Here is a 72089-nt window from a genome sequence, read left to right on the forward strand (position 1 = left end):
CGCCACTTTAACCCCATCCCGGTTGAGTTGAAAAAGTGTGTTGTCTATAACGCAAAGCCAGAGCGGTGGTGACAAGACCCCGCCCTGAGGGGGTCCCTTTCCACGGATGTGCCGTGACCTCACTAGCCCCCCGTTTAGCGCTTATCATTCTGGACCGCAGAGCCGTCCCTATCCAGTTTACGATAGGGTCCTCTATACCGAGTACATGAAGGGCGCCTTCTATTGCTTCTAGCGGACATTGTTGAAAGCTCCCTCTATGTCCAAGAAGGCAGCCTAAATTGTCTGTTTTCGAAGGACGACTCTACCTGGTGGACCACTTCATGTGAAGCGGTCTCTGTGGGATTCAAGGGGTTGTGTAGCGCAATATATAGCTTCCCCAACCCAATTGTCAACCTCACCTTCGAGCGGCGAATCCCGTTTCACTAACAGACGAGGCTCTGGCGACCCCAAGCTCCTCATGGAACTTGGGGGTGGGGAGGGAGGGATGGCCTGAAGGTTCAATGTGGCCATATAAATCGTTCCCGAGATGGTCGGGCCAGCACCTTATTGGTGCTGTGTTACCGGAGCGTATCGGATCAGTATCCGACAAAGGACCATCACATCGATAATACTCCCCAAAGCCTTCGGGGAGTAACCTAATCGCTACAACAACAACAACAAGCGGTCTCTGTTGAGCGGCCCCCGATATAGGCGTGTTGGGCTGTTGATAGCCCCGAGGTATCCAACCTACCGCGAATGTGGACGTCCAGTAGTCTTTCAAACGTTTTTAGAACAAACGGCGAAAGACTGATGGGTCTGAAATCCTTAGGCTTTTCATGTCCCCTCTTATTGACCTTTGGAATAAAGACCACCCTGGTCCCTCTCCAATACAGGGGCACATGATTAAGTCGAATTCACGCTTTAAAGATGCGTTCCATCCAGGGTATTACCGGAGAGCGAGTTTTTTGTAGCATCGCTGGGAAAATACCAGCCGGCCCTGGGGATTTGTATGGCGAAAAACTGTTGATAGCCCACTCTATCTTTTTTCCGTTATAAGTTCATTTATTAACCGGAGGGAGGGTATTACCCCTGTATACTCCTTCGGTTCCATTTGGCTGGAACTACAGCCTGGAAAGTGCGTTTTTACCAGCAGTTCCATTGTTATGCGGAGCTCCCTGTGCATGATCCATCTTCGTTCCTCAAGGATGGGCAGGATTTTTCCCTCGAGAGAATTTTACCAATTCTCGAAGATTCTTTGGTGGACTCGATAGAAGAGTAAAATTCTTTCCAGCATTCTGAATAGCTTTTTTGTAGCACCTGAAGCTATCTTTATATGGTTCCCAGTTTCCATTTAACCGGCTCAGGTTGAATAATTTGCGAGTCTCTTATCTCTAATATGCAATATCCTATCATTGCAGAAGAAGAAAGCACACACCCGCCCCCAACGGTTTAGGGGATTAGAATATACCCGCGGTAGGTATGCCTGTCGTAAGAAGCGACTAAAATACCAAAAAGATTCAAGGGGCTTCTCCAAACCCAATTCTCAACCTCATCTATCCGTGGATCTAGTGGGTAGGAGGGCGTTATGGCCTTGAAGGTCGCATGTAGTCATAACAAATCATTCCCGAGATGGTCGGGCTTGCATCCGGCAAAGGGCCATCAACATCGATAACACTCACCAAGGCCTTCGAGAAGTGTCCTTATCGCTAGAACAACTACAACAAATCACACTACCAAGGGAGACACGAGTCATCCTGGCCCAACTTCGTTCTGGATACTGTAATAGGTTAAACTCTTACTCTTGTACGCCTCTAACACCACCTATGGTCTGCCCGTCTTGAAACAGCCAGTTTCTTGGACTCCCGTCAGAGGACTTTGATGACAATTTGTGAGTGGTCGTTCCCATTGAATGGGCGAAGCATTGTTCATACCACAACAACAACATGAATTACTCACGTATATACATGCACACATTTAGGTAAACAACCAACTATATGCAGAAACGAGAAAGGCTTTTCGTGAAAGTTCTAGACCCTAAGAGAAATAGGCAAATGAGGCAAATGAGAGTATAAAACTAACGCTAGCTGAGGGATAGTCAATCCGTTTGATTTTGGACGTTGTAAGCGAAGTACACGAGTCATTTAACGCACATTCCCCAGGGAAACGCGAGTAACTTTAGCTCAACTTCGATCTGGTTACTGTAACAGGTTAAACTCTCAACTCTCCAGAATCAACCCCGACATACAACATGTATGCCCTGCTTGCAATGTGTCCCCACATCACACCAACCATCTCCTTAATTGTAATGTGGAATTAACGCCTCTAACACCCCTCTCATTATTGTCCACCCCTATTGAAACAGCAAGTTTCCTTGGACTCCCGTTAGAGGATATTGATGACAATTTGTGATCGGTCGCACCTATTGGATGGGTCGAAGCACTGGTACAACAACAACAACAACAGTCATTTAATTGTGAAGTACTACTACCATAGATGTTTTGTAAATAAAGAACATTTTGACTGAATATTTGAGTTATTCATTCGACAATTCAGTGATTCGAACTATAACAGAAAGTGCAGAATAATCAAGGATTTCCAAAAATCCGCAACAATGTGTAGGTCCCGACCCATCACGCCAATTTCTAAAAATTAAAACGCACAGGGGCATTTGGAAGAAAAGCTCGGCCTATATCTCCTAGGAGGTATATCGCGTCATAGATTTATTATCTTTGAACATTTTGTGTTGGTAATTACCAATTAAAGAACAAAGCTATTTCGATATTTTATCGGATCATGTTACTTGAATATTTATATTTAGGAATATAAAGAATATTATGCTGACTTGTATTTCTAAAATGTACGTATGTATGTAATGTCTAAAATTTATGAGTAACGCATATTTCCATAATTTCCGCCAGTTGGACGCCGCATTCGTCGCGCTCTTTGAGAACGTTGATTTTGAAAACCGCGCATTGGACTACCTGGGGACTCTTGTCCACGATGGTTTGGAGATAAGTTACGTGAATGCCCATCTAATATATAAAATAAACCAGACATATTAGAAGTTAGCAGCATGATTCATACACTTAATATTTACCTTGCCATATTATGGGAGTTGGCCTACCTCCGCGTTGAAATCCACGAGATGGTCTACGCACGTTTCCCGTACTTTTGGTAGTTTTAGAACGAGTTGTAATTGATGGTGAAGTGGAGGCTTCAGCTTCACGCCCCTCTTCCTATAAATTAATATTCAACAGTAAGTATATTTGTATTGTTTTGTGCCTTTAGGGGGTTCCATAAAAAATGAACGTTGGAGCGAAAATAATTTTTATATTAAATCGCAACTGCGCGAATAAAAAAATGGTTAAAACCTCTAACCAACCAAAAGCTATAAAATTAATCTTTTAAAGTGTCTACGAAGTCAGCAAGAGATCGGTGTGCCCGAGCCCGCAAATAACAGCAGTACTGCTAAAATGGTATTTATTTGAAGTAACATTTTCATTAAAACGAATATAATATAAAATTAGTGAAGTATGTTCTTTCATGCTCCTTGCACCTAAGTCAAAACACAAAGGTACACATTCTTCGGACTTGAAGCTCAAAGTTTCATAATCCCGATTTTGAAATTTGGGTTTATCTATTACAAATAAGTTCAATAAATGTTTAAATTCGGAGTGCTTGCCAAATCACTGCCGAGGGGCAACCCCGCCTAGAAAAACTTTCTTCTAACTGAAAAACTTTGTTTCTAAAATTTGATGTTGCTGTGCGAGGGCGTGAACCCAGGATCTGCGGTGTGGTAGGCGGAGAATTTTCATTCAATAGGCAATAAGACAGACTGATGATATTAACAATTCGGTACTCACTTCTATTTCTTCCACAGCTTGCTTTTCTCCTTCAGAAGAAACACCATCTGCACCTTCATTATCTTCAGATGTTGCTTCTACCTGGTTTTGTTGAATGTCTTGTATTTCAGATTGTGTAGCTCCACTACTGTGATGACCTTGAAAAAAATATGCGTCGAATATTAACTTAGTAGATGAAAAATGAATTAAATTATTAACACACTTACTTTCGCTATCAGCATTCTCGGGAACTTCTACAACCTCAGCTTCCTCATTAAATTCTTCCACATTTTCCATGTCTTCGTCTGCGACCAGCGCAGCGTCGTTTAGCTCCCCACTTTTTGAAGCATCCAGTGCATTATCGACATTAGCTTCATCCACAAGCTCCTCATTTTCTTCAATATTTTCATTTGATGCCTCATTCAGAGTTCCTTTATTCTCATGCTGATCGGAATGTGCCACAGTTTCACTGACTCCAAATTTTGAACCTTGGGGAGAACTTACAAGCTCAGCACCACTAAAATGATAAAAATGTATACTTTATTTATCTGTGAGAATATATAATCATATATACGCTTTGCATTGTGTCTTACCTATCTGATGGACGACTGCCGCTTGGGTCTTGTTCAACACTCTCACTTATATTTCCACTGATTCCCTGTTGTGGTGCCGATTTCTGTGGGCGAGTTTGCTTCCATTGTGTTGCGCTCGGTTGAGACGAATTTTGGGTTGATTCATAGCTTCCGCTACTAATAGTTTGACTTTGTTGATGGCCGTCCATGTCATGGCTGTGTGCCAAAGCAGCAGCTGCTGCTTGACTTGTACTAGCACCAGTATTATAATGAGCATCTGGCTGGTTATCAGTACCGGAAGTACATTGAGCTTGATTTTCAACAGACTCATCGACATCAACTTCATTATTATCTACTTCTGCATCGGCACGTATATTACTTTCATTTACCTCTGGCATATCATTCTCATCCATATCCTGATCTTGTTCATAGGAATCTTCATAACCTTCATTCTCAGCATCGCCATCTGTTGGACCATCGTCAACATCAATCATACCGTCGTCCTCTTCTTCAGAATCCACAACAACAATATCGTCCTCTTGATCTCGTTGCGATGATGTTGGTACTTGATATTCAACATCGATGCCAGACTCTGTTACACCTAGTATAGCTGGCTCAGAACCGCGTACACGTTTTGGATGTTTCGCTGCTTTGTCAGCATTACAATCTTCAACATTCGTTGACGAATCGCCATCTAAATCTCGCGGCCTTTTATGTCCACCCGATGTGCCGGCTTGTGTGGTGGTAACATTGCTGCTAGACGGTGTGTGTCGGCTATGACTACTAACAGCGATATGTGTGCTCGAACTGGTTGTACCAGAAGTGCTGGGTTGTTGATTTCCTGGGTCTTGTTGAAGTTGTATATTCGGAGAAGGAACATTTTGGGTAGATCCTTCTACACGAGGCGAAACAAGTGCTACTACTTGTTGTTGACCACCACCGACAAGCAACTGCGATTCGTTTTGTTGAGGCTGTTGTATGCTTTCAGCTTCTTGTGAACTTTCCGCTGCTGATGTAGAGCCCATTGGTGGAATTGCAGCAACTGCTACAGAAGCCGAGCTACTAGTAGATGGCATATAATCTGTATGTGATGAAGTTGGCGACGAGGACATAGTTTCTATTGAACTGCTGCCAGTTGTATGCACTTGTTGCTGTGGTGGAACTAATGCCGTATTACTGCTGCTGCCAGTCGAAACAGTTGTTGTGCTTGAAGATGATGTTGACGTTGATGTCGATGAACCACCAGGTGCAGGTTGTTGGCTGGTGGGCAAGATTGCAGCTGTGCGACTATTTTGAACCGATATTGGTCTAATACTAGCTAAAGGTGTTTCACTACCACGCCATGGTGTTACTGTAGCCGATTGTTGAACAGTTGTTGAGCCCGACATCGGTTTTACGTTTGCTGTTCGTGGCGAAGATTCTGAAATACATCCCTTATCTGTTATTGCTACAGAGCTAGTAGATGGTTTAGCCGATTGCTGTAAGCCAAGTTGTCGATTTAGTTGATTAATGCGCATTAATAATGATTCATTTTCTCTGGTTAGACGAGCAATTGTTTCTTTATTCTGGTTACTTTGTTCAAGCAATTCCTTTTCAAGACGAGCTAGCGTTTCTTCATACTGCGTTTTAATGTTATTTATGGTGGAATCTGCGTTTTCCGAAGATTGCAAAACATTTTGTAACTTATTCTTGGTTGTATTTAACTCTTGGCTAATAGCATTCTTCGATTCAGTTAAACTAACAATACGTGCTTTGGCCTCACGCAATAGAGTTTTTGTGCGATCATCGATTTCTACAGCAGTCTTCAAATCATCATAATCTTTGCGCAACCTATCGTTCTCTTCTTGCATGGTGCGTATTACACCGTTTAGATTATCAATAGTATTGCGGTGTTGTTCTAGCTCATTAGTAACGGCTGCAGCAGCATTATTAGTACCGTCAGTTCCACTATTACCTCCAAGCTCCATGTTATCTTGTGAACTGGCTCCTCCTTCTGTGGAAGCCGCTGCTGTTTTATTTGATAACTCCAAATATGAATCCTTATAACGTTTGGCGATTTTACGAATCTGGAATTCTTTATTCTTGGAATCTTGTAATTGCGCTTCCTTTGATTCCATTTCCTCCGTGAGTTTTTGCATTGACTCCTCTTTTTGTAACAATTTATTACGTAATTCCATAATTTCCTGCAGCATACGCATATTATTTTGACGCACACCAGTATAGTCATCGCTAAGTTTCTTCTTCTCTTCATTCAATGTTTGAATTTGTTTCTCAAGTGCAGTTATCTCTGTGTCTCGTTGAATTTTTTCAGCTTTAATGGCGTTCAGCTCATCAGTGGTTTGCTTCATTAGCTCCTTCTCATGCGTTAACATCTTGGCAAGATTTTCACGTTCAGTTTGTAAACGTTTGAATTCTTCAGGATTTTTATTACTCTTTTCAACTAAAACATTAGCACGTTGGCGCCATTTAATAGCTTCAGTACGGAGAGAGGTGTTTTCAGATGTAAGTTCTTCGATCTTAGCGGAAAACTCACGATTTTGTGTTTGCAATGGTACTAGATCATTTTCAATCGAAGTAATATGTTCGTTAAGCTCTTTAACACGTGAAGCTAATGAATTACGTTCCTCACGCAAAATTCTATTGCTATCAGTTATAGCATTTAAGTTTTCTATCTTTCGCAGGATTTCTTCATGTTTAGTAGCTGAAACAACTAAAGTCTCAGACTTAGCGCGTTCCTGGTTAAGACTTCCTTTCAATGCATCGAGTTTCTTCTGTAGCATCATATTTTCGGATTGTAAACGTGCATTCTCGGCTTTCAGAATATCTAGTTTAGCATCTATAAGATCTTTCTCTTTGCGTAGATATTTAATTATTTGTAGTAATTGATCAGCGTTTTTTTCGTCATCTTCTAAACGTGAACGGTTTGGTTCAGCGCCAGAAGTGTCCATGGCGGATTCATTCAAAGAATTGGTTGAGATGTTCGATGGCTGAGCTTGGGTAAGTATGCTTAGCTTCATGGTCAAGGCTTCGATTTGATCGTGTAAACTGGAATTAAGACCATTAATGTCAACTATACGCCTCTCCATTTCGTCTTTTTCATTTTGAAGTAAACGTAATGATTCATCATGTGATCCCTTAAGTTCTTCATACAAATTCTTTGCACTGTCACGTTCTGCAGTCAATTCGTTAATTTGATCCTGAATCTTTGTCATCTCTGATTTTATTTTGGTAAGTTCTTGTATATCAGCTGAGTGCAACACCATTTCATTTGCATATTTTCCTTGCACTGTATTCAATGATTCAGACAAGTTAGTATTTTCTAATCTTAATGCTCGTATGTTGCGATTACATTCGCTCAATTTTTGTAAAGCGTCTTTTAGTTCTTCTTTAGTTTTTTTAAGCTGATCTGACTGATTCGAATTTGGTACTTCAGTTACGGATCCAAGTTGTACTTCTGCTTCCAGTTCACTTATTCGTGATTTTAAATTTAACTCAGTTAACTTAAGTTCTTTTATCTGAGCCTCAGCCTGGGCAGTGCATGTAGTGTGAACTTCATGAAGGTTTTTAATTTCTGCCTCGGCACTTTGTGACATTTTGAAATATTGATCGGCATGCTCTCGCGCTTTAGCCAATTCATTTGACAATGAATTTATTTCAATTTTGGCTTCTTCGAGTTTTACTTCCATTTCACGAGTTTTCTTGTTTGCCAATGCGATTGGATTATCATTTTTGGATGGTGTTAAGCTTTCTTGTAGTTTCTTGCTAAGCTCATCAATTTTATTTGCCTTCACAGTAAGCTCTTCCCGAATAGTTTGCAGCTCTTTGCGAAGCTTTTCAGATTGTAATTTTTCTTCTTCCATGCCCTTCTTTGCTGATTCAGTTTGTCGCTTAAGATCAGCAGTTGTTTCACGGAATCGGTCTTCTTCCTCTTGGAATCGTCTGCGTTGTGCAGATAATTCTCGAACTGTGTCGTCCAACCTCTGCTCCAATCTTACACGACCTTCCATTTCGGAACGTTCCAAATTTGATTTAATCATTTCCAGATTATTCAAAAGTAAATTTTGATTTTGTTGTTCACGGTGATAACCTTCTTTTTCAGCTTGCAGACGATTTACTGTATCCTTGAGAATACGGTTTTCACTTCGCAAATGAGATGCTTCGCTTTGGACAGCTGAATGACCATGTTGAGCCTTCATTACTTCGTCTTTTAGGAAATGTACAGTTTGCTCATGTTTTATAATGGTATTTTCATAGTTTTTACAACGATCTTCGAGTGCTGTTATTTGTTGCTTATATGTAGTAATATTCTTTTGTTGTAATTTTATTTGCTCTTTAGTGTATTCAAGTGATGACATTAGTTTGCAATTAGTTGATGTTAATTCTCTAACTTCTGTGCGCATGGAATCGAATTGTTCATTCAAAATGCGTTCATTATTCTTTTTTTCTTGAGTATAATACTCATATTGTTCTTTCAAAGTCTTGTATTGATCCTTTACGTCTTGCAATTGTTGTTCCAAATCTCGAATACGGCGTTCAGCATCAGAATCTGTAGCTTTTCTAGATTTATTTTGAGTTGAAGAGTTGGTTGTATTTTTGTTTTCCGTATCATCGTCAGCCATTTCAACATCCTCTGCATCGCTTAGGTCTAATTGTGAGCCAGTTTTCTGTATACTTTTTTGTAACTGGAAATACATTTTTTTGTAACGTTCACATTTTGATACCAATGTGGCTACAGTGTTGTTTTGTTGATTTAATGTATCTTGCATCGATTGGAATTTCTTGGCATAGTTTTCAAGTTTTTCTTGATATGCAGCAGCATCCACTTGATGTTTTAAGGTTTCAGCATCTTCTAATTTGGTGCTGAGATCGCGAACAAGAAGTAAAAGCTTTTGGTTATTCTCCTGCAGTTCTAAAATATTGCTAAATGTAACTAATTTCTTGGATATAACATCGTCAGTAGTCGACAAATTTCCGCTTTGATTGGGGCCACTATCAGATATGAGACCAATGCGCAATTGTTCTACTTCCTTCAATAAGTAACAAACTTGACGACTTAGATCATTTTGTGAATTCTTCAACTTTTTATTTTCTCTTTCTAAATGATTTATTTTGGAATGTGCATTGTTCATTAATTCTTCCATTTCGGATTTTTTACACAGTAATTCATCACGCTGATGAGCTAAAATATTATTTGTCTCTATTAGTTTCTCATATTCAATCTCTTGCTTTTTAATTACTGGAGCATTTTCGTTGAGTTCCTGCAAAATTGTCTTTAACTGGAGGTTTAGGCGGGCATTTTCCCGTTTTTGTAGATCAAGTTCTTCTGAGCTCTTAACATATAATGAGTATAATTCGGTTAGTGACATATCCGTTCTAATAAGACGACTGGCTACAGCAGCCGAAGGTGCAATCTTCGATATAGCACTTTCCATTGTTTCGTTTTGTACTTCTTTCAATAAATCGTTTGCATGTTGTAGTTCAGATTTTTGCGATTCAATAACTTTATCACGCTCTTCGAGCTCTTGTTCGTGTTGGAGTACAGTAGCCTTGAGCTTTGTTTCCAGTTCTCCGTACTGCTCACTAGCTTCAGCTAGCATACGCTTAAGATCTGTAATAGCATTACTTAATTCATTTCGTTCGCCATCTGTGTCTTCACAATTACTCTTGTAAAGTTCAGCCAATTTGGTTTTTGCCTCCAGCTCTTTTTTATAAACATCCATCATTTTATTAGCTTCTTCGTTTTGGTTTAAGAGCTTCGTTGACAACTCCTGAATATTTTGTGTAAGTCTATCGATTGTATCTTTATATTGTGTGCATTGGCTTTGAACAATTTTCAGTTCCTCTGTTTTTTCCGCGAGTTTTGCTTCCAGATGCATTCCTTGCATTGTATTATCGCGTCTAATGCTCTGAAGTTCAGAAATATTTCGATTCAAGTCGTCAGTGAGAGTTCGTATTTGATTATGAAGCATTGTGCGCTCCTGTTCCATACGGCGTTCTTTAAAATCGAGAGCGACCTTTTGACTCTCAATTTCATCTACTTTTGAAATAGCTTCGCATTTTGCTGTTATAGCATGTTTTAGTTGCTGTTGATACGAATGGATTTCTTCTTGCAATCTATCCAACTCACTCTTTTGGCGTTCGATTAACTTTAATAAAGAATCTCTTTCTTCAGCAACAGAGTTTCTCTCGTTCCGAAGCTTTACCATCTGATCTTCATGATTACTACATTGTTCAAGTAATTGTATACGCTCTTTTGAAATACCGTCTAGCTGAGCACGTAATTCTTCAACATTTCTATTTTGATTCTCTAACTTAACTTCATAGTCTTGAATTTGTGCCTGCAGTTCCTCAGCTTTTTGTTCATAGTCCTCTGATATAAAGAAAAAAATATACATACATTTTATAAGAATATACAATAAGGGTGTTTAAGACCCCAGCTGGTTAGGGGGCTTAGAATATACCCGCGGCAGATATGCCTGTCATAAGAGGCGACTAAGATAACAAATTGATTGAAGGGGTTGTGTGCAACACTTTCAAGGGATTGCCAGCGCACCGAAGCTATACTCCAACACAATTTTAAACCTCGCCTACGTGTGGCGAATCCTGTTTCTTTATCAGCCTAGAAGGTTTCATGTGGTCATACCAAATCGTTTCCGAGATGGTCGGCGGTTGTTGTTGTTGTTGTAGTAGCAGTGCTTCGCCCCACCTAACAGCCGCGACCGATCACAAATTGTCATCCATATCCTCTAACGGGAGTCCAAGGAAACTTGCTGTTTCAACAGGGGTGGACCATAATGAAAGGGGTGTTAGAGGCGTTTGTTCCACATTACAATTAAAGATATGGTTGGTGTCATGTGGGGACACATTGCAAGCGGGGCATACATTTTGTATGTCGGGGTTGATTCTGGATAGGTAAGAGTTTAACCTGTTACAGTATCCAGAACGAAGTGACACGCGTTTCCCTGGGGAGTATGCGTTCCTCTTCCACAAGTTTTGGGTACTTTTCTTTGAGTACTGGATTCACCGGCCAATTCCCGACATAAAGGTCCGACGCCTGTTTGTGGAGTTCACCAAGGACCTGCTTGTGTTTTTTTGCTTCATACGGCTGAGTTCTCAGGTGCCGTATTTCCTAAAAATGCTTACGGAGATGACTACTTAAGCCCCTAGGCGCTTCCCAAGGCAGTCGGTTCTATGAACCGGAGCGACTCGGGTTTTTTCCCGACCAAGGACTGCCATTTCAGTGTAACCCCATTTAATTTGTTGCGTCCCTCCCACAAATTGTCATCCTCCAAGCAGCTCCTTGCAGCGGGACTGCTCCATATTCTCCTGCTCCGGGAAGGTATCGACCCAATCCGGGTCCGTCTCCGTCTAACCCCGGCCCTGACAAATGGTTTTGCTGCGTCTGCCGGAAAAGAATCTTTTTAGGACGGACATACTCTTGTTGTTGTTGTTGTTGTAGCAATGCTCGCCCCACCTAATAGCCGCGACCGATCACAAATTGTCCTCAATATCCTCTAACGGGAGTCCAAGGAAACTTGCCGTTTCAACAGGGGTGGACCATAAGGAAAGGGGTGTTAGAGGCGTTGGTTCCACATTACAATTAAAGAGATGGTTGGTGTCATGTGGGGACACATTGCAAGCAGGGCACACATTTTGTATGTCGGGGTTGATTCTGGATAGGTAAGAGTTTAACCTGTTACAGTATCCAGAACGAAGTTGAGCAAGAGTGACACGCGTTTCCCTGGGGAGTATGCGTTCCTCTTCTGCGAGTTCTGGATATTTTTCTTCAAGTACTGGATTCACCGGGCAATTCCCGACATAAAGGTCCGACGCCTGTCTATGGAGTTCACCAAGGACCTGCTTGTGTTTTTCCGCTTCGTACGGCTGGGTTCTCAGGTGCCGTATTTCCTCAAAATGCTTACGGAGATGACTCCTTAGGCCCCTAGGCGGTGCTGGTTCGTCAATCAGATGTCTGTTGGGATGCCCAGGTTTCTGGGTATTCAACAGAAACTGTTTGGTCAGCATCTCATTTCTCTCCCTGATGGGGAGTATTCTCTCCTCATTATGCAGATGGTGTTCTGGGGACATAAGAAGATAGCCCGTGGCGATTCTGAGAGCAGTATTTTGGCAGGCCTGTAGTTTCTTCCAGTGGGTGGTTTTTAGGCTTGGCGACCATATGGGTGACGCGTAGCACGTAATCGGCTGGCTAATTGCTTTGTATGTGGTCAAGAGCGTTTCTTTATCTTTTCCCCAGGTACTGCCAGCAAGGGATTTGAGGATTTTATTACGGCTCTGAATTCTTGGAACAATTGCGGTTGCGTGCGCACCAAAATGTAGATCCTGATCAAACGTCACACCCAAGATTTTGGGGTGTAGGACAGTCGGTAGCGTAGTGCCATCGACGTGGATGTTCAATATGGTCGACATTTGGGGCGTCCATGTTGTAAATAAGGTCGCGGAAGATTTAGTCGGTGACAATGCCAGGTTTCGCGAGGCGAAAAAACTGGAGAGATCAGGGAGATAGCCGTTTATTTTATTGCATAGCTCATCGATCTTTGGGCCTGGACCTGTGGCCATTATTGTGCAGTCATCGGTGTAGGAAACGATTGTGACTCCTTCCGGTGGTGAAGGTAGCTTAGATATGTAGAAACTAAATAAAAGCGGGGATAGGACACCACCCTGTGGCACCCCTTGTTTAATTCTCCTTTGTTTTGATGTTTCGTTTCTGAATTGCACCGATGCCTGCCGACCACCCAGATAATTTGCGGTCCACCTTTTAAGACATGGGGGAAGGGTGGACCCTTCCAGGTCCTGCAGTAACGAGCCATGGTTGACCGTATCAAAAGCTTTTGATAGGTCTAACGCTACGAGTACTGTTCTATGGTGGGGATATTGATTCAAATCGCAATTTATCTGGGTGCTAATGACATTTAGCGCGGAGGTAGTGCTATGGAGTTTTCTGAAGCCATGCTGATGAGGGGCTAGCTGCAAATGTGCTTGGAAATAAGGGAGCAAAATGGCTTCAAGCGTCTTTGCCACTGGCGATAGGAGAGATATCGTACGATATGACTCACCTACGTTAGCTGGTTTCCCAGGCTTTAGTAGCGGGACCACCTTGGCCATTTTCCATTTCTCGGGTATGACAAAGGTGGAAAGAGACAGGTTGAAGACATGCGCTAAGTATTTGAAACCCTCTTTCCCTAGGTTTTTAAGCATCGGCATGGCTATGCCGTCTGGGCCCACTGCTTTGGATGGTTTAGCGCGACCAATGGCGTCGTCAACCTCTCTAGCGGTGATGGTAATTGGTGACGCGCTGAGTTTGTGTTTATGTGCGTGTCTATTGGCTCTCCGTCTATCTTTGTCGACCGTAGGATGCATTATATATTGTCGGCAGAAAGCGCTCGCGCATTTTTTCGCATCCGACAGCACCTTATCGCCAAAGGCGATGGAAACTTTGTCTTTGTGCTTAGTCGGATTCGATAGGGACTTTACGGTGGACCAAAGTTTACCTACACCGGTAGAGAGGTTACAACCTCTTAGGTGCTCTTCCCATTTCGCCCGCTTGTGTTCGTCCACAAGCAATCTGATGCGTTGGTTTATATACCTTATTTGGGGGTCGCCTGGATCAAGCTGTCTTATAAGGTCGCGTTCCCTCGCTAAGCTCGCGGCCTCCGCCGGGAAGTGGGGCCGGATTTCGGGAATTCTCCCGGCGGGAATGAAATGTGCCGAGGCAGATTCAATGACCTTACGGAAGGCACGCTCCCCTTGGCGGGCATCAGTCGGGATAGGGAGGGCAGCAAAGCTGCTGTCTGTTGCAGATTTATATTCTTCCCACTTTCCTTTTTTGAAGTTTATGAAAGTGCGTTTTTCGGTGACGATGAAGTCGGCGGTACGCTCGAACGAAATAAGTATGGGCAGGTGGTCGGATGCCAATGTTACCATCGGCTGCCAGTTGACGCAGTTTACGAGTTCTGCGCTTACGATTGAGACATCTGGCGAGCTATGACAGCTTCCTACCATACGTGTGGGGGCGTCTCCGTTTATTGTGCAGAACGTCGTTTCGTCTATTTGATCCGCCAACATCTCACCCCTACTGTCCGCCCGCAAGTTTGAATGCCATAGGTCGTGATGGGCATTGAAATCGCCTAAGATAATGCGATTGTTGCCAGTGAGTAAGGCCTCGATATTAGGGCGGTATCCACTGGGGCAACAGGTGACAGGAGGGATGTAGATGTTGATGATTTCTAGATTTGCATCGCCTGACCGGACAGATAGGCCTTGACGTTCTAAGACATTGTCACTGCGGTCGATGCCAGGATCAAATATATGATATTGCACAGAGTGGTGTATAATAAACGCGAGGCCGCCTCCATTTCCGCTCTCGCGGTCTTCCTGTGGACATTATAACCAGAGCAGGTCTGCAATGCAGATCTTGCCGTGAGTTTAGTCTCTTGAATCACAGCAATGCGGATGTTGTGCCGCTTCATGAAATCGACTATCTCCGTAATCTTCCCAGTTAGTCCATTACAGTTGAACTGCAGAATTCTGAAGTGCATGAGGGGTGACGCCGCCACTCTAGGGGTAAGTGAGGGGTGACTACGCCTAGGTTGTGGAAGGCCAGGACGCAATTGCTGTTGTGGCCTTGGGACTGGGCGCCCTTGGGCAAGCATTGGGGTACCCGGATGATTTGGGTTTGCGACCTGTCAGTGTGTCTCGTGCAAGGGATGGTTGCATCGGACAGGTTGTTCTGGGCTAGATCCCAAAACCCAACGTCCACGAAACTTTTATAAATCTTTTGTGGCTACTTGCTGCTCACGCCCAAGGGTGTCCCGTGGTCTACGCCTTAGCGCCCCCCCCCCCCCCCCCCCCCCTCTACCATCCAGCAGCCCGGCCGGTCCCACTCATAACTACTATCTGCGTAGTAGAGTCGGTAGCAATGCCGACCTTAACCCCCGGCCCCCTTCTTCTTCCCCCTCTTTTCCGGTAGCAATCGTGTAGGCCAGGGAAACAGGCTCTTCGTCCCTACCACTTTTGCACCGTTTGCCAACACAGAATATATATGTTTGCGACATCCGCCCAATGCAGCTCCTGCCTTGGACGGTGCCACTTTCCTAGATGTTCTGGTCTCCGAGATGGCAACCCCCGACGGGTTTCATTGCGCCTTGTTGCCAGGTCGCAAACCCAAATACACCGGGTACCTCAATGCTCACCCAAGGACGTCCAGTCCTAGGGCCACAACAGCAGTTGCGTCCTAGCCTTTCACAACCCAGGCGTAGTCACCCGTCACTCCCAGAGTGACGACGTCACCGTTGCAGTTCAGAATTCTGCAGTTAAACTGTTATGGATTAACTGGGAAGATCACGGAGATATCCGATTTCATGAAGCCGCATAACATCCGCATTGTTGCGATTCAAGAGACTAAACTCACAGCAAGAGCAGTAGGGGAGAGATGTTGGCGGATCAAATAGAAGAAACTATGTTCTGTACAATAAACGGATACACCCCCACACGTATGGTAGGAAGATATCACAGTTCGCCGGATATATCAATCGTGAGCGCAGGACTCGTAAACTGCGTCAACTGGCAGCCGATTGTAACATTGGCATCCGACCACCTGCCTATACTTATTTCGTTCGAGCGTACCGCCGACTTCGTCACAGAAAAACGCACTTTCGTAAACTTTAAAAAAGGAAAGTGGGACTAATACATATCGTTTACAGACAACCTAAAGGTTTAATGTGGCCACATAAATCGTTCCCGAGATGGTCGGGCTAGTACCTTAATGGTGCTGTGGTACCGGAGCGTACCGGATCTGTATCCGGCAAAGGACCATCACATCGATAACTTCGGGGAGCAACCTTATCGCTACAACAACAACAACAACAACAGGTTGAGGATGCCATCGGTCATGCTAAACCATCCAAAGCAGTGGGCCAAGACGGCATAGCCAAGCCGATGCTTAAAAGCCTAGGGAAAGAGGGTTTCAAATATTTAGCACATGTCTTCAACCTGTCTCTTTCCACCTTTGTCATTCCCGAAAAATGGGAAATGGCCAAGGTAGTCCCGCTACTAAAGTCTGGGAAACTCGCCAGTAGCCAAGACGCTTGAAGCCATTTTGCTGCCCTAGTTCAAAGCAAATTTGCAGCTAGCCTGTCATCAGCATGGCTTTAGAAAACTCCATAGCACCACCACCGTGCTAAATGCCATTAGCACACAAATAAACTGCGGTTTAAATCAAAACCCCTACCATAGAACAGTACTCGTTGCGCTAGACCTATCAAAAGCTTTTGATACGGCCAACCGTTGCACGTTACTGCAAGACCTGGAAGCGTCTACCCTTCCCCCATGTCTTAAAAGGTGGACCGCAAATTATATGGGTGGTCGGCAGGCATCGGTGCAATTTAGAAACGAAACATCAAAACCAAGAAGAATTAAACAAGGGGTGCCACAGGGTGGTGTCCTATCTCCACTTTTGTTTAACTTCTACATATCAAAGCTACCTTCCCCAGGGAAACACGAGTCACTCTGGCTCAACTTCGTTCTGGATACTGTAACAGGTTAAACTCTTACATATCCAGAATCAACCCCGACATACAAAATGTATGCCCCGCTTGCAATGTGTTCCCACATGACACCAACCATCTCTTTAATTGTAATGTGGAACCAACGCCTCTAACACCCCTTTCATTATGGTCCACCCCTGTAGAAACAGCAAGTTTCCTTGGACTCCCGTTAGAGGATATTGATGACAATTTGTGATCGGTCGCAGCTATTAGGTGGGGCGAAACATTGCTACAACAACAACAACAACAACAACAATAGCGCCGATGACTGCACAATAATAGCCACAGGCCAGATCGATGAGCTTTGCAACAGAATAAACGGCTACCTCCCTATAAACGGCAACTCTCCAGTTTTTTCGCCTCGCGAAACCTGGCATGATCACAGACTAAATCCTCTTCGACCTTATTTACAACATGGACGTCCCAAATGTCGACCATTTTGAACATCCACGTCGATGGCATTACGCTACCTGAACGTTGTACGGGACGCCCTTGATCGTGAACAGAAAGGTGCCACAAAAGATTTGTAAAATCTTTATGCGCTTCGCGCTTATTTCATTACGTTTCTCTGAACCGATCCCGTCTTATGAGTCTCGATGCCAACTAATATCCTTATTATCCCTTAACAATCGCAGAATTCTTTTGGCCTCGTTGTTCATTTTCGATCTTTTCACGGGCAAAATTGACTGCGCGCTGCTTCTTGAAAGACTATGCTTAAATACTCCCTGTAGAAACCTCCGCCACTTTGAAATCTTTTTCATAGGGCTGAGTAGAACTGTTTATAACTCAAAAGCGCCTATTAACAGAGCCCTATCAGAAATTAATTGCTTCTCTAGTGTTTTGGATATTGATTTCTCCGACTCAAAATACGCTTTTCAACTTAAACTAAAAAATTACTTAATCTGTAATAATATAAATTCTTCTTGTTAATGTTCTCCATTGCTTAATATAAGCTGGTCTCTGTAATTTAGTCATAAGTGTCTGTACTAAACATTTGTTACTAGACTAAATAAATAAATAAATAAATAAATAAATAAATAAATAAATAAAAGCTACGGGGATGGCAGGTTTTGGGGTCTAGCCCAGAACAACCGTGCGGTGGAACCATCCCTTACTTGTGACACATTGAAAAGAGTATAAACGCTTCCCAAGGCCGTCGGTTCTATGTACCGGAGTGACTCGGGATTTTTCCCGACCAAGGACTGCCATTTCAGTGTAACCCCATTTAATTTGTTGCGTCCCTCCCACAAATTGTAATCCTCCCAGCAGCTCCTTGCAGCGGGACTGCTCCATATTCTATTGCTCCGGGAAAGTATCGAACCCAATCCGGGTCCGTCTCCTGACCCCGGTCCTGAGAAATGGATTTCCTGCATCTGCCGGAAAAGAATCTTTTTAGGACGGTCATACTCTTGTCAGTGTGTCTCGTGTAAGGGATGGTTGCATCGGACAGGTTGTTCTGGGCTAGACCCCAAAACCAGACGTCCACGTAACTTCTATAAATCTTTTGTGGCTCCTTGCTGTTCACGTCCTAGGACGTGCCGTAGTCTGCGCCTTAGCCCCCCCCCCCCCCCCGCTACCATCCAGCAGCCCCGCTGATTAGCAAGCCACAACAGGTACCCGCTGTTGCTCGCGCCCCACGGCGCCACCAACTCACACGGCTGCTCCCACTCATACCTTTAATCTCCGTAGTAGAGTCGGGAGCAATGCCGAGCATCAGCCCCTGCCCCCGTCTTCTTCTCCCCTCTTTTCCGGCAGCAATTGTGTAGGTCAGGTAAATAGACTCTTAGTCCCTACCTCCCTTTGCACCGTTTGCCAGCACAGAATATATACGTTTGCGACATCCGCCCAACGCAGCTCCTGCCATGGACGGTGCCACTTTCCTAGATGTTCTGGTCTCCGCGATGGCAACCCCCCGACGGGTTTCATTGCCAGTAGGGGTGATATGTTAGCGGATCAAATAGAAGAAACGACGAAGCTGTCATAGTTCGCCGGATATTTCATTCGTCAACTGGCAGCCAATGGTAACATTGGAATCCGACCACCTGCTTATACTTATTTCTCTCGAGCGTCCCGCCGACTTCATCCTCACAGAAAAACGCACTTTCATTAACTTTAAAAAAGGAAAGTGGGACGAATACAAATCCTTTACAGACAACCGCTTTGCAGCCCTCCCTATCCCAAGTGATGCCCGCCAAGGGGAGCGTGCTTTCCACAAGGTCATTGAATCCGCCTCGGCCCGTTTCATTTCCGCCGGTAGAATTTCCGAAATTCGGCCCACTTCCCGGCGGGGGCCGCAAGTTTAGCGAGAGAACATGAACTTATAAGACAGCTCGATCCCGGTGACCCCCAAATAAGGGATATAAACCAACGCATCAGATTGCTGGTGGATGAACACAAGCGGGCGAAATGGGAGGGGCACCTAAGCGGTTGTAACCTCTCTACCGGTGTAGGTAAACTTTGGTCCACTGTAAAGTCCGTATCGAATCCGTCTAGGCACAATGACAAAGTTTCCATCATCTTTGGCGAAAAGTGCTGTCGGATGCGAAAAAATGCGCGAGCGCTTTCTGCCGACAATACATAATGCATTCTACGGTCGACAAAAATAGACGGAGGGCCAACAGACACGCACGTAAACAGAAGTTCAGCGCGTCACCAATTACCATCACCGCCAAAGAGGTTGAGGATGCCATCGGTGATGCTAAACCATCCAAAGCAGTGGGCCCAGACGGCATAGCCATGCCGATGCCTAAAAGCCTAGGGAAAGAGGGTTTCAAATATTTAGCAGATGTCTTCAACCTGTCTCTTTCCACCTTTGTCATACTCGAAAAATGGAAAATGGCCAAGGTGGTCCCGCTACTAAAGCCTGGGAAACCAGCTAACATAGGAGAGTCATATCGCCCGATATCTCTCCTATCACCAGTAGCCAAGTCGCTTGAAGCCATTTTGCTACTTCAAAGCAAATTTGCAGCTAGCCTGTCATCAGCATAGCTTTAGAAAACTCCATAGCACCACAACCTCTGAGCGCCAATTCTTTGTTACTACAATACGTCTTTGGAACTCCCTACCTGTCTTCGACTCTTAAGTAATGCTCTGCACTTCAAAAAAGAGCTAACATCATTTTTTAACGACTCTTAAACTTGATCTCAAATTGTTGTTGTTAAAATGTTCATTTCTAAGTCCTTTTCCTTTCTCTGTGTCTTCTTCCTTTATTTGTTAAATACTATTCTACTACTATTCTAATCTATAACCAGCCAAAGGTTATCATCACTACTGCTGTCTTTTAATATTTATTAATTACTTTTCTTTAGTTTTAAGATTTACATTTACATACATAAATATTTCACTATTATCCGTTATATTTAATTTAATTTGATTAATCTAACGTATTATTATTATAAATGTTAAATTTTTATAGCTCATGCTACTCATGACTAGCACTGTTAAATAATTTGTCAAAATTGTTGTGCTAGGAACAAATTTTAAAATAAATACATACATACATACATACCACCACCGCGCTAAATGCCATTAGGACCCAGATAAATTGTGGTTTAAATCAGAAGCCCCACCATAGAACAGTACTCGTAGCGCTAGACCTATCAAAAGCTTTTGATACGGTCAACCATGGCATGTTACTGCAAGACTTGGAGGGGTCTACCCTTCCCTCATGTCTTAAAAGGTGGACCGCAAATTATCTGAGTGGTCGGCAGGCATCGGTGCAATTCAGAAACGAATTATCAAAGCCTAGAAGAATTAAACAAGGGGTGCCTCAGGGTGGTGTCCTTGTTACGGGGCGACGAATTTTGGGGGCCCCAGCGGGTTAGGGGATCAGAACATACCCGCGGTAGATATGCTTGTCGTAAGAGGCGACTAAAATACCAGATTCAAGGGGTTGTGTAACGCAACCCTTCAGGTTGCCAGCGCAATATATAGCTTCTCCGAACCCAATTGTCAACCTCACCTATCCGCGGCGAATCCTGTTTCACTAACAGACGAGGATCTGGCGACCACAAGCTCCTCATGGAACTTGGGGGTGGGGAGGCGGGAATGGCCTGAAGGTTTAATGTGGCCACATAAATCGTTCCCGAGATGGTCGGGCTAGCACCTTAATGGTGATGTGGTACCGGAGCGTACCGGATCTTTATCCGGCAAAGGACCATCACAGCGATAACACTCCCCAAAGCCTTCGGGGAGCAAGCTTATCGCTACAACAACAACAACAACAACAACGAATTTTGGGGTCTAGCCCAGAATATCCCGTCCGGTGTAACAATCCCTTACTCGTAACACATTGACAAGAGTGTGACCGATCTAAAAAGATTCTTTTCCGGCAAACGCAGCAAAACCATTTCTGTTCACAGTGATCAGGTACAGGCCCCGGATTGGGTTCGATACCTTTCCGGAGCGAAGAATATTGTGCAGTCTCGCTGTAGGGATCTGCTGGGAGGATGACAATTTGTGGGAGGGACGTAACGAAGTAAACTTGCCGTTTCAACAGGGTTGGACCGGGGAGATAAGGGTGTTAGAGGTGTTGGTTCCATATTGCAATCTGAAACTTGGTAGGCGTTATGTGGGGACACATTAAAAGTGGGACATACATTGGATATGTCGGGGTTGATTCTGGATAAGTAAGAATCTAACATATTACAGTGTCCAGAACATATTACAGTGTCCAGATCAAATTTGAGCCGGGGAGGTTGCTTTCAGTAAATGTGGCCTTAATGTATTTATCTTTAAAAACGGGGTTCACCGGGCAATCCCTGTTACAGTGGCCTGACGCATTTTTATGGATGTTTTTGGGGGTCTTGTCATGTTCATCTTTTTCTTCTGGGGAGGCGAGGACTCTTCAATCATATGTCTCTTGGGATACCCAGGTTTCTGGATATTCAGCAGAAACGGTTTGTTCATAATTTCCTTACTCTGCTTTATGGGTAGTATTCTCGCCTCACTGTGTAGGTTTGTTCTGTGGACATAAGTAGACATTCCGTGGCAGTACTGAGAGCTGTGTTACTAGAAGACCCGTCAGACGCTGTCCTGCCCTAAATTTGGCACATCTGCATACATTTTAATAAGCTTTTTCCGTCTGACTCTACCCTCCCCCCTCTTCACTTTTTCCTAATCCTTTTATTCACTCCTCCCTCCGTCTTTTTCGCTTCATCTATCTCCATCTTCGTCTCATTCTATCTCTTTCTCAATCTCCTTCTCCTTTTCTCTTCTCTCAATTCCTTCTCATTCTTCTGCATCCCTTATTGCCTGTCCCAGAGGGTGGTATATATTTTATTCCAGTCCCTGTCCCACTCCGAGTCCCAGTCCTAGCCCTAATCCTAGTCCCAGTCCGTCTCTGGATAATATATTACTCTGTACTGAAGCACTCATCAACAGCTTTCATTTGATATCCATATTGTATAAACACTGTCTAGGCATTCACTGGCCCACGTTTTGGCCTATATCTCGAGACCCTGTACCTGTAGTAACCACCGCGTGAGGTTTACGCAACTTGTGTGAAAGTTTGAACAAAATCGACCGACGCATCTCTTCAAACACCGGCGACCAAATAACAAACATTTTAGCCTTTCTTTTTATTTATATATAGATTTTTATTTTGCACACTTCACTTTAATATTAAAACGAAATGCAGATTTTCGTTGCTTTTGAAATTCGGCTTAAAAAATGCACATGGAACAACTAAAGACTCTCCTGTATTAAAAAAAATGTCATAGTACCTCTAAATCTCGGACCCTCTTTTTCTCGGACGTTGCGGCAGCGCACTGCCCTCAAGTGGCCCGATGGAACCAGGTTAATCCTGTAATTTTTTTTTTGTTTTTGTTTTTTAATTCATACATAGTTTTTTTTTTTTTTTTGTTACCGAGTCTTTGAGAGGCTGTGGCTTCTTAAGCGCCGAGATCTAAAACCGCTCAGCTACAGAGAAACTCATCAGCTGAGAAATATAGATTCACAAAATACAATAGATTAAAAGTATAAATATAATTTTTTAATTATTAAGAGAACATAGAACCGTTTTTTTTTTATGGCAAAGAGCGATTCCGAAACATCAATTGTTCTCGAATGAGAGTTATAATCTTCACACAAACATAGAAAAGGTTCGTTTAGTTGGAAATTCTTCTGCATTGTTTAAGAATTATAGGTTTATAATGCCTTGAAACTCGGCATGGAACATTCAAGTTTACTTCGTTCAAAAGAAATGGGCTTGAAATCGATCCATTTAAAAGTCTTGCCATAAATAGTACACCTAGCATTTCTCTACGACTTGCAAGGGTAGGAAGATTTATTAGTTTTAACCGATTAGTGTAAGGAGGAAGATTATACGGAGAGTCCCATTGAAGATTTCTCAAGGCGAAAAGTAAAAACTGTTTTGCCGTGTAGCACTAAGTGATGTACAAGTCAATTCTAGATTAAAGTTTGCCAAAATAACAACAGATGAAGTTATTAATATTCTGAAAGAGTTCAAATATAAAATAGGCGGCAGAAAACTTTTATCTCATAGAGTACTTAAAGACTGTATATCGTATACAGGATATTTCTACGCACAAATAATCAATAACAGCCTAGAAGAGGGTCTTGTACCAGAAGAGTGGAAAACGTCAACGGTGATACCAGTGGAAAAAGTTAAAAAGACAGTAAAACCTGAAGAACTTAGACCCATAAACACCCTGCCTAGTGTCTGTAAAATACTTGAAGCTTATGTTAAGAACCAGTTAACGAAATACCTTGAAGATAATAATATACTAGCCCACCAACAGTCAGGCTTTAGAAAGAAACATTCATGTGAGACAGCTCTTATTTTGGTGATACATGACTGGAAAGAAGAGTTAAATAATAAAAAAGTGGTTGTTTCAGTCTTCCTAGACCTCAAACAAGCTTTTGAAACAGTGGATAGGGAGATCTTAATCAAAAAAATGCAACGTATTGGTATAACTGGTATAGAACTTGACTGGTTTCGCAGCTATTTGAAGCAGAGGAGACAGAAAACGGCTATAAATACCGTGATGTAGCGCTAGACCTATCAAAAGCTTTTGATACGGTCAACCATGGCATGTTCCTGCAAGACTTGGAGGGGTCTACCCTTCCCTCATGTCTTAAAAGGTGGACCGCAAATTATCTGAGTGGTCGGCAGGCATCGGTGCAATTCAGAAACGAATTATCAAAGCCTAGAAGAATTAAACAAGGGTTGCCTCAGGGTGGTGTCCTTGTTACGGGGCGACGAATTTTGGGGGCCCCAGCGGGTTAGGGGATCAGAACATACCCGCGGTAGATATGCTTGTCGTAAGAGGCGACTAAAATACCAGATTCAAGGGGTTGTGTAACGCAACCCTTCAGGTTGCCAGCGCAATATATAGCTTCTCCGAACCCAATTGTCAACCTCACCTATCCGCGGCGAATCCTGTTTCACTAACAGACGAGGATCTGGCGACCACAAGCTCCTCATGGAACTTGGGGGTGGGGAGGCGGGAATGGCCTGAAGGTTTAATGTGGCCACATAAATCGTTCCCGAGATGGTCGGGCTAGCACCTTAATGGTGATGTGGTACCGGAGCGTACCGGATCTTTATCCGGCAAAGGACCATCACATCGATAACACTCCCCAAAGCCTTCGGGGAGCAAGCTTATCGCTACAACAACAACAACAACAACAACGAATTTTGGGGTCTAGCCCAGAATATCCCGTCCGGTGTAACAATCCCTTACTCGTAACACATTGACAAGAGTGTGACCGTTCTAAAAAGATTCTTTTCCGGCAAACGCAGCAAAACCATTTCTGTTCACAGTGATCAGGTACAGGCCCCGGATTGGGTTCGATACCTTTCCGGAGCGAAGAATATTGTGCAGTCTCGTTGTAGGGATCTGCTGGGAGGGTGACAATTTGTGGGAGGGACGTAACGAAGTAAACTTGCCGTTTCAACAGGGTTGGACCGGGGAGATAAGGGTGTTAGAGGTGTTGGTTCCATATTGCAATCTGAAACTTGGTAGGCGTTATGTGGGGACACATTAAAAGTGGGACATACATTGGATATGTCGGGGTTGATTCTGGATAAGTAAGAATCTAACATATTACAGTGTCCAGAACATATTACAGTGTCCAGATCAAATTTGAGCCGGGGAGGTTGCTTTCAGTAAATGTGGCCTTAATGTATTTATCTTTAAAAACGGGGTTCACCGGGCAATCCCTGTTACAGTGGCCTGACGCATTTTTATGGATGTTTTTGGGGGTCTTGTCATGTTCATCTTTTTCTTCTGGGGAGGCGAGGACTCTTCAATCATATGTCTCTTGGGATACCCAGGTTTCTGGATATTCAGCAGAAACGGTTTGTTCATAATTTCCTTACTCTGCTTTATGGGTAGTATTCTCGCCTCACTGTGTAGGTTTGTTCTGTGGACATAAGTAGACATTCCGTGGCAGTACTGAGAGCTGTGTTACTAGAAGACCCGTCAGACGCTGTCCTGCCCTAAATTTGGCACATCTGCATACATTTTAATAAGCTTTTTCCGTCTGACTCTACCCTCCCCCCTCTTCACTTTTTCCTAATCCTTTTATTCACTCCTCCCTCCGTCTTTTTCGCTTCATCTATCTCCATCTTCGTCTCATTCTATCTCTTTCTCAATCTCCTTCTCCTTTTCTCTTCTCTCAATTCCTTCTCATTCTTCTGCATCCCTTATTGCCTGTCCCAGAGGGTGGTATATATTTTATTCCAGTCCCTGTCCCACTCCGAGTCCCAGTCCTAGCCCTAATCCTAGTCCCAGTCCGTCTCTGGATAATATATTACTCTGTACTGAAGCACTCATCAACAGCTTTCATTTGATATCCATATTGTATAAACACTGTCTAGGCATTCACTGGCCCACGTTTTGGCCTATATCTCGAGACCCTGTACCTGTAGTAACCACCGCGTGAGGTTTACGCAACTTGTGTGAAAGTTTGAACAAAATCGACCGACGCATCTCTTCAAACACCGGCGACCAAATAACAAACATTTTAGCCTTTCTTTTTATTTATATATAGATTTTTATTTTGCACACTTCACTTTAATATTAAAACGAAATGCAGATTTTCGTTGCTTTTGAAATTCGGCTTAAAAAATGCACATGGAACAACTAAAGACTCTCCTGTATTAAAAAAAATGTCATAGTACCTCTAAATCTCGGACCCTCTTTTTCTCGGACGTTGCGGCAGCGCACTGCCCTCAAGTGGCCCGATGGAACCAGGTTAATCCTGTAATTTTTTTTTTGTTTTTGTTTTTTAATTCATACATAGTTTTTTTTTTTTTTTTTGTTACCGAGTCTTTGAGAGGCTGTGGCTTCTTAAGCGCCGAGATCTAAAACCGCTCGGCTACAGAGAAACTCATCAGCTGAGAAATATAGATTCACAAAATACAATAGATTAAAAGTATAAATATAATTTTTTAATTATTAAGAGAACATAGAACCGTTTTTTTTTTATGGCAAAGAGCGATTCCGAAACATCAATTGTTCTCGAATGAGAGTTATAATCTTCACACAAACATAGAAAAGGTTCGTTTAGTTGGAAATTCTTCTGCATTGTTTAAGAATTATAGGTTTATAATGCCTTGAAACTCGGCATGGAACATTCAAGTTTACTTCGTTCAAAAGAAATGGGCTTGAAATCGATCCATTTAAAAGTCTTGCCATAAATAGTACACCTAGCATTTCTCTACGACTTGCAAGGGTAGGAAGATTTATTAGTTTTAACCGATTAGTGTAAGGAGGAAGATTATACGGAGAGTCCCATTGAAGATTTCTCAAGGCGAAAAGTAAAAACTGTTTTGCCGTGTAGCACTAAGTGATGTACAAGTCAATTCTAGATTAAAGTTTGCCAAAATAACAACAGATGAAGTTATTAATATTCTGAAAGAGTTCAAATATAAAATAGGCGGCAGAAAACTTTTATCTCATAGAGTACTTAAAGACTGTATATCGTATACAGGATATTTCTACGCACAAATAATCAATAACAGCCTAGAAGAGGGTCTTGTACCAGAAGAGTGGAAAACGTCAACGGTGATACCAGTGGAAAAAGTTAAAAAGACAGTAAAACCTGAAGAACTTAGACCCATAAACACCCTGCCTAGTGTCTGTAAAATACTTGAAGCTTATGTTAAGAACCAGTTAACGAAATACCTTGAAGATAATAATATACTAGCCCACCAACAGTCAGGCTTTAGAAAGAAACATTCATGTGAGACAGCTCTTATTTTGGTGATACATGACTGGAAAGAAGAGTTAAATAATAAAAAAGTGGTTGTTTCAGTCTTCCTAGACCTCAAACAAGCTTTTGAAACAGTGGATAGGGAGATCTTAATCAAAAAAATGCAACGTATTGGTATAACTGGTATAGAACTTGACTGGTTTCGCAGCTATTTGAAGCAGAGGAGACAGAAAACGGCTATAAATACCGTGATGTCTGATGAATTGGAAGTACCCATAGGGTTACCACAAGGCTCAGTTTTGGCACCGATACTGTTCTTAATTTATATTAATGATATAGTTAACGCTATTGAAGGTTGTGAAATTAAACTATTCGCTGATGATGCATTAATAATGATTAGTGAGAATAATATTAATTCTGCACTTTCTAAAATACAACATGAACTGAATAACCTGTATAAATGGTTGTGCGGAAATAGACTGAAACTTAATATAAATAAAACGAAATTTATGATAATAAGGAGGAACGTTAATGAGAATATAATTGGTTTAAAAATAAATGCTGAAAGCATACAAAAAGTTGACAGTTTAAAATATTTGGGAATTATAATTGATAACAAACTCAAGTTTGAAGAACATATATAAACTACACAGTCCAGAAAGTTGTGAAAAAAATTGGGGTTATGCAGAGAACATCCAAATATATTCAAAAAAAGTACAAAATAATTATATATAAGTCCATTATAGAACCGCACTTTGTAAACTGCCCATCTATTCTATTCATTGTGTCAGACAAAGAAATAGATAAACTTCAAAAGATGCAAAACAGATGTATAGATTTATTCTTAAAAAACCTAGAGATACTCGTACGGCTGATATGCTGAGAAGTTTGAACTGGTTAAGTGTCAAGCAAAAGATTTTTTTTTACGCTATGAAGTTTATATTTAATATTAAAAGTGAAAATGTACCTGAATATCTAAGTAATAACGTAGTATTAGTTAAGCAAACACATAACATTAATACAAGGAATAAACACAATTTCAAACTGCCTTTATTCAGAACTGAAATAGATCAGCAAAATATTTTTTATAAAGGTCTAAAAAGTTTCAATGAACTGCCTATAGATATAAAAAGTTGTAATGAAATCGTAGCTTTTAAAGCAAAACTTTATGAATATTGTAAAACCTTAGCAATAAGATAGTAAATTGTAATATAATTTAATTTATGAATTAGGCTTTTTTGCCGTAATAAATAGATGAAATGAAATGAAATTAATATGAGGGTTGAAACTAAGTTTGCAATTCATTGTAACTCCCAAGTCGACAAAAACATCAACGCTTTCCAGAGTTTGGCCATCAATTGTGTAAGAAGCTGGCTGTACGTTCCCACGTGAAAAACAAATGAATTTTTATTTTTCTATGTTGAGCGGCATAAAATTCGCATTACACCAAGTAACTAAAGAATTTAAATCCGCCTGGAGTACAGAACGTTCTTCAACCGACACGTATGTCTTAAAAAGTTTTACGCCGTCAGCATACATTAAAATTTTAGAATATTTTATAGTTGTGGAAATATCGTTTATAAAGAGCAAAAACACAATAGGACCGAGATGGCTGCCCTGAGGCACACCGGAGGGAACATCGATGACATTCGAACAAATGTTTTTAAAAATGACTCTTTGAGTTCTACCGCAAAGATAGGAGGAGATACAGCGAGTTAGGCCAGGTTGAAAGCCAAGCAAGTCGAGTTTATAAACAAGTAATGAGTGGCGTACTTTGTCGAATGTTTTGCTGAAATCAGTGTATATAACGTCGGTATGATGATTGTGACGTGAGTTGTAAATTCAAGCAAATTGGTTGTGGTTGATTTGGCTCTACAAAATCCATGCTGAGAACTATCTATCAATGTAGAAATCGAAAATGTAAGGTGATTAGTAACGATTGCTTCGAAAAGCTTAGGGATAGCGGAGAGCTTTGCTATTCCACGATATTTTTCAATAGCCGACTTGCTTCCTTTTTTATGGAGTAGGATAAAAAAAAATTCCTTCCAAGCCGCCGGGAAAATGCCACTTTTTAAATAGAGGTTAAACAGATCAGTAAGGGGCTGGTAAATGTATTCCGGACATTTTTTAAGAAAACATGTTGGGATCAAATTGGGAACGTATTTGAGGATTCTTTTAGGGTCTTTAGATGTAATAGAACATCTTCAGGCAACAAATGTGGAGCATATATTGAGTTACTAGAATGGAGCTCATATGGATAATTTGTAGGTGATAAATCAGCCACAGCAGAGTAATTAGAGAGAAAGAATTGAGCGAAGAAATTTGCAATCTCTTGATTATCGCTGGAAATGCTATTTCTAAACTTCATAGCAGAAGGAAACCCGTTAGTTCTGCGTTTAGAGTTTACGAAATCATAAAAAGACATGGGGTTGCAAATAGTGTTTCTTTTAATTTTACATATGTAAGTTTTATTACACTTTTTATTAAGTTCAAAATACTAATGACGGAAAATAGCGTACTGTGCATAATAAGAATGTAAACCGGTTCTCTTATATAATTTGAATAAATGTGATTTCTTATTTTTTAAAGCTTTTAGCTCTTTAATAAACCAGGCTTGCACTGGTTCAGTGTACGAGCATGTGCGTTTGGGAACATGTTTTTCAAATAAGGTATAAATGGTTTTATTAAAATGTAAAACGTTTTGCTCTACATCCTCTTTATATAGAGCCCACGTTATCTCAGAAAGCTCTTTATTTAAATAGTTAAAATCAGGGATGCACCTTAACGTTAACCTAATCGTTTATCAAAAAATTTCCACCGTTTCTGTTGAAACACTTCGAAATATTATCGATAAAGAAATTATCAAGATAAAATGTATCTCGTTTTTAACCCAAACGAAAAGCTTTCGTTAACGTTAAAAACGTTAACAAAAACGTGATACTTTATGTTTGAATTGTGCTGGCAATGCTATAGCCAATGGTGAAACCGTAAGGTGGTAACAGCGAGCGGACATACACACACAAACTCCATGTTGTTTGTTTGTGTAATTCGTTGGTGGTAATGTCAAAAATACTCTGAGAAATGTTCGTACTGTCAAAATTCATGATTCATGATTTATAGAGAATTTAGATATGTTGTCAACAAATGCTAAGTCTAAGAATTTTCCATACTTATTCGGAAAAAAGTAGGTCTGATTAAGGCAAAGATCTGTAATTCCATCCAAAAAGGCATTGATATGCATCTTGGATGATACGGGGACAATATTGTGATCAACGGTATTCAAAGATATATGTGGCAGGTTGAAGTCGCCTAATACAATCATTGAGTCCGTGGGCTTTATCATCGAATTGACTGTAACAGTGAAATATGTATGTATATGTATGTATGTATATATGTTTATATGTTTATTAAGTCTATGATCGAAAAGAATCTCAGGTGCATATACACTGATAGATCAGAAGACGGTGGAATATAGCAAACGGCTAAGTAAATATGACCCCGGCCTAGTAAGATTCGGATGCATTTAAATTCGAATCAACTTCGGGTAAATTAACATCTTCAGATAGAATTGAAGATTGTACAGCTACCAAGACACCACCTCCGTTCCTATTTAAGCGGTCATTTCTATAGGTCTGGTACTCACCGCAAAAAATGTCGAAATTTAAAACATTGGGTTTCAGCCATGTTTCGGTAAAAGCAATAATATTATAGTTACAGTGAATGGTTTTCAAATATAAGTCAGTTAATTTAGTATTTAAGCCTCTAACCTTTTGATAGTAAATGCTTAAGCAAGATGTTAAATTAAGTTTTTTGGATCAGAACTTTGAGGAGGAATTTTTGCTACATTTTGAGTAATCTCAATAGTCTTATGTACAAATTCGCGAACAAAAGCTCCTGGTGGCCAAAATGCGCTGTCCAAAAGTTTATCAAAATCTTTCGAGTAGACATCACTTCTAAATGAAGAAATGTTTCTTTCGTAATTAAATTTAAATTTTCTTAGTCATGTCGTCAGTCTTAATTTTCGAAGTGACATAAGACTTGATATCCTCAACGGAGGTGTCTTTGTCAAAGCGAGACACAAAAATCGATTTTTTAAGCGGGACTACAACCAGCTTCTTAGCCAGTGCTTCTGAATAAGGAGTCACAGGTTGAGAAGTTGCAATTTCAGAAGTTACAGTTTGAGACTCTAAGGTTTTTTCTGCGGCCTTAGTAGTGGATGGAACCACAGCTTGCGGATTAGGGGAAGCCAAGTCTATGAGCTCCACTTGCGGAACTTTAATGTTCAGAGAAGGATTAAGATTCAAAGCGTTAGGTAAACCTTAGAGCGTTTTTGTTAGTTATCGCGGTTGTCTTTATTTCTATTTAAACAATGCGGTAACTCATCCAAAAGACTTGAACAAGCTATCGTATTGATTGAACTTTTCTGTGATTATGGAAAACTTTAGCAATTTCAGAAAAGGCATTTCGAGTTTGTATAAACAGTAAAATAGGTAAATTTCAGTTGATCTGCATTTAATGCATGACCAACGTACTCCCTTCTCCCCATCATTGACAGTGTCAACAACTCTAGCCGCCAGTCCCGCGCACTTTCCATGGGCGAACCCATCGCAAAGCCAACAAGAGACAAAATGTTCGGATTCGCTTTTTACCTGACAGTTTTTGAAAATGCAAGTCATTTTTTATAGAAAGATAATGAAAATAGACTAGTATAATGGGATTCAAGGGGTTGTGTAGCGCAACATATAGCTTCTCCAACCCAATTGTCAACCTCACCTTCGAGCGGCGAATCCCGTTTCACTAACAGACGAGGCTCTGGCGACCCCAAGCTCCTCATGGAACTTGGGGGGTGGGGAGGGAGGGATGGCCTGAAGGTTCAATGTGGCCATATAAATCGTTGCCGAGATGGTCGGGCCAGCACCTTAATGGTGCTGTGTTACCGGAGCGTATCGGATCTGTATCCGACAAAGGACCATCACATCGATAACACTCCCCAAAGCCTTCGGGGAGTAACCTAATCGCTACAACAACAACAACAGACTAGTATAATATAAAAATGGTAAAGATATGTTTGTAAATTACAAAGAAAAAACAGTTGAAGTAGCACTGAGAATGAGAAAGGTTATATACCTTGGTAGTGTATTAGCAGTCGTCCGCTGTTCTAGACTTTTACCGCGCCAAAAAAGTCTATTGTTGTTATAGCCAGAAGGCTATCAATGCAGTGCCCTGCACTAAAATACTATGGATCCCACCCCCGGTTCCGAAGTCGCCTGCAAAAATTTTTTTCGATTTCGAATAAATGACTGGGGCAAAATGGGTTTTTTTAACCTCTCTCGATATTTTTGAACACATACGAGTATTAGCAGACGAGAATACTCCCCATCAGGGAGAGAAATGAGATCCCGACCAAACAGTTCCTGTTGAATACCCAGAAACCTGGGCATCCCAACAGACATCTGATTGAGGAACCAGCACCGCCTAGGGGCTTAAGGAGTCATCTCCGTAAGCATTTTGAGGAAATACGGCACCTGAGAACCCAGCCGTATGAAGTGAAAAAACACAAGCAGGTCCTTGGTGAACTCCATAAACAGGCGTCGGACCTTTATGCCGGGAATTGCCCGGTGAATCCAGTACTTAACGAAAATTATCCAAAACTTGCGGAACAGGAACGCATACTCCCCAGGGAAACGCGTGTCACTCTTGCTCAACTTCGTTCTGGATACTGTAACAGGTTAAACTCTTACCTATCCAGAATCAACCCCGACATACAAATTGTATGCCCCGCTTGCAATGTGTCCCCACATGACACCAACCATCTCTTCAATTGTAATGTGGAACCAACGCCTCTAACACCCCTTTCCTTATGGTCCAACCCTGTTGAAACGGCAAGTTTCCTTGGACTCCCGTTAGAGGATATTGATGACAATTTGTGATCGGTCGCAGCTATTAGGTGGGGCGAGATTGCTACAACAACAACAACAACAACAGCAGACGACTTCTAGTTTTTGCACACACTTTTTTTAATTTATTCTTGCTTGAGGGGATAACTTTGCATTCTACAAGTGGGTCCCAACTTGGGACTGTCGCTTCCAAACATGTCCTTGATTTTAGTGTTTGACATTGGCGTTGTATGTTTTTTCAATTGCTAAATGCAGAAGGCTAGATGCATTTGTTTGGAAGCTGGATTAGTGGCTCTAGTCACTACAAAAAAAAAATTGTTTTTCTTTTTCACAGACATAATTGTGTATGCATATATGTAGGCACGATTTTGCAGTCTGTGAAGAGTGCAAGAGACGCCATTTATTTGAGGTTAGAACTTGCAAAATAGATAATTTATTTTATTCAGGCTTTCAGATTTGGTTCCATGGTAGAACATGTTATACTTACGCAGGCGATTGGCAGCAGCTTTATTTTTGCAGTATTCATCAAAAAATCCATCCAGGTAAGTTTTAAGTTTCTCCTGTACCTGAGGCGGTGTCTGCTCCAACTCTTCAGTAGACAAAATATTTGAAATCAATTGCGGACCTGCGAGATCCATTTTTAATGCACACAAACTATACTTTTGCAAGACGACAAAAAACGAAATTCAATTATTATATTTATTATACACGGCCCGTTTTTTCAGCAAAAAACAAATAATTTTATAGTATATGCAGCGGCAAAAGCTGAAACTGCGCGAAAGATGTAAAGAGGTTACCAGATGCAATAATTGTATGACAGCGTAGTGCTGTAAAGCGGGAAAAATTAACCAACCTAAGCTAATGTCACATCAGCGGTTCAACATCTAGCGGCAATTAAATTTTTTTTTTTTGCCCTTTTGTTCTATATTAGTGACTTTCCAATGACGCGTGAACCAAATACGGATAGAAATTTAACATTCAAAAGCAACAACGTTGTGGTCCTCATATTTATGTATATGGTTCAATTTTTGATCGGTATAGCAGTTCTGTTGTTGTTGTTGTTGCTGTAGCGATAAGGTTGCTCCCCGAAGGCTTTGGGGAATGTTATCGGTGTAATGGTCCTTTGCCGGATTCAGATCCGGTACGCTCCGGTACCGCAGCACCATTAAGGTGCTAGCCCGACCATATCGGGAACGATTTATGTGGCCACATTAAGCCTTCAGGCTATCCCCTCCCTCTCAACCGCCAAGTTCCGTGAGGAGCTTGGGGTCGCCAGAGCGTAGTCTGTTAGTGAAACAGGATTCGCCGCGAATAGGTGAGGTTGACAATTGTGTTTGGAGAAGCTTTATATTGCGCTGGCAACCTGAAGGGTTGCGCTACACAGCCCCTTGAATCTGGTATTTTAGTCGTGTCTTACGACAGGCATACCTACCCCGGGAATATTCTGACCCCCTAACCCGCAGTTCTGTTCGTTTCGTTTTCTGTAGTAGATTTTTTGACAACTAAGCACTTTTGAATTGGTAGCACTGAAGGCTCAACTATTGGCTCATCTCTACAGAAACAACATGCCTTTGTTCAGATTGTCAAAATCAGCGTGTTGGTGTTAGACGAATGAAAAGGAATGAAAACATAGAACTTAGCAGCTTTTATGTCTAGTAAGAAAATGTTGTCAATGTGTTGGTTTCATTTTGAGTTTGCCTTCTCCTTGTGACAATCCCTACTCCAGTGAAATAAAAAAAATAAAATCAGCTGATGAGATGAGCCAACCATATATTTACAGGCATGGTAGCACTGAAATAAATATGTGTACATACATGTATATATAAAAGATTTCGCCATATTTAAAAGCAGATACGTGGAAAGATTGAACAACTTGAAGAAGATGTAAGGAAAATAAATAATAAATGTTAATAATTCTATCAGTAACTTAAATTTTTGTGTACGTTTGTTCTAATTTTCAACAAAACAGATATTTTATATTAGTGCTGCCAGCTCTCATAAAGTTGGTCCAGACCGTTCCAATGAAATTTGATCATGAACCAGAGCTCGATAACTCAATGGAACGTTCCTATTGTCGCTAATGGCCGCGGCGTCATGAAGTGCTACTGCCCCTAGATATGAGTTGTTCCATAATGCGGCAGTTACTCACTAACGTACGTACCAAAAACGTGTCAGCTGACACGACCTGTCTTATGAGTGTGCAATGTAAACGAAAACTCAGCGACGTGCAACGCCCGTACGTACGTAGCCCGGAACGTAGAAATCAAAACAATTTTTATTTTTTCCGTAAGAACGTGTCAGCTGATCGCTCTCTCACTAGTAAACTTTTGTGGGCTAATTTTTGACCGTTTGCAGTTTTATGCAAAAACACCTAATTAAAGTTTGAAAAATTGTGAAAATAATTCGAAATAATTATGTAAAAGTGCAGATTATAAATATGTAATCTATTTGTATTTATTTAATATTAATTCCAGCCTTTTACAACATCAAAAATTTATTTGGAAAATGTTGATGTTTCCATAAGCATGCATGCAAACTGGTCAATGGCAACAGTGATTATCTGTAACAATACACACAATTATGTAATGTACATGTACACAGACGCACACATTGATTCCTACGGGCTTGAGGGTTCGGTCAAACGTGTTTCGTACGACAAACGTCCGTACGTACGGCACACGTCGGTGGGTAATTGCCGCTTAAGAATGCGTGTTCAGAATATTTTGCCGCTAAGCATATATATATTGCTACTACAGGCTATGTACAGTCACAAACGTCAGAGTGCCGATATATTGCTCTTTAAATGTTTTTGTATTCAATAATTTAATGTACCTAAATTTTAATTTTTTCGCCACACTGTTGTAATACTTACCCTCTTTCATTCCCTGCAAAAACGCTCCACGTCATTTTACTAGTCATTTTACGGTCATTGTGACTTTCTGCAGCGGTTATATTCATAGTAATTTTTGCATGGGCGGACCTGTGACCAAATTTTCCGTTTCGTTCCTATTAATGTGATAGTGCATTCCGCTCCCACCTATAGGATGTGAGCATAGTACTGTGCTGCTCACACACGTCACAATGCTCGTCAAATGGTGGTCATTTTTCCGTCATTTCACTCTACATTTTCGAGTCATTTGACAATCAATTTTACTGCGGTTTTACCATTTATATAACCGCCATATAACGTGAATTTTACCTGCAGATTTACTCTACCTGGAACAGCCATATGAATAAAATATGAACAAAAAAAATTGAATTTTCAATATTTATTATTTTCAATATTATTATATATGTACATGAAATTGGAACTTATATTAATCCAGTTCATATAAAACAGAAGAACTTTAATAATAAATAAACTCGCTTAATTGGTTTTTGTTTTCCAATTGAAATCTCTTCTAAGCGAGCAAAAAAATAATATTAAGCTTTAGAAAAAACTCCAATTATTTGAATGATCTACAACTTAAAGCTTAGTATAAATTCAAATCAAAAATATTCAAAGGTGTCGTGGAATCCGATTGCTCTCGTAATTGAAGAACTTAAAAATGTACGACTTTTAATTGAGTCAGACTTATTATTGTTCTAAATCTAATCATTCAAGCAATAATTCTGCAACCCTTAGCAGGAGTATTGATTGGTTTCAAATCTAATTCCGACAGCAATCGTATCACGACATCCGTTATTATATATGCACATGAAATTGTAATTAAATTAATACAGTTCATATAAAGAAAAGTAAGTATTTTAATAACAAATAAACTCGCTTAATTGGTTTTCGTTTTCCAATTGAAATCTTTTCCAAGCGAACAGAAAATAATTTTAAGCTTTAGAAAAAACTGCAATTATTTGAATCAATTTAAATCTACAACTTAAAGCTTAGTAGAAATTCAGATTAGGTTTACTCTTTTTTCAGATCAATAATATTCAAAGGTGTCGTGGAATCCGATTGCTGTCATAATTGATGAACTTAAAAATGTACGACTTGTAATTAAGTCAGACTTATTATTGTTCTAAATCTAATTATTCAAACAATAATTCTACAACCCATAGCAGGAGTATTGATTGGTTTCAAATCTAATTCCGACAGCAATCGTATCACATCCCTTATTATATATGTACGTGATATTGCAACTTAAATTAATACTGTTGATATAAAGAAAAGTAAATACTTTAATAATAAATCAACTCTCTTAATTGATTTTTGTTTTCCAATTGAAATCATTTCCTGTGCATGCACATCGCTAACCTGTGTTGGCAAAAGATATGATTATACTGTCTTCGATAGATAGTCGGACGAGCCGCTACTCGGCGAAGTAGAGATGACCGTTGTGTCGGTGGCAGCTGTTACAACAGCAGTTTCTAGCTTTACACCATCCGTACGGTGTGATGAAAGCTTCACTGCCTTTTCCAATTGCTTGGCGCCAGCAATTTTTGCTGTTTGTAACGCTTTAGCTGTAATGCAAATATATAGATGGGTTAAAGTGGTTTTCGTATGTTATTCAACAACTCACCCTATACCATCATCACAGCCTCCTCATCGATTTTGAATATGTGTACTGTTTCAGTATTCAGACCCAGTTCGTTTGGTGCAATATTTTCGATTTGATGAATTTGTATTTGTATTTGTATTTATTAGGCAATTCATCCCAGCACAACAATTTGACAAAAATTATTTTACAGTGCTAGTCGGTAAAAGGCATAAAATAGGAACAATCTAATCTTGAAACTTAAAGCTAATGACTATGGCTAAGAAAAGGTTACAATAAATAATATATTTAATAAATAGTAAATAGATAAATAAAGGAATGATAGAGTACATTTGCTTAGAAGGAATCAGTATTTTAATTGTCTAGGTTATTATAGAAACTTGTTAATTCTTTATTGAAGAGCAGAGCATTGCTTATAAGCCTAAGTCTAGAAGGGAGCGAGTTCCAAAGACGTATGGAATTAATGAAGAACTGGCGATCAGATATTAGCATACGATGTCTGAAGTGGGTAAGGAGAACAGATCTAGACGACTGGAGAAAATTTAGCCTCCGATACAGATAGTCAGGTTCCTTCATATATATTAATTTATGTAGCGTAGTGAGCGTTTTAAGTTTAATAAGGTTATCGAAAGAAATGTTTAGCAACCTGTAAGCATGTTGAGAGACGTGGTCAAGTCTTTTCAACCCATAGACGTATCTAGCAATGTTGTTATACACAACATTAAGTTTCCTCTTACATACATAGTCACAATTGGAGTAAACCTCACAACCATAAAGGAGCGTAGGTATTAAGTACGCTTTTGCTATTAGTAGACGAATATGTAACGGAGTAAAATATTGTGTAAGCCAGAGTGTACGAAGCATCCCATACACTTTTCCCACTGTGCGGAAGATGTGATCTTTCCATGTCAGGGTTTTGTTAAAAATTATACCTAGATTTTTTGCCGTGTCAACGTATTCTATAATAGTGTTGTCTAAAATTAAATTTTCCATTCCACTTTTATCTAGTGACCTTCTATGAATGACTATACATTTCGACTTCTTAGGGTTAAGACATAAGCCGTTCATAGAAGCCCACGTACCAATTTGACACAAATCGTAATTTAAGTTATTAATACATGAACTGGTACGATCACTAGGACAGCACATATACAATTGTACGTCGTCAGCATAAATGTGAATATTACAATACTTGAGAACACCAGGCAAATCGTTTATATACAAAACAAATAACAGGGGACCAAGGATTGAGCCTTGTGGGACTCCTCTTAAAACACTGACGAAGTCAAACTTTCTGCTACCAACACTTACTGCCTGAGTTCGGTCGGCCAAATACGATCTGATTAGGGCTGTTGCACAGTTGGAGAAATTAAATAGGTTGTCCAGCTTCTTGCAGAGAACGGTGTGGTCGACCGAGTCAAACGCTTTTGAATGGTCGAGAAGAGTCAGGAAAGCAGTAAAATTTTTGTCAACTTGTTCTCGAATATCCTCTATCACCGATAGGAGCGCCGTTTTACAGCTACGATTTGACCTAAATCCAGACTGGGAATCTGTGAGAAGGTTATTATTCTGCACATAAGTATTTATCTGGCAGTGCAAAATTCGTTCGACGACCTTGGAAAGGAAAGGCAGAATAGCTATAGGCCTATACTCCTTGTTTTGCTTGGGGATTGGGATTACCTTAGCAACTTTCCAACATTTGGGAAATACACAGGACGTCAGCACAGAGTTAACCAAGTAGGTTAAGTGAGGAAGGATTTTAGGAAGAATTATTTTTAAAAATTTCGGACATATACCATCGAACCCCATAGCATTAGACTTTACTGAAAGAATGGCTTGAACGACATCACACTCATCGACACTAGCAAACTCAAGAGGACCAAAATCAACATTAGCGCGAATACAATGATTATCAGCACATATATTGTCAGTTGAGATTGGCAGATTTACAAAATTTATATTTATCTCATTAATGTCTACATCAGGGAGGACAGAAATATCACATTTGGATTTTCCGATACCAATATGTTTAATCGACTTCCAGGTTTCCTTCGAACTCAAAGCAGCACTAAACTTGTTATTATAAAATTTCTGCTTAGCTGACCTAATGGCTTTGTTTGCAGCGATCCTAGCTGTTTTGAAGCAGTTGTGAGCCTCCAGGGTTTTGTATCTTTTCCATCGTGAGTAAGCAAGGTTACGCTGGTGAATTAAGTGTTTTAGATTGGCACTAAACCAAGGGGTATTATTGTGTGTAGCAGCTTTGAGTTTCACTGGCACATAGTTGTCGAAAAGCCTAATGATATGGTTCTGTAGGAATGATGCCTGATCATCGACCGATGTCAGTGTACGAATCAAGCTGCACTCAACCGACTCCACCGCTGCATTAAGGGAACTGTAATCTATGCTTCTAAAATCACGATATGTAAAGGAACATTGTATGTGTGACGTTTGGAAGTTGTAACTAAGAAATATTAGATCGTGTTTTGAAAAGCAAGATGCCGAAAATTGATCGTAGTGGAGCAATTTCAGGGGATCATTCACAAAAAATAAATCCAGCAAAGAAGAATTTGAGTCAGTAAAGTGTGTAGGTGAAGTTAAATTGGTGGGAAAAAGTCCAAGAGACTCCATACTTAGCTTTAGAGTTGAGTCGACGAGAAGGTTGGAGTTGAAATCCCCAGCGATGATTATATTATCATAGCTTATAAGTAGAGGCTCGAGAAATTCAATAAAGCCAGAGAAGTCAACTCCACGATTAGGTCTGTATGCACAGCCGATAAGAAGCCTTTCATTATTTACAGAGAACACGTTTACGAACACATATTCGACAAGATCACTTGGACTAGCACTGCAGCAAAGTTTACAGGATAAACTACTTTTAACATATATAGCAACACCACCACCATGACCACGTCTATCAGCCCTGAACAGTTGATATCCATTTAGTTGCACCGAATCATTTTTGTGACATGAAGAAAACCAGGTTTCGGAAATACATATAACATCTATATCAGAACCCTCAGATATGAATCTTAATTCATCCAGATTTTATATAGAGGCTTTGCGCATTAAGATGGATGACTTTGAGCCCTTTAGTACGTTTGTTGAATACGCGCAACAGTGTATGTAAGCAGTCTTTGGAACTAGACAACCTATAGTCTAGGACCATCACTATATATGGGATATAAAGAATGCTCTGCGATGCGTAACAATAAAGACAACATAAGTGATGGTTTACAAGTATGATAGGGAGAGATAAAGACAGAAACGAACAGACTCAAGAACTTAAGTAATATACCATACATAGAAATTAATTTATTGATCATTATTCGTTGGCGCATCATCAACTCGAAAGGAACTCGCGCTTTCTTCGCCGGTATTCTCAAGACGCTCTAGACAATCCAAGCTATGTATTGCTTCAGGGCTGGCGTTGGCTGTTCGTCTGATATGTACCAGACCCTTCTTAGAAAAAACCGCCACCACCTTCCTTTTCTTCTTTAGACGGATCGCTGCCTTGAAGATCGCATAGTTTTGCCTAGACAGCGAAGCATTTACATAAATCGGAGCATTTGAATTTATGCCCACATGAACTAATTGCAGACCTTTGATGTTTGGATTGTTTTGGCGCCTGAAGGTGCCTATACTTTTTAGCAATTTGTTTCTGTCTGTCGGCGACTGAAATTTGATTATTACGGCCGGATCTGTCACGCTGTTGTCTATTTTCCGTAGCCGAAAAATGCTCATTATAGGTATTGGTTGCAATCTAAGAGTGGAACAGAGGTGATGAAAGACACTTGCTAAGTTTTCTCCTTCCTTAAAGGGAATTCCGTGTACACGGACTTCACTTGCGGCAATATGGCTCTCTTGCTTTGACGCATTGTTTTTGAGTTTTTTTACTTCCTCTTCGAGATAACCAACGCGCTCGAACACACTCTCCAGCTGAGTAACTCTTGCATTAAGCTCACTGACCTCTTTCTTCAGCACCACAAATTTGTCTTCTAGTTTTTTGCATACGAATTCGATGAGCCTTTTTTCCGAGTCCAAAATTTGCTTAGCAATCAGATCGTTGAACTTAGCAAATCTCTGATCCATGCTTTGCATTAAACTAGGAGAGAAGCCGCTGATCCGTTGCACCTTTTTGGCGCTATCAACCTCGTTATTAAGGTCGTCACCACGACGTTTACCATTGACTTGATCCATGGTGTTCGAAAAAAAAAAAAAAAAAAAACGGGCCAAAAAATATTGCTCCAAGAAACTGGGTGGCAGCTCTAACGCAGCTTAGATTATTATGACGCAGGTTAAGTTTAGCATAGACGCAAACCACAAAATAAAGCTTGAAGCACAAAATTCAGTGACTATAAAACTTTTGGCGGGAAGATACACAGTTGATGAAGGTGTCAAAGAAAAACAAGTTGACTAACAACAACAAAGCAGGAGCACCAATCGCAATATACTGCCAAGTTAGTAAAGTTGAATTGGAGATCACCTGGACAGAGGATCTTACTTTCCACAGACAAATGTTACGTTTATTAATGTTTAGACACAGGTTGTAAGAATTAAGACTCACAATAAACAATGAATTTGAAAATTTTAAGAGGAGCACAAATTACTTTAGCTTTCACACACCAGGGTTGCCAACTTCCATATGTATATATATGGAATACATGTAATGGAATATATGTATACTATCCGTTAGGCAGACAATTAGGTGCAATCGATTCATTCATATACTGTGGGTATTTGAGCCGTAGACGCAATGGCAGATATTTTGATTCTTTTTGAAGTGTAACATTTGTAAACATGTATGGTGCTGTCACCATCACCACTAGAGAGCTATTGAAGAAACGCTCGACCAAGATAATATGTGAGATTTACACGCATAGATTTCTTCCACCTTTTCACAGTTATTAATGGAGAAAATGCGAAAGCCATATTTACCATCCCATACCGAAATAGAACTGTAGAGGAAGAAACATTTTATAAAATTTAATAAAATCAAAAAATGATAGTTGTGCTAAAATGGGGTAACGTATTGTGTGTTAAAGTATAGCGAAGTCTCAGCGGCTTTGTCCTGGTGAAAATTGAGTTTGAATAGGTTTTATTCTTCATTCTTAGAAACATGAACGAAGGTTCCTGGTAAGATATTAAAAATCCTCAACGCTTTTTTTGCTATAACTTAAAAAACTCATATTCAAACTTCTGCTTAACTTCTACATATCAATAGCTACCTTTACCACCAGGAGTCACTATTGCTTCTAGGCCTATGCTATTGTTTCCTACATCGATGAGCTTTGTAATAAAATAAACAGCTATCTCCCCAATCTCTCCAGTTTTGTCGCCTCGCGAAACCTGATATTGTCACCAACCAAATCATCGGTGACCTTATTTAAAACATGACCGCGCCAAATGTCGACCATATGGCATTACCCTACCGACTGTCTTACACCCTAAAATTTTGGGTGTGACTTTCGATCAGGATCTACATCTTGGAGAGCATGCACTAGCAATTGTAACGAAAATCGTCGTTGGTGTGAGTTCTTAGCCGATCTCCAGATCTGTAGAAAAGGAGCTTATTAGCTTAATGCTTAAGATGATGCGGGAATAACCAAGTAAGCTCCTTCCAACCTTTGATTCGGGGGATGGTATAATGGTATGAAGATGATAGCGTGCGACAACATCGCGAGCTTGCGATGGCTGGAGGAAGTGGTTCCAAACCTCCAAAGGCAGGGCACGAACGCTCGTTTTGAGATGGTGGATAAAGCGCAAATCCCCAAGGTAACAAAAGTTAAGGTATGGATACCATGCGTGATGAAGTCGGAGGATACACTGCGACTTTTGCAGAATCAGAATCCGAACATACCGACATAGGATTCGAAGGTCCTTACTGTATCTCGGCCTACGGACGAAGGTTAGTTATACATCTTCCAAATAAACAAGCAGGCGGAGGATATATTGTACGCGCAGCTTGGAAAAATGTCCTTAGGTACAGGCAAAATGAATATGCGACTCAGGAAAAGTCGCGGGTATTAAAGTCCTAACACGGTGGACGTCGAAAAGGACCTCAAAAGCCTAAGGGAAAAAAGACAGGTGGAGGTAGCCCACGTCACCCCGAATGTGTTAGAAGGGGACCAACAGCCAGATGGTGCTGTGAGTCGCACAGAGGAACACCTGGCACAACAGGTACAAGAGGCTGAAGGGGGCTTCGAACACTCTAAACCAAAAGGGCTAGAGGAGGACGACGACGTCACGATGAAGGTGCTGGAGGGGGACAAGCAGCCCATTGGTACTGCGAGTCATACAGATAAACCTCCAACACAGTAAAGTGGCGTCGAGCGAACTCCTCCTCCTAACGCGCTGATCCAGGAGCCGCGGTTTCCATCGGGAGGAAAGGGTTCTGGACTTAGCGCGCGCGGATTTGGCGTTTACTATGCGCAAACGGAAGGACGGGTGCGAGCTGTAGTAATGGTAAGGAAACAGCAGCATTCATATATGCTGCCTAATTACACTACTGAGGACCTCGTAGTGGTGGTGAAATCGCCGGGCTCAGATGGTACATGTCCGGCCATGCTACAAGTTTCAAGTAGGGCGGTCGTGGGATGGCTTAAAATAATATTCGATGGGTGCATAAACTGAATCATGTACCGCACTCTTGGAGAACTGCTCGTGTAGCTTTCCTACCAAAGGCGGGGAAGATCGGTCACGTGTATCCCAAAGATTATAGACCCATAATTTCTGCTCAAAACCTTTGAGAGGCTGATAGATGTGTACATAAAGTCCAACGTGGATGAAAAGCTGCTCTCCACAACACAACAGGCGTACACCAAAGGCAAGTCAGTAGACACCGCATTGCATAGGGTGGTAATAAGCATAGAAAAAGCCCTGGAATATAAGGAATATGCTCTAGAAGTCTTCTTAAGCATTGCCGGGGCTTTCTAAATGGGCGATTATTGATGGTCTTAATTACGTTAAAGGCGGCCACCGTGGTGTGATGGTAGCGTGCTCCGCCTATCACACCGTATGCCCTGGGTTCAACTCCCGGGCAAAGCAACATCAAAATTTTAGAAATAAGATTTTTCAATTAGAAGAAAATTTTTCTAAGCGGGGTCGCCCCTCGGCAGTGTCTGGCAAGCGCTCCGATTGTATTTCTGCCATGAAAAGCTCTCAGTGAAAACTCATCTGCCTTGCAGATGCCGTTCGGAGTCGGCATAAAACATGTAGGTCCCGTCCGGCCAATTTGTAGGGAAAAATCAAGATATTAGCATACGATGTCTGAAGTGGGTAAGGAGAACAGATCTAGACGACTGGAGAAAATTTAGCCTCCGATACAGATAGTCAGGTTCCTTCATATATATTAATTTATGTAGCGTAGTGAGCGTTTTAAGTTTAATAAGGTTATCGAAAGAAATGTTTAGCAACCTGTAAGCATGTTGAGAGACGTGGTCAAGTCTTTTCAACCCATAGACGTATCTAGCAATGTTGTTATACACAACATTAAGTTTCCTCTTACATACATAGTCACAATTGGAGTAAACCTCACAACCATAAAGGAGCGTAGGTATTAAGTACGCTTTTGCTATTAGTAGACGAATATGTAACGGAGTAAAATATTGTGTAAGCCAGAGTGTACGAAGCATCCCATACACTTTTCCCACTGTGCGGAAGATGTGATCTTTCCATGTCAGGGTTTTGTTAAAAATTATACCTAGATTTTTTGCCGTGTCAACGTATTCTATAATAGTGTTGTCTAAAATTAAATTTTCCATTCCACTTTTATCTAGTGACCTTCTATGAATGACTATACATTTCGACTTCTTAGGGTTAAGACATAAGCCGTTCATAGAAGCCCACGTACCAATTTGACACAAATCGTAATTTAAGTTATTAATACATGAACTGGTACGATCACTAGGACAGCACATATACAATTGTACGTCGTCAGCATAAATGTGAATATTACAATACTTGAGAACACCAGGCAAATCGTTTATATACAAAACAAATAACAGGGGACCAAGGATTGAGCCTTGTGGGACTCCTCTTAAAACACTGACGAAGTCAGACTTTCTGCTACCAACACTTACTGCCTGAGTTCGGTCGGCCAAATACGATCTGATTAGGGCTGTTGCACAGTTGGAGAAATTAAATAGGTTGTCCAGCTTCTTGCAGAGAACGGTGTGGTCGACCGAGTCAAACGCTTTTGAATGGTCGAGAAGAGTCAGGAAAGCAGTAAAATTTTTGTCAACTTGTTCTCGAATATCCTCTATCACCGATAGGAGCGCCGTTTTACAGCTACGATTTGACCTAAATCCAGACTGGGAATCTGTGAGAAGGTTATTATTCTGCACATAAGTATTTATCTGGCAGTGCAAAATTCGTTCGACGACCTTGGAAAGGAAAGGCAGAATAGCTATAGGCCTATACTCCTTGTTTTGCTTGGGGATTGGGATTACCTTAGCAACTTTCCAACATTTGGGAAATACACAGGACGTCAGCACAGAGTTAACCAAGTAGGTTAAGTGAGGAAGGATTTTAGGAAGAATTATTTTTAAAAATTTCGGACATATACCATCGAACCCCATAGCATTAGACTTTACTGAAAGAATGGCTTGAACGACATCACACTCATCGACACTAGCAAACTCAAGAGGACCAAAATCAACATTAGCGCGAATACAATGATTATCAGCACATATATTGTCAGTTGAGATTGGCAGATTTACAAAATTTATATTTATCTCATTAATGTCTACATCAGGGAGGACAGAAATATCACATTTGGATTTTCCGATACCAATATGTTTAATCGACTTCCAGGTTTCCTTCGAACTCAAAGCAGCACTAAACTTGTTATTATAAAATTTCTGCTTAGCTGACCTAATGGCTTTGTTTGCAGCGATCCTAGCTGTTTTGAAGCAGTTGTGAGCCTCCAGGGTTTTGTATCTTTTCCATCGTGAGTAAGCAAGGTTACGCTGGTGAATTAAGTGTTTTAGATTGGCACTAAACCAAGGGGTATTATTGTGTGTAGCAGCTTTGAGTTTCACTGGCACATAGTTGTCGAAAAGCCTAATGATATGGTTCTGTAGGAATGATGCCTGATCATCGACCGATGTCAGTGTACGAATCAAGCTGCACTCAACCGACTCCACCGCTGCATTAAGGGAACTGTAATCTATGCTTCTAAAATCACGATATGTAAAGGAACATTGTATGTGTGACGTTTGGAAGTTGTAACTAAGAAATATTAGATCGTGTTTTGAAAAGCAAGATGCCGAAAATTGATCGTAGTGGAGCAATTTCAGGGGATCATTCACAAAAAATAAATCCAGCAAAGAAGAATTTGAGTCAGTAAAGTGTGTAGGTGAAGTTAAATTGGTGGGAAAAAGTCCAAGAGACTCCATACTTAGCTTTAGAGTTGAGTCGACGAGAAGGTTGGAGTTGAAATCCCCAGCGATGATTATATTATCATAGCTTATAAGTAGAGGCTCGAGAAATTCAATAAAGCCAGAGAAGTCAACTCCACGATTAGGTCTGTATGCACAGCCGATAAGAAGCCTTTCATTATTTACAGAGAACACGTTTACGAACACATATTCGACAAGATCACTTGGACTAGCACTGCAGCAAAGTTTACAGGATAAACTACTTTTAACATATATAGCAACACCACCACCATGACCACGTCTATCAGCCCTGAACAGTTGATATCCATTTAGTTGCACCGAATCATTTTTGTGACATGAAGAAAACCAGGTTTCGGAAATACATATAACATCTATATCAGAACCCTCAGATAGGAATCTTAATTCATCCAGATTTTATATAGAGGCTTTGCGCATTAAGATGGATGACTTTGAGCCCTTTAGTACGTTTGTTGAATACGCGCAACAGTGTATGTAAGCAGTCTTTGGAACTAGACAACCTATAGTCTAGGACCATCACTATATATGGGATATAAAGAATGCTCTGCGATGCGTAACAATAAAGACAACATAAGTGATGGTTTACAAGTATGATAGGGAGAGATAAAGACAGAAACGAACAGACTCAAGAACTTAAGTAATATACCATACATAGAAATTAATTTATTGATCATTATTCGTTGGCGCATCATCAACTCGAAAGGAACTCGCGCTTTCTTCGCCGGTATTCTCAAGACGCTCTAGACAATCCAAGCTATGTATTGCTTCAGGGCTGGCGTTGGCTGTTCGTCTGATATGTACCAGACCCTTCTTAGAAAAAACCGCCACCACCTTCCTTTTCTTCTTTAGACGGATCGCTGCCTTGAAGATCGCATAGTTTTGCCTAGACAGCGAAGCATTTACATAAATCGGAGCATTTGAATTTATGCCCACATGAACTAATTGCAGACCTTTGATGTTTGGATTGTTTTGGCGCCTGAAGGTGCCTATACTTTTTAGCAATTTGTTTCTGTCTGTCGGCGACTGAAATTTGATTATTACGGCCGGATCTGTCACGCTGTTGTCTATTTTCCGTAGCCGAAAAATGCTCATTATAGGTATTGGTTGCAATCTAAGAGTGGAACAGAGGTGATGAAAGACACTTGCTAAGTTTTCTCCTTCCTTAAAGGGAATTCCGTGTACACGGACTTCACTTGCGGCAATATGGCTCTCTTGCTTTGACGCATTGTTTTTGAGTTTTTTTACTTCCTCTTCGAGATAACCAACGCGCTCGAACACACTCTCCAGCTGAGTAACTCTTGCATTAAGCTCACTGACCTCTTTCTTCAGCACCACAAATTTGTCTTCTAGTTTTTTGCATACGAATTCGATGAGCCTTTTTTCCGAGTCCAAAATTTGCTTAGCAATCAGATCGTTGAACTTAGCAAATCTCTGATCCATGCTTTGCATTAAACTAGGAGAGAAGCCGCTGATCCGTTGCACCTTTTTGGCGCTATCAACCTCGTTATTAAGGTCGTCACCACGACGTTTACCATTGACTTGATCCATGGTGTTCGAAAAAAAAAAAAAAAAAAAACGGGCCAAAAAATATTGCTCCAAGAAACTGGGTGGCAGCTCTAACGCAGCTTAGATTATTATGACGCAGGTTAAGTTTAGCATAGACGCAAACCACAAAATAAAGCTTGAAGCACAAAATTCAGTGACTATAAAACTTTTGGCGGGAAGATACACAGTTGATGAAGGTGTCAAAGAAAAACAAGTTGACTAACAACAACAAAGCAGGAGCACCAATCGCAATATACTGCCAAGTTAGTAAAGTTGAATTGGAGATCACCTGGACAGAGGATCTTACTTTCCACAGACAAATGTTACGTTTATTAATGTTTAGACACAGGTTGTAAGAATTAAGACTCACAATAAACAATGAATTTGAAAATTTTAAGAGGAGCACAAATTACTTTAGCTTTCACACACCAGGGTTGCCAACTTCCATATGTATATATATGGAATACATGTAATGGAATATATGTATACTATCCGTTAGGCAGACAATTAGGTGCAATCGATTCATTCATATACTGTGGGTATTTGAGCCGTAGACGCAATGGCAGATATTTTGATTCTTTTTGAAGTGTAACATTTGTAAACATGTATGGTGCTGTCACCATCACCACTAGAGAGCTATTGAAGAAACGCTCGACCAAGATAATATGTGAGATTTACACGCATAGATTTCTTCCACCTTTTCACAGTTATTAATGGAGAAAATGCGAAAGCCATATTTACCATCCCATACCGAAATAGAACTGTAGAGGAAGAAACATTTTATAAAATTTAATAAAATCAAAAAATGATAGTTGTGCTAAAATGGGGTAACGTATTGTGTGTTAAAGTATAGCGAAGTCTCAGCGGCTTTGTCCTGGTGAAAATTGAGTTTGAATAGGTTTTATTCTTCATTCTTAGAAACATGAACGAAGGTTCCTGGTAAGATATTAAAAATCCTCAACGCTTTTTTTGCTATAACTTAAAAAACTCATATTCAAACTTCTGCTTAACTTCTACATATCAATAGCTACCTTTACCACCAGGAGTCACTATTGCTTCTAGGCCTATGCTATTGTTTCCTACATCGATGAGCTTTGTAATAAAATAAACAGCTATCTCCCCAATCTCTCCAGTTTTGTCGCCTCGCGAAACCTGATATTGTCACCAACCAAATCATCGGTGACCTTATTTAAAACATGACCGCGCCAAATGTCGACCATATGGCATTACCCTACCGACTGTCTTACACCCTAAAATTTTGGGTGTGACTTTCGATCAGGATCTACATCTTGGAGAGCATGCACTAGCAATTGTAACGAAAATCGTCGTTGGTGTGAGTTCTTAGCCGATCTCCAGATCTGTAGAAAAGGAGCTTATTAGCTTAATGCTTAAGATGATGCGGGAATAACCAAGTAAGCTCCTTCCAACCTTTGATTCGGGGGATGGTATAATGGTATGAAGATGATAGCGTGCGACAACATCGCGAGCTTGCGATGGCTGGAGGAAGTGGTTCCAAACCTCCAAAGGCAGGGCACGAACGCTCGTTTTGAGATGGTGGATAAAGCGCAAATCCCCAAGGTAACAAAAGTTAAGGTATGGATACCATGCGTGATGAAGTCGGAGGATACACTGCGACTTTTGCAGAATCAGAATCCGAACATACCGACATAGGATTCGAAGGTCCTTACTGTATCTCGGCCTACGGACGAAGGTTAGTTATACATCTTCCAAATAAACAAGCAGGCGGAGGATATATTGTACGCGCAGCTTGGAAAAATGTCCTTAGGTACAGGCAAAATGAATATGCGACTCAGGAAAAGTCGCGGGTATTAAAGTCCTAACACGGTGGACGTCGAAAAGGACCTCAAAAGCCTAAGGGAAAAAAGACAGGTGGAGGTAGCCCACGTCACCCCGAATGTGTTAGAAGGGGACCAACAGCCAGATGGTGCTGTGAGTCGCACAGAGGAACACCTGGCACAACAGGTACAAGAGGCTGAAGGGGGCTTCGAACACTCTAAACCAAAAGGGCTAGAGGAGGACGACGACGTCACGATGAAGGTGCTGGAGGGGGACAAGCAGCCCATTGGTACTGCGAGTCATACAGATAAACCTCCAACACAGTAAAGTGGCGTCGAGCGAACTCCTCCTCCTAACGCGCTGATCCAGGAGCCGCGGTTTCCATCGGGAGGAAAGGGTTCTGGACTTAGCGCGCGCGGATTTGGCGTTTACTATGCGCAAACGGAAGGACGGGTGCGAGCTGTAGTAATGGTAAGGAAACAGCAGCATTCATATATGCTGCCTAATTACACTACTGAGGACCTCGTAGTGGTGGTGAAATCGCCGGGCTCAGATGGTACATGTCCGGCCATGCTACAAGTTTCAAGTAGGGCGGTCGTGGGATGGCTTAAAATAATATTCGATGGGTGCATAAACTGAATCATGTACCGCACTCTTGGAGAACTGCTCGTGTAGCTTTCCTACCAAAGGCGGGGAAGATCGGTCACGTGTATCCCAAAGATTATAGACCCATAATTTCTGCTCAAAACCTTTGAGAGGCTGATAGATGTGTACATAAAGTCCAACGTGGATGAAAAGCTGCTCTCCACAACACAACAGGCGTACACCAAAGGCAAGTCAGTAGACACCGCATTGCATAGGGTGGTAATAAGCATAGAAAAAGCCCTGGAATATAAGGAATATGCTCTAGAAGTCTTCTTAAGCATTGCCGGGGCTTTCTAAATGGGCGATTATTGATGGTCTTAATTACGTTAAAGGCGGCCACCGTGGTGTGATGGTAGCGTGCTCCGCCTATCACACCGTATGCCCTGGGTTCAACTCCCGGGCAAAGCAACATCAAAATTTTAGAAATAAGATTTTTCAATTAGAAGAAAATTTTTCTAAGCGGGGTCGCCCCTCGGCAGTGTCTGGCAAGCGCTCCGATTGTATTTCTGCCATGAAAAGCTCTCAGTGAAAACTCATCTGCCTTGCAGATGCCGTTCGGAGTCGGCATAAAACATGTAGGTCCCGTCCGGCCAATTTGTAGGGAAAAATCAAGAGGAGCACGACGCAAATTGGAAGAGAAGCTCGGCCTTAGATCTCTTCGGAGGTTATCGCGCCTTACATTTATTTTTTTTTTTTATAATTACGTTAAAGTACATCCAGCCTTACCCAGATGGATCGACTGCATGTTAAACTGCAGTAAGATTACATCGCAATGGGGATTGTACGCGGCCACGAAATTAGTGGACAGGTGCACTCCGGGTGCTATCACCTCTGCTGTGGACGCTGGTCATTAACCAACTGCTTAGGGGATTCTACGAGGGACCAGAAAAACTTACGGTTTACGCAGATGACGTTGTATATGGTCTTGTTTACAAAGAGGTACAAGGTCCCTAATTGGACCAGGCCTAAGTTAGGAGGGGCGACCCTACGGCGAAACCTTGCACAAAATATCTAGGAATGATCCTAGACAGTAAGCTGACATGGAAGCTCAACGTGGAGGAGAGGGTGAGGAAGGCTTAAACGGCACTTTATGCATGTAAAAGAATGCAAAAGAACCGGCATATACGATCAGAAGGAACTCGATGACGATGCCTCCAAATAACAACCAAAAGCAATAATTATCATTTCACTGACACAAATTTTATAGGTTTTTCTTCCGGAGTTGGACACAATCTTTTCATAATTTTACTTAACAATTTAAGATTAGAAATTTTTTTCAATTTGTATTTTGACTTACCAGCAACAACAGAATCATGTTTAATTGTACGCCGCACAATCATTATAGCATCATGTAACGAAGCTTAGTTTCTTTCAAAAATTGTTCGTCACCGCCACGTAAAATCAATGTATATGTTCTAGCATTAACGCAACCTTTAAATAATTATAAACTATAAAAATGAAGTTAATGTCAAACCCACTATCAAACCTTGGAAAATGTTGAAATGTTCACCACCAACTTGACGTTCTTCAAAGTAATCACATTGACCCAAAACACTTGAATTAATATCATTAGCTGTAGTCATAACAGCTCCACCACAAGCTTTCATTGTACGTTTCAAATCTTCTTCTGGTACACTAACAGAACATTTCACGATCTGCAAAATACTGTGTACCAACATCACCAATTGGTAGTTTAGAAAACACAACATTGGCACCTTACTTACCTATTTTATTGTACAGGAGACGCCATTCAGCATTAACAATTTTCTGATACTCTTGGACATTGGAGGACATTGCTGTGGCAGAGCATTTTTCCAATAAAGCACTTTGTTGTTCCTTTGATTGGCGCTTCCACATGTACAGCCATGTCATATTTTGGTCATGCATAATTATAATGCTTTACGTATAGCTTTAATGATGATACGTGCATGCACGCCTTCCTCAACATATGGTTTAACTTGTTTTAAGATTTCACCTGCTTAAAGTACTACTGAAGGGGTGCCATCGCCGACCTGATAAGAGAAACATTTTTATTCTACACATTCTAATATAACAAAAAACTTACCTCAGCATTTTGAAATTTGGCGATGTCTACTAGAGTTTTACGGCTGGATTCACAATATCCAATAGTTTCATAATGGTTGCCCCATCATTTGAAATTGTGGCCTTACCACTGGAATCAACAATATGCTTGTCCATACTACGTGAACCCAATTGAATGCGAGGCATTGATGTGGATATGAGTTGAGGTTTACCATGAGAGCTATCGGTACCCAAGCATTTTTTACACAAATACTCATGTACCCAATACAAGTTCAGGACGTTCATATTTATCGACACGCTGTCCGGTATGGCCCAAATGTTGGAAATATGCAGTTGGCACTGTTGAGAAAAAATATGGATCAATGAACACAAGTAAATGTGAAAGATTTTTTTTACCATCTCTTGTTACTTTACACATTAGACATTGGAAACGACGACCAGCATCTACAAGTTGCTATTGAGCCTTGCAACGATTAGATCTAATTGCACCCAATTCACCAAAATTTACAATGGGTGGCTCATATTCACCCTCAACCGTTCGTGCCATTGGTGAGGCGGTAAGTGTAATGGACAAAGCTGTTGTTTTTAATAAATCAGCTGTTGCATGTATGCAATACAAAGACGACCTGCAAAGAAGAAAGATCAATGTAATTGCCAAACAAAACATTAATTTCGATTATCGATACCTAACGTAACGTGGCGAGGAGTTACCCTGATCTTCTACCACATATTTTGTGGTCACCAATGGTGGTAATAAACCCTGTTCATTAGTAATAAAAGCACCACCAGCGCTATTTTGATTTTCAATGATAACGCTTATCGGATTTGGCATCTGATCGGGATCTAAACGGCGTTGGGATTGATCATACTGTTGCGGCTGTTGATATTTACCAGTAACAGGTGCAGGTGGTTGCTAAAGAAAATAACACAAAAATAATCATCAGCAAAGTTGTAAATTATTAGTTGTATTAGCATACATTATAACCAGGACGTCCGGACGTGTCCGGGTATTGGGGGTTGACACGCCTTGGGTAGTTGACTGAGCATTGGCGTCTGTCCAGGTTGTGTTGGTGGCATCATAAAAGCCATCAATAACAAGTGCCAAGAATATATCCGCGGCATACCTGCCGACCAAAATGATTCAAGGGGTTCGCTTCCCAAGGCAGTCGGTTCTATGTACCGGAGCGACTCGGGATTTTTCCCGACCAAGGACTGTCATTTCAGTGTGACCCCATTTAATTTGTTTCGTCCCTCCCACAAATTGTCATCCTCCCAGCAGCTCCTTGCAGCAGGACTGCTACATATTCTCTTACTCCGGGAAGGTATCGAACCCAATCCGGGTCCGTCTCCTGACCCCGGTCCTGAGAAATGGTTTTGCTGCATTTGCCAGAAAATAATCTTTTTAGGACGGTCATACTCTGTTCATACTCTGTCTCGTGCAAGGGATGGTTGCATCGGACAGGTTGTTCTGGGCTTGATCCCAAAACCCGACGTCCACGTAACTTTTATAAATCTTTTGTGGCTCCTTGCTGCTCACGCCCAAGGGCGTCCCGTAGTCTACGCCTAAGCGTATCCCAACTACCTTCCAGCAGCTTCGCTGCTCAGCAAGTCACAACAAGTACCCGCTGCTGCTCGCGCCCCACGGCGCCAACAACTCAAACAGCTGATACCACTCATAACTACTACCTTCGTAGTAGAGCTGGTAGCAATGCTGAGGATCAGCCCCTGCCCCCGTCTTCTTCTCCCCCCCTCTTTTCTGGCAGCAATCGTGCAGGTCAGGGAAACAGACTCTTAGTCCCTGCCTCCGTTTGCACCGTCTGCCAGCACAGAATATATAGGTTTGCGACATCCGCTCAATGCAGCTCCTGCCTTGGGTGGTGCCACTTTCCTAGATGTTCTGGTCTCCGCGACGGCAACCCCTCGACGGGTTTCATCGCGCCATGTTGCCAGGTCGCAAACCCAAATCATCCGGGTACCCCAATGCTTGCCCAAGGGCGCCCAGTCCCAAGGCCACAACAGCAATTGCGTCCTGGCCTTCCACAACCTAGGCTTAGTCACCCCTCACTTACCCCTAGAGTGGCGGCGTCACCCCTCATGCACTTCAGAATTCTGCAGTTCAACTGTAATGGACTAACTGGGAAGATTACGGAGATAGTCGATTTCATGAAGCGGCACAACATCCGCATTGCTGCGATTCAAGAGACTAATCTCACAGCAAGATCTGCATTGCAGACCTGCTCTGGTTATAATGTCCACAGGAAAGACCGCGAGAGCGGAAATGGAGGCGGCCTCGCGTTTATTATACACCACTCTGTACAATATCATATATTTGATCCTGGCATCGACCGCAGTGACAATGTCTTAGAACGTCAAGGCCTATCTGTCCGGTCAGGTGATGCAAATCTAGAAATCATCAACATCTACATCCCTCCTGTCACCTGTTGCCCCAGTGGATACCGCCCTAATATCGAGGCCTTACTCACTGGCAGCAATCGCATTATCTTAGGCGATTTCAATGCCCATCACGACCTATGGCATTCAAACTTGCGGGCGGACAGTAGGGGTGAGATGTTGGCGGATCAAATAGACGAAACGACGTTCTGCACAATAAACGGAGACGCCCCCACACGTATGGTAGGAAGCTGTCATAGCTCGCCAGATATCTCAATCGTGAGCGCAGAACTCGTAAACTGCGTCAACTGGCAGCCGATGGTAACATTGGCATCCGACCACCTGCCCATACTTATTTCGTTCGAGCGTACCGCCGACTTCATCGTCACCGAAAAACGCAGTTTCATAAACTTCAAAAAAGGAAAGTGGGAAGAATATAAATCTGCAACAGACAGCAGCTTTGCTGCCCTCCCTATCCCGACTGATGCCCGCCAAGGGGAGCGTGCCTTCCGTAAGGTCATTGAATCCGCCTCGGCACATTTCATTCCCGCCGGGAGAATTCCCGAAATCCGGCCCCACTTCCCGGCGGAGGCCGCGAGCTTAGCGAGGGAACGCGACCTTATAAGACAGCTTGATCCAGGCGACCCCCAAATAAGGGATATAAACCAACGCATCAGATTGCTTGTGGACGAACACAAGCGGGCGAAATGGGAAGAGCACCTAAGAGGTTGTAACCTCTCTACCGGTGTAGGTAAACTTTGGTCCACCGTAAAGTCCCTATCGAATCCGACTAAGCACAAAGACAAAGTTTCCATCGCCTTTGGCGATAAGGTGCTGTCGGATGCGAAAAAATGCGCGAGCGCTTTCTGCCGACAATATATAATGCATCCTACGGTCGACAAAGATAGACGGAGAGCCAATAGACACGCACATAAACACAAACTCAGCGCGTCACCAATTACCATCACCGCTAGAGAGATTGAGGACGCCATTGGTTGCGCTAAACCATCCAAAGCAGTGGTCCCAGACGGCATAGCCATGCCGATGCTTAAAAACCTAGGGAAAGAGGGTTTCAAATATTTAGCGCATGTCTTCAACCTGTCTCTTTCCACCTTTGTCATACCCGAGAAATGGAAAATGGCCAAGGTGGTTCCGCTACTAAAGCCTGGGAAACCAGCTAACGTAGGTGAGTCATATCGTCCGATATCTCTCCTATCGCCAGTGGCAAAGACGCTTGAAGCCATTTTGCTCCCTTATTTCCAAGCACATTTACAGCTAGCCCCTCATCAGCATGGCTTCAGAAAACTCCATAGCACTACCTCCGCGCTAATCATTAGCACCCAGATAAATTGCGGTTTGAATCAATATCCCCACCATAGAACAGTACTCGTAGCGTTAGACCTATCAAAAGCTTTTGATACGGTCAACCATGGCTCGTTACTGCAAGACCTGGAAGGGTCTACCCTTCCCCCATGTCTTAAAAGGTGGACCGCAAATTATCTGGGTGGTCGGCAGGCATCGGTGCAATTCAGAAACGAATCATCAAAACAAAGGAGAATTAAACAAGGGGTGCCACAGGGTGGTGTCCTATCCCCGCTTTTGTTTAATTTCTACATATCTAAGCTACCTTCACCACCGGAAGGAGTCACAATCGTTTCCTACGCCGATGACTGCACAATAATGGCCACAGGCCAAGGCCCAAAGATCGATGAGCTATGCAATAAAATAAACGGCTATCTCCCTGATCTCTCCAGTTTTTTCGCCTCGCGAAACCTGGCATTGTCACCGACTAAATCTTCCGCGACCTTATTTACAACATGGACGCCCCAGATGTCGACCATATTGAACATCCACGTCGATGGCACTACGCTACCGACTGTCCTACACCCCAAAATCTTGGGTGTGACGTTTGATCAGGATCTACATTTTGGTGCGCACGCAACCGCAATTGTTCCAAGAATTCAGAGCCGTAATAAAATCGTCAAATCCCTTGCTGGCAGTACCTGAGGAAAAGATAAAGAAACGCTCTTGACCACATACAAAGCAATCAGCCAGCCGATTACGTGCTACGCATCACCCATATGGTCGCCAAGCCTAAAAACCACCCATTGGAAGAAACTACAGGCCTGCCAAAATACTGCTCTCAGAATCGCCACGGGCTGTCTTCTTATGTCCCAGAACACCATCTGCATAATGAGGCGAGAATACTCCCCATCAGGGAGAGAAATGAGATGCTGACCAAACAGTTTCTGTTGAATACTCAGAAACCTGGGCATCCCAATAGACATCTGATTGACGAACCAGCACCGCCTAGGGGCCTAAGGAGTCATCTCCGTAAGCATTTTGAGGAAATACGGCACCTGAGAACCCAGCCGTATGAAGCGGAAAAACGCAAGCAGGTCCTTGGTGAACTCCATAGACAGGCGTCGGACCTTTATGTCCGGAATTGCCCGGTGAATCCAGTACTTGAAGAAAAATATCCAGAACTCGCAGAAGAGGAACGCATACTCCCCAGGGAAACGCGTGTCACTCTTGCTCAACTTCTGGATACTGTAACAGGTTAAACTCTTACCTATCCAGAATCAACCCCGACATACAAAATGTATGCCCTGCTTGCAATGTGTCCCCACATGACACCAACCATCTCTTTAATTGTAATGTGGAACAAACGCCTCTAACACCCCTTTCCTTATGGTCCACCCCTGTTGAAACGGCAAGTTTCCTTGGACTCCCGTTAGAGGATATTGATGACAATTTGTGATCGGTCGCGGCTATTAGGTGGGGCGAGCATTGCTACAACAACAACAACAACATTCAAGGGGTTGTGATTGCCAACCTCACCTACCCGTGGCGAATCCTGTACCTAACAATTTGGTGTGAACAATTGGTGCCAGTTAACCCTATGAAATAATCGGCGCAATTGTACGCCATTGTGTTGGCATTAATTAGGCAAAATGCAAAAACTTTTCATCCTCCTCGCGTGACCATTCTGTCTTCTTTAAGCTAGGATCAAGCCATTCGTACCAGCGTGCCTTACATTGCTTGGCAGATTTGCGATGCAGCAGTGATACAATACGTGACCACTGGTTTTTGCCATATTTCATTACAGCTACTTTGAGGATTTCATCCTGAAAGTTATCAATTTAGTTAATAAACGGCCAAGAGTAACCAGTCGCGTCAAATGCTTACCTCAGTGTTTCTCCACACACCACCTTTTATCATTATTCGCGGCATGGTGCTATATAATTGTGAATTCTTTCGATGAGCACAAAAATCAAATCAAAAATTTTTGTCGAAATAAACAGCAAAAATCATTGTATATTAAAGACTTTGGGAAAATTTTATAATAGCACCCCCGAGTTCGGGGTAAAACTTGGTATCAAATGAAAGAGGGAGTTCTCCCGATCACAAATATATATATTTTAAAGTGCGCAAACTTATAATTTAAAAGTTATTTGTTGTTAAAGTTTGCAAATTTAACAAATTTCTATAGAACTTTAAATTACAATTTACACATCTTTCAAAACCTTAATCCACATACATATCTATATAAATTGGCAACGATAAACTTAAATTGCATTTTAGTATATTTCACATTTCATTTTTGCATTGTTTTCACTTATTATAAATGTTTTTATTAAATCAATCGCGCTTTTGTAGCAACATGCACATATATATTGATGACATTACAAAGCTGTGCTGCCACATATATATACGTATACACATATAAAATTTGTATAGAAATTTCCAAACTTTAACACCAAATTACTCTTAAATTATAAGTTTGCGAGCTTTAAAATATATATATATGTGATCTGGAGAACTCCCTGTTAATTTTAAATATTTCCGAAGATATTCCATTTAAAACTCTCAAAATTGAAAAAATTTTCGACCACCAAATGTTTTGCTGTCTCTGCTGAATTAGAAATGGCGAATTTTTTTGCACGCAAAAATTACGTATTTTGCTATCCCTATAAAAATAATAGGTGCGAGAGAGCACGATACATTGTGGGAAAGCTAAATTTGTCAACATGCTATTTCATTTGAAGAATTTTTCATTCCAAATCGTCACCCCTGTCAAAAATTCGCGTGTTTGTGTGCGTTTTTGGTCACACGATTTTTGCAGGGTTGTGAATCAAACTAAGTGTGATATCTTCTGAATATACGTCAAAGTGATTGGATCACCTGATTTGTATTTGACAATCGCTGTCTCATTCTGTATCTCTTTCTATCACCCGATGAAGATAGCCGGCCCTATGCGCCACCATATTGAACACGCTGTCAAAACGCTAAAAAGTAGCCACATTGACTAGCCTCTCAGCAGTTGACAGATAAGATATCACACTTACAGCCTCATTATCTTTCGCGATATCGTCTCCAAAATGATCATCGTTAGTGTGTTCGTATTATGAATTGCAATAAGATAGACAAAACGATAACAGCTGACTGTTAAGCGCCAAATACACGACACGAACATTTCCGCGAACATTCCGCAATCTTGTTCGCAGCTTTGGCCATACACCATACGAACTTTTGGCCGAACATTGTTTCTCTTTCAGACAGCGATGAATACGGACAACAATTGTGCTGCAGCAATTTTTCGATTAAAGTCGCATAATCATTATTCTTTTTACTTCTATTACAATAATCTTTGCTTTTTACTTGCCACAATGATGGCAAAGATTTATACATTTCAATAAATTCACTCAGAAATTTGTTATTGTCCATTTTACTTTTCCGTGCACGTCTGTTCCGTTCAGAAATTACTACTATTATGAGCTATTTCGCCATACACACGAACAGTTCGCGCAAATGTTCGCCAAAAATTAAAATATTTTGATTTTTGGCGAACATTTGCGCGAACTGGCAAACACCACCATACACGACAGAAAAGGTCGCAGAAACATGACATAACGGGAATGTTCGCGAAAATGTTCGTGTCGTGTATATGGCGCTTTACGTAACGAAAGTGCTCGTCAATTGGTATTCTGTATCACGAAAAGTTGCTACCAATACGAAAACAAAGTGTCAAAAACAAACAACAGGTATTCACCTATCGTTTTGGTTTAAAATGAGCGGTGCAAACAAAAAAATTTGTATTATTAATTAATTTGTTATTATTGTATAAAAAACTTGTATTTTATGTTAGAAGATTCAAAAAAGACCACAAGCGTCCAATTCCTCGTGCTTGTTCATGAGCTGGAAGAAAATGTGGATCTGGACAGAGGAGCACCGGTATATGGCGCAAATAAAGCTTTATTTGATGAGCAATGGGCCAAAATTGCGCAAAAAGTAAATGCCCACGGTCCACCTCAAAGAAGAGCGAGTGAATGGAGAAAGGTATTATATGTACATACATATGTATGTATATCCAAATATTGTTATTTTATATTATTTTATAGATTTTTGCCGACCTCAAATGCCGGACAAAAAAAAATTGCGGAAAACGCGGCAAATATGAGTGCTACAGGTGGCGGACCATTTCAGCCGTCTCCACTCAACGAAGTGGAGGAGGTTATAGACAGAATGCTGCTGAGCAGCGCCAAGCGGAATGACACTTGGTGTGTCAAGGCCATCGAGAGCAACGTCTTCCACAGCTGCAGCGCTAGTTGAATTCGCAGCAGTGAGTGCTATAGCAGGCCCAGTGTCCCCGACGCCACCATCTGCTTGTGCAACGCCAAGTTCCACAGAGGAAGTTAATACCAGCACGACCGCTGTTGACACCGAGCAGAACGCATCGCAGAACCACTCAGACTCAAACCTTCCAACACCGCAATGCCGATTCGGCGAAAATTCAAGCCGATGCAACCAAAGCACTAGTTGATGTGGGTGAGGCACAGGCCAAGGCAATGTGTGGTGAGTTGTTTGTAAAATTAAACAAAAATATAAGTTGAATAGCGCTAATCGTCAGCGCAGACATCAGATTGATTTTTATTCATGAATACTTTCTATTTTATAGTAAAATTACTTACAATACTATTACAACATTTACATACTTACATACATGCTGTGTTGGAGTGAACGTAATTTATGTGGGTCAACATTGTAATATGAGTGCAATATGACTGTGTATGGTCGGTATTTAAATATGCATTCGCATAGGAGGTCATGATGCACATGCTGAAATGCATTGGCATAAAAAGGGGTAATGCATAATGCTACAAATGGAAAATTTTGCTGAAGCAGCTATGCTACAAGCAGATGCTGCAAATTCCATTGCCAAGTCGTTAGAGCAGCTAGTTGCTTTTTTTTTCTCGGCAGTCTGAGGCATTAGAAGCTATAGTAGCAAATATGACTACAGAGTTTGTACGTGAGTCCTAAAATTAATTGTTGTAAACTTTATTGTTGCTATGTATCGGAGCGGTTCCTCGAACGACGAGTAACAGAAGCTTAATAATAAGCAGCAACGGTCTACGGCTACGATCCACTTGGGAGCGTGTTCACGCGAACACACCTAGTGATGTGGCGAAAGTTGCGATAAAAAGTATCGAAAGCAAGAAAAAAAGACAGAGGGGCGATCGCTAACGAGAAAAAAAAACCACGAGTTTCCGGGAAAAAAAGAAAGAGGTTGGAAATGATTATCCTAAGTGTCAAGAAATTATTACTTATCACTGCTAAAAAAGGAACAAAAAAATATAGAATTACAAACATTTGCTTAGACGAGTTTCCGAAAAAAAATTGAGCTGAGTTGGTTAACTGTGGTGATTTGTTCTCTAAATTTTCCAATTAAGGGCTAAGCTTACTTTAAATTGAATTTTAAAGCCGATAAGCATTGAGCACATGAAAACAATCTTATACTACCTTTCGAACATAAAACTGAATTAATTTTATGCAAGCCACATTTTATATCATTAAAATCGCAATCGTTGACGCGTCTGGAAGAAATGCAGCGACAATCAGCTCCGCAGTTACAAAGGAAACGAGTTAAAAGCACCATAGAATCAAAAGACTTATCAAAGGCAGTGTAAATAATCCTCCACTAATAACCAACATTTGTTCATCGTACACAAAATCTTACCTGCATCTCAAGGTGGTTAATTTACTTACATTTGCCATTCTCACTGCTTTACTACTAGCCGCAATTTCACTTTTTCGTTATGGCAACAAACAACGGCCACATATTATTGTGACGTTGTCTGTGACTGCATGAGTCCAGGATTTGACAATTAGGGATTAAGCGAACGAAATTGGGAAATACCCTAAAGCGCATTCGTGTATGTATGAAGGTACACCAAAACCACCACAAACTCCATACGCAGTAGCATATGATACAACGCCAACAACAACAACAGCCGGGCCGCCAGCTATAGGCCTGCTGCAACGCCACATACAATAACCACAACGTTTAAAACAATGGGTGAGTTCGTTCCGTACTACGGACCACTACAATCTGCTAAATTGAGAGAGTCCAAAACCGAATTGGATTGTAGGATAATTTGGAAACCACTTAAAAGAAGATTTAGTATTTAAAATTACAGAAAGTACTATACTAACTATATTAGAGTAATTAACACACATACATTTACATTTTCATATGCCCATAAGCATAACCATTTAAAAATACATTGAATTCATTTCACTAGCATTAGGGATGCGCTGCTTTAGACAAAGCGCTTTGAGAATGCCGTACGCCCATTAATTTTTGTATTACTTAATTGAATAATAGGAATACATATTATAGAATACTATTTTTATAAATGATTTGGCATATATTTACCTTATTTTGGCTATTCAATTCAGGGTGATTCAAATGTCACTCAGGAACGTAGCAAAACCAATCTTGTTACCACGTTCAATGAGCCCCAGGTGAACATATAAGACTATAAACAAATAATTTAAGTTGATCCATAAATGCCAAAAGCATGTATAAGTACGCTCCCTTGTTTAATTGGAATTAGAATTATAACCAAGGAATTGAAGAGAATGAGAAAAAAGGAGGAAAATTCACTTCCTAAAGTCCGGTTCTTTTGGATATACGCTCACTTAGAACTCACAAATATATATAACGACACGCTCGTACCCAGACAGCGTCATTAAAGTTGTATAAAGAAATGAGTCACATGTGACTCATGAACTCATTCCACTATGCTATTATGAGTCACATATGGTTCATCGAACAGGGAAGTTGCCAATAAACTTCCATGAATACTTTTTTTGACTTCTAGTTTTCCTTCAACTAACCCGAAGTAAACTAAATTAAGATAAAATAAAATAAAATTAAATATACTAAATTAAGATAAAATAAAATAAGATGACATAAACTAAAATAACTAACACGACAATAAAACCGGGGAAAAAAATATATCAAATTTGTTCAACGCCTAGTAACTTTGAATTTCAAAACATTCCAAAACGTGTGAAATATATTAAAAGGATTCCGTACGGATACTAAAATTTCCGAATGGGTTTAATGATACAATTTTTAAGTTTATTGTATGCACCTGCACGTTGAAGAATAGATAGAGAGAGATAATTTTAGTTCTGCATTTCATCAAAAAGAACCTACTGTAGTGAACGTGGAAGTACCAGCAAAAATTGTTAGCAAATTTTAAAAGTTATTTAATCTCTTCTATTTACCTATATAAATTCTAAGTTATTACATAAGGAAAGCTATGTAAAAGAAAATGTCCACAACGATTTCGAAAAAAAATTGAAAACTTGAGAACTGCTTTAGAACCTTGAACATTTTGGAATTTTCAATAGATTTCTGCCTATACCGCTTTACACGGATAAATAAAGCCCAATAACGTTACGGAGAATTAGAAGCAAAATTCTAGAATTTCTTTCGAAAACATTTTTTTTTAGTTATTTTTAAAAGCTTTCAGTATACCGTTAATTAAACTAGTTGCTAAAATTAGCGAAATAAAAAAAAGGAAAAGTTCGTTGGTCTTAACCTCAGAGGTTTATCTAGTATGTATTAAATATAAATATAGTCTAAGTTTCACAGGAATGAATTGTCAATAAAATTGTAATTAGAATGGGAATGCTGGCGTCTACATTCTTTTAGAAGGCACTTAGGTAAATCAGGTAAGGGGCCACCGAAAATTAGGTGCGTCGGTGGCCATGGTTTTTGAGGGTGGGCTAAGCACCGGGCGTCGCAACAACACCCGCGGCGCCCATCTGTATATTCGGTCCGTTTCTTTTTCATTTTAATTTTCAGCTTTTTTTTTGCAATTTTATTTTTCAGCAGTTTTTTTTGAATTTGATTTTCAGCGTTAGTAACCGGCCATGTCCGGTTCGGTAGTTTTTTTTTGCGTCAGCTTTTTTTGAATTTGAATTTAAATTTTTGAATGTTAACGGTCTGTCCGTGACATCCGGTTCGGCCGGATGTTGTTTTATTTTGTATTGATAAGCGTTTTGAGTCGGTCTCTGCGCTTCTGTCAGTTTATTTTGATTTTGACAGCTGCTAGTTTGATAGCCATGATAGGAACTTTTTTCTGTTTATGGCGCAGGAACAGTACGGTTGGCAAGGACCCGCCCCAGCCGACAATGACTAGCCACTGTGCACCAACACATCATGCCGACCGCCTTCCTTACTGCTTCCACTGTAAATGCGTATCGATAACAATTTTGAGCTGATCCTTGCGATTCACTAAAACTATTGTCCCTCTTCATTTGGAAATTTCGACTTTTACTTCTTTGGAACATCCACTATTGATTTCTTCGAATAATTTTCGTTTTTCTTCCGCTTTTAGTGTTAATACTCTTTTTGTTGCTGCTTCTATTTATGCTTCTGTTACTCGTACGTCGAGGAACTGATTTGGGACCTAGAAAAAATGGTTCGGCCTTTTCAGACACAAGTATTCAACCAGAAGTACCTAAAAAGTTAAAAGGAAGCTTTATGAAAGCATAAGTACCTTAATAAGATAGATAAAAAGTTTTTTCTCACTAATTTCTTTTTTTGTGATAGTAAATGAATAAAAGTCTTGAACAATTTCGATATACAGATGTGAACACAAACATAGTAGTGGCACTTTTAGCAAGTTTCGGTTCCAGTGCCAATTTTTATCAAATTTCAGCAAGTTTTGCTTCAGTTAAAATATTTTTGCAATTTTTTTATAAAAATATAGGTCAATATATAATGAGACAAATATAAGTTGGGGTTTAAAACTTTACTCAAAAATCGGGAAAATCCAGCGGTCTCATGAAAATTTGCAACTTTTTACCAAGAATTTTTAGAAATTTTCTGAGAATTCAGTTTTGTAGCTCATTCTATTTTAGTACAATAATATGCTAATATTGTTTCGATTTTAGTACAATAATGTGCTAATATTATTTCCTCATTTTTGGCAATTTTTTTCTAACGGACCTTAAAATTTTTTTCCATACAAATTGTAGAAGGGATTTTTTTTTTATAAAAAGAAAAAAAAAATGTGATGGTCCGTTAGAAAAACAATTGCCAATACTAAAATAGAATTAGTTACAAAACTGAATTATCAGAAAATTTCTAAAAATTCATGAGACTCCGCTGGATTTTCCCGATTTTTGAGTAAAGTTTTAAGCTCCAACTTATATTCGTCTAAATATATATTTTTTATTTTTGTTTTTTATTTATTGACCTATATTTTTATAAAAAAATTGCAAAAATATTTTGACTGAAGCGAAACTTGCTGAAATTTGATGAAAATTGGCACTGGAATTTTGTGTTCGCAAATGTATAGTAAAAATGTACTATAAAAGATGGATCTCACAACATATTTGTTTTATATAAAGTATAGATATAAAGATTTAGATATAAGTAATACTATAAACATAGATTTAATAGCTTATGCAAATAAAACAATAAAACAATGAAATTTGTAGAAATTCATTATCAATCATAATTATTCATTCACATACTTATACCATATTTCCACCTGGGCTTTATTCGAAATTTAGGCCTCTGAAAATATTTAACGTTAAATCTTGCAAGTTTTATCATCAACGTCGATATAAATGCTGTTGTTTTTATGAAATGAGTTTTATGAATTGATACAAGCTATCAATATTATATTTGAGTTCCGCCACCAAATTGCCTTTGACGCCCCAATCTTTAAACTTTTTATGAATGTAGTCATTATATATGGAGTTAAGAAAAATACAAAACTAACCTAACGCGCTCAAGTATTTCTTCTTCATAGCTGAAGCGATTTAAATCCATGATCCGAAAATTGGATGGCTTTTAAGCACATTCGTATTAGACATTTTATAGAAACGGCAAAAAAAATCGTTAAGCACTTGCAACCATTGTGGGCGTGTTGCAGTTACTTTTGCTGAGCGATAATCAATTAGTTTGAGTACGGATGAATCAGAACGAATCTCTGCAACACGTTCAATTAAGCTTATATCAGTTTGAACAAACACATATGGATACCACTGTTCTGTTGTACAATATTGAACTTGTACCGATGCTGTACCCAAAAGCGCTGGATCTATAATGCCCACATCACCAGTTCATGTAAATGAATACGCATCGGATCTTACTTGTGAGCACATTTCAGCGCCCATACACACACAAATAACATATTTTTCATTGGCAATTTGTCGCGTAACTGTACCACCAATTGAATTTTGTAACGAACTGGGTGCTGAATCATAGTTAAAACTCGATACTGTGCCACTTGTATCCATGTAGTATTGCAGCATCCAGTGGGAGCTTGTGTAGCTTGGTATATTCACTGAATGTGGTATATCCTTCATCACAAATTCCTGTAATAGTTATAGTTTTTTATTATTTCTGTTGTCGAATTTCTGCCGATTTGGTAGGTCTTAACTTACCACTTGTTAAAATAAATCATCATAACCGTAGACAAGCACCATCAATGAATTGGTAAAGTCCACCAATTTTTGTAGAATAGTTTTAGTTTTCTTGGCATAATCTTCCAAACTGTTTGACTGCTGCTTTAAACACACGAACACATGCAGAATCTCTTTTAAATGAGGCTTTCAGCTATTTGCATTCTTACATTCAAAGCTGCACTCAACGCTTCTTCATCGGGTAGGAGATCGTGATGTACATCCGAGAGATTGCCGCTGTTCGAACTCAGAGGCAGTTCGTGCTTAAACGAAATGCAAATATTGTGGATTGCGCAGCAAACATTTATTATTTTTATTGCTTTTTCAGCCGAATAATGAAGTCCCTTCGATCCTATGATACAGCGAAATCGGGTTTTCACCACTCCAAAGCAGCGTTCGATAAGGTTTCGAGCTTTACAATGTACCTCATTGTATCGAGTTTGAACCGCTTCTGAAGGGGTCCTAAATGGCGTCAATAAATAAGGTTGCAGAGGATATCCGGAATCGCCTGTCAAAAAATTTGTGTTTGTTTTTTGTTGAATCATAGAGAAATTAAAAACTATAATTACCTAGTAGCCAAAAATTCGTTTTTCCATTTTGTTATTGTGTTCTCATATGCCGTTCTGATTCACTGTGCTTCCATATAAATAAGTCGTGGTTTGCCCCTGGATGCCTTGAATCCACAAACGTTATGACCATATTGTGGTCACATATCTATAGAAGGAAACAAAAAAAGCTGTCACCATAGTGAACGTAGCCTATCAGTATACATACTTACAACCAGCACATTTAAGCTATAAAAGCCTTTCCGGTTGTAATATAGGCGCTTCATATCTGCAGGAGGTGACTTGATCCGCACGTGAGTGCCATCCACGCAGCCAACAACACCCGGTATGCCGAATTTGGTAAAGAAGTGCTCTTTTACTGCACGTTCTTCTTCCTCACTCCTCTCAAAATTTACCAACTTTTGGCTGAAATGATTCCCAAAAATGGATAATCATTCATCAATGTCTTTCGCTACCATAGGCTGCTGAAATACTTTAATTTCCAACTGATTTCTGATAACTGTCTTTTGCCAAAAAACGCAGGAACGTGGATAATTACATTTTTATTATATTTATATCACTGTATTTATTTCACTAGCAACTTTATTTTTATTTCACTTATTTTGTTAACTTTATGGACGTGCGCAAACACAAAACACATGTGCACAGAGTTGCAAGTTTGTCACTTGATTATCGTGTAGTTGACGAACGACGTAAAGCTACACGATAAACGTCAACGTAAGATTCAGAATACAATAAGCACACGATATCGTCCAAGCAGATATCTTTCGTTGAGCGTATCGTTCGCCAAACAGAATGAGGCTGTTAGTTTGATTCACAATGCCCTCTTTATCGACTGCAGAGCCACTCGATGCCACGTTTTGACAATTTGCCTTGTATTTGGGTGCAGTTGAACACTTCGTCAAAACGCTTCGCGTTGTTGTTTGTTCCGACGAAGTTTTTCCCGTTATCAGATTTCAGGCGTTTTGGCACACCTCGGCGATTTATGAAGTTTCGGATAACTGTTATGTAAGAGTCAGTGCTTAGGTCGTGGGCTGCCTCCTAATGCACTGCACGTATGGTAAGGCATGTGAAGAGAGCCACACATCTCTTCTCTGTATTGTGTCGCACCGTTACGTATACAGGACCGAAAATGTCGAGGGCCGTGTATGTGAATGGTCTTACGTATGGTGTCAACCTGTCAATGGGGAGTGGTCCCATGAGTTGTGGAACTGGTACAGCCTTGTGAAGGCGGCACACTGGACAGCTGGCCATAACGCTGCGTAGAAGGCTTCTTAGGCGTGGTACCCAATATAAACGACGTATGGAAGGGAACTGTTGCTTTGATGACCCATAAAGCTGCAGTTACCCACCAACGTGTGCCGTAAGTACGGACCTTTGTCGTACGAAACACGTTTGACCGAACCCTCAAGCCCGTAGGAATCAATGTGTGCGTCTGTGTGCATGTACATAACACATTTGTGTTTGTATTATTTAGAGCAAAGCACTGTTGCCATTGACCAGTTTGCATGCATGCTTATGGAAACATCAACTTTTTCCATTTTAATTTTTGATGGTGTAAAAGGCTGGAATTAATATTAAATAAATATAAATAGATTGCATATTTATAATCGCCACTTTTACATAATTATTTCGAATTATTTTCACAATTTTTCAAACTTTAATTAGGTGTTTTTGCATAAAACTGCAAACGGTCAAAAATTAGCGCACAAAAGTTTACTAGGCAACTCTGTCTAGTGAGAGAGGGATCAGCTGACACGTTCTTACGGAAAAAATCAAAATTGTTTTGATTTCTACGTTCCGGGCTACGTACGTACGGGCCTTCCACGTCGGTGAGTTTTTGTTTACATTGCACATTCATAAGACAGGTCGTGTCAGCTGACACGTTTTTTCTACGTACGTTCGTGGGTAACTGCCGCTTGAATGTGTGGCGATGCAATGTTACTAGTTTCGTAAATGTATGTATAGGCGGAAATATTACGGGATGTCTCACGTCCGTTGGCAACCAGCTAGCAGCATCTATGCGCCCACGTACACGCAGAATTCCTTCTTCATCAAGATATGGCGATATTTGTAGCAATCCATAGCAACTACTTAAAGGGCCAATTCATGGTGACTTATCCATAACCACATAAAACAGCTGATTAAACCAACCTTATGGAAATCAATGTAATCGATTAATGGTGCCATACCATAACGCCAAAGCCATAACCATATCATAGGCAACCAAGTGGTTTTTGGTTTCTCGCCATATCCATAACCTAAAAATATTTGAGTTGGTAAATTTAATAACTTTTTGTAGATTTTGTTCATTGTTTTGGATACGTTATGACTAAGAGACTTATTTTTTGTGGAATATGTGTTTAATTTTTTGCGTTTTCTTCATTTTTATGAAATTTTCACGATTTTTAGGTTAAGGCGTCGACATATTTTAGTAAACAAGATTACCTGTCGAGAGATGAGAAACGATTAAAATTTATAAGGCCATAACTAACGATGTTTAAAGCGTATTTCTTCATTGCAGTCATGAAAGATCAGTGGCAGGAACTTCTTCAGAAGGCCAGGTATTTTCTGGCTGGCGCAAAAATTATGGACCCTGAACCCAACGGCTGGTTGGGTCAAACGCAACTTTTTTGTTGGTGCGTGTAGCTTCATCGGCGACATTTTCGGTTGTAGGTATCCACTGCCAATCGAATATTTTAGTGGCGGCTTGTATCCAATATACGATTGAATCACTCCAGAGGACGCACTTGTCGATGGCTACGTTGTGCTCGTCCCTCACCCTGAGTGGGAATACAAACGAGGGATGGCATATTTAGTGACTTCGGGTAATTGTTTACGCCATTTTTCCCAAAACTCTGTAACGTAGTCCGGCAACGGTTTATCCCATCTGGCTTCTTGTCGCCACGCCTCGCGCATTAGAAGTTTCGCGCCGATGACAAAATGCATAATAAATCCCAGTGGGAACACCGAAAAGACCAAACTTAGGAGCTCCCTCTTAGTAGGACGTCTTTCACCTGCAAGTTCCGCTTCACTGACGTTATGGAATTTCACGTTAAATTTGAAACAATCTGTGTGTGGGCGCCAGTATAGGCTTTATACTTTCTCCATACTTATACCTTCTTTGTTACCAAGAGATTTTGTGACGTCGATGCCACACAGTGCAGTGATAACCTCCGAGAAACTAGACGGGAATGGACTTCACTTGGCCGGCAACTGCGATAGCTTCTTCGGACTGTCCATAAAATCGTCGACATAATGATGATTCAAAATGGTTTTTCTGCACGGGCTGTGAATGGGTTATCATTTTGATGCCCAAGGGCGTTTCGTGTTTTAATGTAACGTGCGATGCAGGGCGAGCAGGCAGCTTCCAATGTCAGCACGCACATCTTATATGTACCTGGTTGTCTTTCGACTTCACCATCCCTCCACAGGAATAGCTGGGCTTTTCTATCTTCTCGGCGTATCAGCACCTGGTGGAACATCTCCTTTATATCACCGCACACGCCCACTGCTCCTACATGGAAATGAAAGAGAATTGACAGCAAGGGCCTGTATTCCTGGGGACCTTTCAGCGGCTGCGGCATCGAAAATTATTTGAAGTTTTTTCGGTTTATTCGGGTTCGTCACTGGAAAGTACGACAAGTACCAGGTGAGTGTCGTTATGGAGCCAACATCAAGCTGTTCAAGTTTAAAAGCATAATCCTTGTCAACGTAAGATGCAATCATGAGCTTATGAGCGCCAAAGCTGGTGTCACGATTCATCCCCTTCTCTACGCTTACCAGTCTCTTAAATGACATATCGTAACTGTCTGGCAAATGAGCATTCTCTTCGTTACATAACAACCCACCTTCGAACCAACACGGCGGGTTGTTGATTCTAATATAGTCCTGGCGCGGACGTCTGTGTCACTTTCAACACGCTTCGCAGCTCTCGCGACGAATCTCTCGGTTTCGAAGAAATCGGCTAACATGTTGTGAAGAGTCTCATCGAACTTTATGTTCATCAAAGGCACGTTGGTGGCTTAGGCATCCACCCTAGTTCCGTATTGGCTGCGAATGGTCCGTTCTTTCGCATGGCAATGGTTGTGGACGCTAATCCTAGTTGGCAATTGTCAATTCAAATGAGTAGTCTGGGTATTACTCCGGACTAGGGCTGGACTGGCAACTGTAGAATACGTTTATTATCGCACATTAGATCGACTTGTGGCGGCTTGGACGATGTCTGTGATACGTTAGCTCGATTTATATTGTTTACAGGGGGTGATGCTGACGAACGTTGCGGTTTGACTTCATGGAGTAAGTGGTGATGGACACGTTTAGACCCATCTATTGCACACTATGTACGTTGTCTACAGTTTCGGGTAGTGTGGCCGGTATTGAGAC

The 72089-nt window shown here is 40.9% G+C and overlaps 1 protein-coding gene and 2 long non-coding RNA genes across 11 annotated transcripts; all 3 read right to left on the reverse strand.

Annotated features, from left to right (window-relative positions):
• Window positions 1-2646: 2646 nt before the first annotated feature.
• Window positions 2647-33815, reverse strand: Mgtor (Megator). Of its 2 annotated transcripts, none has more exons than XM_067773750.1 (6): window positions 33523-33815; window positions 4415-10763; window positions 4049-4338; window positions 3843-3979; window positions 3077-3215; window positions 2647-3011 (listed from the first exon to the last, which is right to left on the reverse strand). In XM_067773750.1, the coding sequence occupies exons 1-6, from the start codon at window positions 33671-33673 to the stop codon at window positions 2863-2865; spliced, it is 7215 nt and encodes a 2404-aa protein (XP_067629851.1). In that variant the 5' UTR covers window positions 33674-33815; the 3' UTR covers window positions 2647-2862. The 2 variants fall into 2 exon arrangements, with proteins under 2 accessions (XP_067629851.1, XP_067629850.1); XM_067773749.1 differs by having other exon boundaries at window positions 4049-4359.
• A 2474-nt stretch (window positions 33816-36289) lies between these two features.
• Window positions 36290-59420, reverse strand: LOC137244567 (uncharacterized). 8 transcript variants are annotated; one of them, XR_010951106.1, is made up of 10 exons: window positions 58552-59420; window positions 57935-58490; window positions 53658-53884; window positions 53368-53568; window positions 52994-53310; window positions 52653-52940; window positions 52415-52593; window positions 52226-52359; window positions 37550-37720; window positions 36290-37490 (listed from the first exon to the last, which is right to left on the reverse strand). It is a non-coding gene; the product is annotated as an uncharacterized lncRNA (long non-coding RNA). The 8 variants fall into 8 exon arrangements; XR_010951105.1 differs by having other exon boundaries at window positions 52653-52918; window positions 53368-53597; XR_010951109.1 differs by having other exon boundaries at window positions 37557-37720; window positions 53368-53597.
• Window positions 59421-66145: 6725 nt separating this feature from the next.
• Window positions 66146-68309, reverse strand: LOC137246747 (uncharacterized). Its single transcript, XR_010951684.1, has 4 exons — window positions 67916-68309; window positions 67707-67851; window positions 67120-67645; window positions 66146-67050 (listed from the first exon to the last, which is right to left on the reverse strand). It is a non-coding gene; the product is annotated as an uncharacterized lncRNA (long non-coding RNA).
• Between the last annotated feature and the right edge of the window lie 3780 nt (window positions 68310-72089).

The sequence above is a fragment of the Eurosta solidaginis genome, chromosome 3, assembly GCF_040869045.1.
Source record: "Eurosta solidaginis isolate ZX-2024a chromosome 3, ASM4086904v1, whole genome shotgun sequence".
Classification (NCBI taxonomy): Eukaryota; Metazoa; Arthropoda; class Insecta; order Diptera; family Tephritidae; genus Eurosta; species Eurosta solidaginis.

Coding starts and splice junctions, on each gene's coding strand:
- Mgtor (XM_067773749.1), bottom strand. CDS start 33,673: ATGGATCTCGCAGGTCCGCAATTGATTTCAAATATTTTGTCTACTGAA. Junction 10,764..33,522: donor AGCTGCTGCCAATCGCCTGC/GTAAGTATAACA, acceptor TCTTTATATCAG/AGGACTATGAACAAAAAGCT. Junction 3,216..3,842: donor AAGCTGTGGAAGAAATAGAA/GTGAGTACCGAA, acceptor ATTAATTTATAG/GAAGAGGGGCGTGAAGCTGA.